The following is a 71,521-nucleotide window of genomic DNA, read 5'->3' as shown; positions in this document are numbered from 1 at the left end:
TATCTCTATTTTCATGTTTTAACTACATATTGTCACAAATCCTAATTCAAATCAATACCTGGTTAGTCTTTTTGACAAATTTATTGAAGTTGCACTCAAATGAAAGTTTACCCTATTTTCTAAACGCATGTTATTGATCTTATTCGTCCATGCATGTTTTGACCTTTTTATAATTTTTAAATCAAAATATCACAACTCAAACGTCCAGTGAAACAACAAGACTTCTCTCTGGTGACTCCTCCATTCATTTTAAATCATTTAAATCCCCCACCCCTTTCTTAAAAACAGCTGCAAACTTGAATTCAGATCTGCCTCCATCCAATCAACGACTAATGGATTTTACCAAGACCACACCTACATTTTTGTTTTTTCGTTTTGAAAATCTGTTTCACTCAGATGTACGTCATAATCCAGAAGAAAATATCTGTCGCTACTTTCGTTACATTTAGACTTTGAAAAAAAAAAAAAAAAGTTCATAAGAGTCATTTATTTATGAATCTGGGGCCGTATTCACAAAACATCTTAAGGCTAAAAGTAGCTCCTAACTTGCCGATTTAGGAGAAAATAATGGGCGTGTCAGTCCTAATTTTAGGAGTCCTAGATTTTTGCTCTTAGAGTATTTCACAAAGCATTTTAGCACTAAATCTAGCTCCTAAATCTGTGAAACATTAGGAGTAGTCAAGAGGACTCCTAAGTCACTAAGACCAAATCACAAACATTTGTAATCCACCTAAAGACACTGAACACCATTGAGGCAATAGCGATAGGGCCTTGGGTGCTGAACCTTTTCTTCATAAATGCAATATAATTTGATTTATAGATTTGAATCTACGATGAGATGCCCAAAAAAAAAAACTTTAACAAATAAATGAATATTGTCTGATTATCTGTGGCAATGGTTTTCATGAGTTCACACTTACAAATGATTGAATGGAGTATATAATATATATATATATATATATATATATATATATATATATATATATATATATATTATATAATTTGTCACTTGAATTCTGCATTCCCTTGAGATGAAGACATCCAAGATGCAGACAATTAACTGTGTATACTAGTTTAATTAGTGACATTTAGTCTACATTTTAAAACCTTTATGGCAAAATTATGGCAACATTTTATTTTGACTATGGCAACATTTTTATTAAAAAATGTTTATTTGAATAGGGCAACATTTGTATTTTAAAACCATTATTTTAATTTGGAAACATGACACCTCTTTCTTCAATATTTCTATGATTAAATGCTGACTCCTCCCCCATCAGCCAATCACTGTGTGTATTCTCCATAGCAATGAGGTCAACCCCGCCCTTACTCTTAGCTTAAGACTTCAGTCTATTCCTTAGTAAAAGTTTGTCTGTGCAGCTTTGTGAATAGGTTTTAAGAGAAAACTCCTAGCTAAGAACTTTAACTGCCATTTAGGAGATCTCTTAGTGGTAAGATAAAATGTTTTGTGAATACGGCCCCAGGTGTATACTAGATTTAACATGCAGCCAGTGAAGACATGTTTTCTGTTTATATTGTAGTATTTCAGTCTTTTATACCCTACAAACTAACAACTCAAGAAACTTTAGCTTTAGATTCCCAAGAAACTCAGATTCATGCTGGTTTTTTTGTTTACAAAAACACAATTGAGCAAAAATTTTTCATTTTAAACTGTTTAAAACTTTGCATGTTAACCATTAAGGTTGACTTAATTCACCCGAATCATGCAGCTCTCCTGCAGCCTCGGTTTACATTATTGAATTGGCCACATGTACACGCATAAACCTACCCACACAAACAAAACCATATACACAAACAAACGCCTACACGTATACAATTATACACACACAAACACATACCCACACAGATACAGCCATATACACGCACACCTCCACCTTTCTTCCTGTGCGCTTTGAAACTTTCTGAGAATTGGAAAGCGCAGTGTATGTGACCACAGGATGGGTGCATAAGGGGTCACACATCTCAGAGCGTGTGCATAGGAGTCACAGGAAAGTAGCCGGCACGTATAACGCATATTACTGTACATATATTTCAAAGACTGGCCTGGCACACTATCCACTATGTGTAAATACTGTTGTGTGCTTTAAATCAGGGCAAATTCGTCACTTTAAATACCAAATGATGCTCAACATTCATATTAAAACAGACTTCTTTACTAAAGATCTGCAAAAAGATAGTTAAAACACCTTTGTCACAACACTCGCCAGAAATGCAGATTCTCACGGTGCTCTGGGTGCTGCAACACAGCATCTAACGACACATCTGAAGAGGAAATGAAGGAAAAAGCACCACTTATTTACACATGTAAACAAGAATTCAAGGTGCACGTGTTTTTATCTACAAATCTATGTGTACAGCGACTTACAGGCCTAGATTTTGCATGCTCTGGTGCAATAAAGAAAACCATGAAGAAAGTTGAAAGTGTGAAGGCAATCTCATTCTCAAGGATTTCATTTTTCTCATTTCGAGACCAACTTGTGCAAATGAAGTTTCGCAATGCCTCAGGCCGCTTCTCTCATCATCGTGAGCAAGTAGGGGGATGATAACAGTGACTAATCCTGGGTTTCCTCGCACATGAAAAGCAAGCTGCTTTGATGTGGCTGACAATCACAGAATCAAAATCTCTACGATCAATGAAATTACTTACCTTTTAGCATAAATATCCCAATCAATTGTTACTGATTCAAGGACTGAGGATCAAGAATATGAACCCATAAGCCACCCACCCCCCCACCACTACCTCACCTCACCCCACCCAATCAACCATGAACAAATTCACCTCATTTAATCACCAAAACCACTTTAATCTCTTTAATTGATATTGCAGCTAGAAAAATCTTTCATGATCAGATTTTAAGGTGGATTTAGTGCACAAGAAATTAGGTCTTTAGGTCTGGTCTGTGCAGGTATAAACTTTACATTCAAATGACTGAAAGCGAAACTTACAACAGCTAAAAACTAAAACTGCATTTTGCAAATTATTTTTCACTTCATCTTTTCCTGTCTCCAACACCTCTGATCTGCCGGCCTTGTTCTGAACTTGAATAGCAACAGACCACTGATAATTTGATTAATTATTTAATCAAGAGAGGTCAACCATGACAGCACTGAGAATCCGCAATCTGACTTTCATTCAGAAAGGGCTGCTGGGTTCTTTGAGTGCTGTTATGCAACTGTATTAACCACAAGCAAGCTGAGTCACTCTATTCCAGATGCACTTAAACTAACCAACCAACCAAAGGCCTTTAATGCAGGTCATTCTACAGCAGATGATATGAATGGCCAAGTGAGAGCATAAAAAGGCTGTCAGAATTGGTTGCAAATGAGTGACATCTTTGAGTCGAAATTAAATGGAAACTAACCCTATCTATATTAAATATGCAAAGTCCCACCCTGAACTCTTGTTACTGGTTAGAACATTTAAACAGAACAATGGGTCTCATTCATTAATAATTGTGTGGATTATTTTGTATTTGTACAAACAGCACTTCTCACAAAAACTGTATGAACATAAATATGTTCTAATTAATTTTGGAGTACTCTAAATGAGCAACTGCATGCCCAAGGTTCGTCATTTGCATAAAACACAACCAATCCATCTTCATATGAGGGCTTTTTGTACAACTTTTCCTTTACAGCCTTTTGTCACAGCTAAAATATTGGCATTATAATACAGAGAAACCTTACAGCACGAGCTACTATGCGGCTTTTCTTACTCTTTCAATGTATACAATGAAATATACAGGTGCTGGTCCTATAATTAGAATATCATCAGAAAGTTGATTTATTTCACTAATTCCATTCAAAAAATGAAACTTGTATATTATATTCATTCATTACACACAGACTGATATATTTCAAATGTTTATTTCTTTTAATTTTGATGATTATAACTGACAACTAAGGAAAATCCCAAATTCAGTATCTCAGAAAATTAGAATATTGTGAAAAGGTTCAATATTGAAAACACCTGGTGCCACACTCTAATCAGCTAATTAACTCAAAACACCTGCACAGGCCTTTAAATGGTCTCTCAGTCTAGTTCTGTAGGCTACACAATCATGGGGAAGACTGCTGACTTGACAGTTATCCAAAAGATGACCATTGACACCTTGCACAAGGAGGGCAAAACACAAAAGTTCATTGCAAAAGAGGCTGGCTGTTCACAGAGCTTATTAATAGAGAGGCGAAGGGAAGTAAAAAATGTGGTAGAAAAAAAAAAAAGTGTACAAGCAATAGGGATAACCGCACCCTGGAGAGGATTGTGAAACAAAACCCATTCAAAAATGTGGGGGAGATTCACAAAGAGTGGACTGCAGCTGGAGTCAGTGCTTCAAGAACCACTACACACAGATGTATGCAAGACGGGTTTCAGCTGTCGCATTCCTTGTGTCAAGCCACTCTTGAACAACAGACAGCGTCAGAAGCGTCTAAAGACAAAAAGGACTGGATTGCTGCTGAGCGGTCCAAAGTTATGTTCTCTGATTAAAGTAATTTTTACATTTCCTTTGGAAATCAGGGTCCCAGAGTCTGGAGGAAGAGAGGAGAGGCACACAATCCACGTTGCTTGAGGTCCAGTGTAAAGTTTCCACAGTCAGTGATGGTTTGGGGTGCCATGTCATCTGCTGGTGTTGGTCCACTGTGTTTTTTGAGGTCCAAGGTTAACGCAGCCGTATACCAGGAAGATTTAGAGCACTTCATGCTTCCTGCTGCTGCTGACCAACTTTATGGAGATGCAGATTTCATTTTCCAACAGGACTTGGCACCTGCACACAGTGCCAAAGCTACCAGTACCTGGTTTAAGGACCATGGTATCCCTGTTCTTAATTGGCAAGCAAACTCGCCTGACCTTAACCCCAGAGAAAATCTATGGGGTTTTGTAAGAGGAAGATACGATATGCCAGACCCAACAATGCAGAAGAGCTGAAGGCCACTATCAGAGCAACCTGGGCTCTCATAAGCAGTGCCACATAAGCAGTGCCTCCCTGAGCAGTGCCACAGACTGATCTACTCCATGCCAACCTGCATTGCTGCAGTAATTCAGGCAAAAGGAGCCCCAACTAAGTATTGAGTGCTGTACATGCTCATACTTTTCATGTTCATACTTTTCAGTTGGCCAAGATTTCTAAAAATCCTTTCTTTGTATTGATCTTAAGTAATATTCTAATTTTCTGAGGTACTGAATTTGGGATTTTCCTTAGTTGTCAGTTATAATCATCAAAATTAAAAGAAATAAACATTTTAAATATATCAGTCTGTGTGTAATGAATGAATATAATATACAAGTTTCACTTTTTGAATGGAATTAGTGTAAATAAAACTTTGATGATATTCTAATTATATGACCAGCACCTGTATATTTAAGATGAAATATCTACACAATTTTACACATTGGAACAATCTTCCTAGCATTGTTCGGGAAGCAGACACACTCTATCAGTTTAAATCTAGACTAAAAACACATCTCTTTAACCTGGCATACACATTATCAATTTATATTGTCACTTCAGTTAATGGAACATTAGGCTGCATAAATTAGGTCAGCTGGATTCGGGAACACTTCCTATAACACCAGATGTACTTGTTACATCAGACGAAGAATGGCATCTATGCTAATATTAGTCTTTCTGTTTATCCCGAGTTCTACTATAGTCAGCCGGATCCGGGCAGTATCCAGATCAGATGGGAGGACCTGCGCCTAGACATGACCACAATGCATCCCTGAAATGTCAGCTAGATAGAGTCAACTATCCACTGTGAAGGCCTCACCAACATGACAGCCACTGGCACAGATCCCCAACAAAACCGTTTCCATACCGGCGTGATGAATCCGATATTCAACCAGATGGAACTGGATTAAATATTTTGACTGTTCCGATCCCAATCTGACTTCTGACCTGTAATGCTGTCTGACTCATAATCAAGCACTGTTCACTGTTGGCCAGAGGAGAACTGGCCCACTAACTGTACCTGGTTTCTCCCAAGGTTTTTATTCCTCCATTTTTGTCACCTTGCCACTGTTGCCTCTGGCTTGCTTAGTTGGGGACACTTGATATTTAACAATATTTTTAACAAGTTCGTTTGCCCATATCATTTTTAGGGTATTAGGTTAGCTAATTTGGCTTGCTGTCAAATGAGGAGGGGCACAATGAAGCAGCTTCAACTCAAGCTGATATACCCAATATAAGATATGATTACATAAGGCAAGGTACCAGAGATGAAGGTGGAGTTTGGGGAGGTGGAGGGATGCTGGAACAGCTGAGACTGAAGAGAGGTAAGCAGCTGCTTATATACTCTCGCTGTTTAGATGGGCAAGATTAGATGCGCTCGCTCCTCCCTAAATTACGTTTAGGAACTTCACTAATTTGCCTGCATTGACACCATTGAATGCAAATTGAACTGAGTTCGACAATGACATCACTGTTTTCTCAAGAGCTGCTGTATAGATGAATGAACTAAATTAATAACTATAAGATTTTTACAAAGGAAGGAATCAATACCTAACTGACTTAAGATGGACAATGACACTATTTTCTTCTAGAGCTGCTGTGCAGCCAAATTATTTTCCTGTTATCACTGTAAAGCTGCTTTGACACAATCTGCATTGTAAAAAGCGCTATATAAATATAGGTGACTTGACCAGAGTATGTGATTTTTGCATGTTTCAATTGTTCCTACAATTTATTGTACTTTAAATAATTTTTAGTACAGAGGTTATCAGAGAATCATGTATTTTCATGAAATCATTCACGCACATACTGAAGGCACAACAGCTTTACTACTTTTCACTTCTTTAGTTTTCTCAGCATACAAGCTGAAATAAAAGACAATTTTAACATCAAAAATGACACTTCACATTTAACAAGTTCAAATTTTTTCACAGCAGGAGAGCATCACGCTTTGAAGCCTAATATACTGTCAGTCTAAAAAATGTGAGTCTATATCAAGTCTTTTTGGTTATATCAATTCTAAAGAGCTTGATTTATAAAATCTTAATGCAGTTTAATTGAATTGATATTTAATTTATAATTAAATGCCCTGAATAAAAATTATATTCCTATGATACTCGAATATGATCCATGAATTGACATCTACCACCACACTGAATGTGAACTGAATGAAACGTTATGAAGATGCCTAGAAGACAAAGATAAGGTAAACACAAGGTGAACAAATCTAAAACCAACTTAAATGTTGCTGAATGATAAAGCGCCTGGATCTGTGGGTCTCAAAGGACACTGAGCATTACACAAGCTCTGGAGAAAATCTCCAATGAAGTTGGTGAGACTTCACCACCAGCTTGCATACTGGATAAAAGGGAAGCGGGGAAATAATCTCACAAAATGATGTGCTTTCTGGCTTGTCAGGCACAGAAATGCATCACGGCTGTTACAGACCTCGTTTAACAAAACAAACAAAAAAGATACTTAATTTCAAAAAAGGCGTAAAACAAATAACAAAATTCCTTCGCCCCCTAAAATCAGCGCTAGCAGCTCGAGCTAACGCTGTCGTTTGAGAAGGGCCTAGCGCGCGCATCCACAACACACTTCCAAACTCCATCGCGTCCACCCCAAAAATGAGGGAAAATACTGGTATACAGCGCAGTTGGCTCAGACTATACTGTCACAACAGTTAGAAAAGAAGCAAATGGTGTGCGGCAACTCACTGGCAAAGAGTAACTTTTTTGGGAAAGCGACGCAAAGAAAGGGTTAAACCGAAGGAAACATTGGTTGGTCGGGACGGCAGGCGTGCAGGCCGTTCGGCTAGCAGAGCTAACAGCCCGAGTGCACGCACATACAGCTGCGTGCACTGGACTACCGCTACTGCGAGGTCCTGCTTTTGCAAAATTATTCAATGCGATTGCAAAAGCCCCGTCGAGATGATATTAATCGACCCGCTTTATAAAGCGCATGCAACGGCAATTAGACTGTTTAACCCCATTGCTCATAGCAAGCTAACATCCTCGTCGTGTACGACTTTCACTTTTTTACACCCCCAAACCGCCCAGATTTGTACTCCTTCAGAGATTTTTCTCATTCATACCGAGATGCCCTCGCGGTTTGCGAGCAGTTAGTTGCAGGAGACACTACATGCATTCGCATGCAAAACAGAATTTGGCAAGAAAACAAAAACATTTCTGACGATTCCTTGTCTTTCTGAACAAAACCCCTGCAAACCGACAGGTAAAAATAAGTCGTGCCGTGCACTGCTCGTCACGTTGACAGCATCATACCTTGACAGATGTTCGAGGGATGGTTTCTATGCATGCGACAAACAACTGTCATCGCTGTAAATAAGCGTAAAAGCAGAAATTAACTTGTAGCGAAGAGTACTCACCCGAGACACGAGCGCCCTCTCCCTCATACCGTGCACCTCAAGTTGTGTAGGGATCGGATAAAACACAAAAAAACCCGATTTGCTTCAGATAAACTATTCCTCGGCGGACGCCGTGAGTTTTTACCAACAGCGCGCAGTCGCATGCACGCGCAGGCGAACTATCGCGAACCTCTCTTCTTGCTTCTAGACGGTCCGAGCCCACCGCTGCTCTGGTTTACAAGCCATCGCTACGTGGCTGGCCTAGGTCTCGCGCATCAACCATCCTCCGAGTTCATCCGAGGCGCTCGAGCCGCCGCTGTCTGCACTGGAGAAAGCGCGCGTGGCGTCTGTTTTTTTTCTTCCCGTCCTCAAACAGCAAAACCAGACAGCGTTCAGTGCGCGCGCCCGCCTTCCTCCCTGCGGTGAAGCACATCGATAAAAGTGACTTCTTCGCTTGCTGGAGCGTCTCTTAAACTATATGAGAAAATGCAGCTACAAGTTTAACGCTGGGAAAGCACCAATCATTTTGAGGGCTTTATTAAGCTGGTCTTGGTCTTTATCATCAAATTGTTTCAGGCCTGTTGTGAACTAAGAAGTCAGTAGTAGCCTACAGATGTGATATTTAGGCACTCATATTATGTTTTATAGCATGGTTACTTCCTGTAGCTCAAACTGTAGTAGACCATGGTTTGGGTTCAATTCCCAGAGAATGCAAGAACTCGTGCTATGTATACATGTGAGTTGCTTTCGATAAAATCATCTGTCAAATCCATAAATGTGAAATCTTCTAATCCTTGATTTGTAATTGATGTAATAATACATCATCTGAAAGCTGAGTAAACACTCTAAAAAATGCTGGGTTAAAACCAAGTTGGGTTGAAAATGGACAAACCCAGCGATTGGGTTGTTTTAACCCAGTGGTTGGGTTAAATGTTTGCCCAACCTGCTGGGTAGTTTTATTTAAACCAACTATTATTTAAAAATTGCTTAAAATGAACCCAAAATAGTTGGGAAATTAAAAACCAGATGCAATTAGAGACAACAATAATAGACAAAAGGTGAATGTTTATTAATAAGCTTTAATATTTTATTAATATAAATTTAATAGTTTAATAGTTTATTAATATACATTTATTAATAAGCAATTTAATAAATGTTTATTGTTTAATAAATATTCATTGAACATTAATAAATGTTCATTTCCAACATACTTTGGGTTAATTTTAATTAAGCAATACAGTAATTTTTAAACAATAGTTAAATAAAACTACCCAGCAGGTTGGGCAAACATTTAACCCTATACCGCTGGGTTAAAACAACCCAAATGCTGGGTTTGTCCATTTTCAACCCAACTTGGGTTGTTTTTAACCCAGCATTTTTTATTTTTTAGTGAATCTTTCCATTGATGTATGGTTTTTTAGGATAGGACAGTATTTGGCTATTTGAATATCTGGAATCGGAGAGTGCAAAAAAAGATTTAAAATATTGAGAAAATCACCTTTAAAGTTGTCCAAATGAAGTCCTTAGCAATGCATACCCGCTGTAGGAAATTTATAAAATATCTTCATGGAACATGACCTTTACTTAATATCCTAAAGGTTTTTGGCATAAAAGAAAAATCGATAATTTTGACCCATAATATGCATTGTTGGCTATTGCTACAAACATACCTGTGTGACAGGTTTTGTGCTCCAGGGTCACATTTGTGTTTTAAAGATGAACAAAAGTACTGCAGATTTGAGTAAATGATGGCAGAATTTTTATTTTTGTGTAAATTAAAAGAAAGTAATGATGCTGGTAATGATGACTTTACAAATGAACATTCATGTGTCCCCAATCTCAAACAATCATTCCAACATGACATAACTCACATTGTTACGGACTTCCAACAAAACCATAAGCAACATGATATTCGTCATGCTGTAGTATCGAGTATCAGCATGGCTCTGATTACCTGTGGTAAAGGACCATTCTGATATTCAGTAGAACTGCACTTTATGACCCTGGACCACAAAACCAGTCATAAGGGTTTGAAATTGAGAATAAATAAGCTTTCCATTGATGTTTGGTTTGTTAGGACAGGACAATATTTGGCAGAGATACAACTATTTGAAAATCTGGAATCTGAGAGTGCAAAAAAAAAAAAAAAAAAAAATCAAAGTATTGAGGAAATCACTTTTAAAGTTGTCCAAATTAAGTTCTTAGCAATGCATATCCACTCACAAAAATACATTTTTGATATATTTACAGTAGGAAATTAACAAAATATCTTCATGGAACATTAATATCCTAATGTTTTTTGGCATAAAAGAAAAAACTATTTTGACCCATACAATGTGTTGGCTATTGCAACAAATATACCCGTGCTGGTTTTGTGGTCCATATTTCTTAAATATGAAATGAAATTCCAATGTTCTGTGGGTGTGTTTGGCATTCTGCGACTGTTTCTCTGTAGCATCTGCTGCACTAACACCTGCCCAGTGATGATGACCTCAGCTAAACATTTGAAATGATCTCTTGTCCTCATCTGCTTTCCTTCCATAAAGATGACTAACAAACTGGTCTGACAGAGCAGCTGCTGTTTTCATTTACATCACTGTGCTGATAGAGATCAGCACTAATGGGAAGAGGCTCATTTCGACTCAGAGTAGAGGTTCTCAGTCCTCGAGGTCCTGCAGAGTTTCCTCCAACCCTAATCAATCACAAATGAACAAGCTAATCAAGGTCTTCAGGATTAGGCAGTTGAGTTTGATCAGGGTTGGAACTATACTCTGCAGGACAGTGGACCCCGAGGGCCAGAGTTGAGAACCACTGGGTCAGAGTGACTCTCATAGCTATGTCATCTCATTATATAATGTGACCACAGGAGGATGGGTGGAATTGATGATATTTGAGTATATTAAAACATTTAAATTCTCGAAATACTGCCCTCTGGTTGGTATAAAACAAGTTTATAGCAAATTAATTGTTCAACAAAAGTGAATTCTGAGGATTTAGATTACAGTTTGTTCAAACTCCAAATAATTTGGCTTGTTTTAGATGAAAATTTGTCTTGTAAGTGCCCACAAAGTGTTTTGACAAGTGTAAAACAGGAAAGAAACATCGACATCCTGTGTGTGAAGACTGCTGTGTAAAGTCTAAAATAGTAAAAACTATGATTTCCATATCTCACTTTCTCTCTGTTTAACATGCTTCACTTTCCCCTCCTAATATTCAATATTTATACAGTACATAATGACACAATTACACATATATTCCTGCACTGAAGTTTGTTGTAAAGCTCTCTTAAAATTAATTTAACACTGGAGATTTGTTGTAGTATTTTTAATTTGAAACCAAAAGCTTCTTCTACCCAGTTGATTCATATATTCATATGTTTATGTTGCAGAGATTTGTAGTTTCTGGGCAAGAGTGGGAGAAATAAGTGGAACAAAACAATTTCAAAGAAGACAGAGAAAATAAATGCTCAGTCAGCAGCAGATTGTGTGTAATCAAAATGCACAGAAAATTTCTCAAAAAGAAGCAAGCTTATGTAAGCTGCTGCTTTAAGCTTGAGCCTAATGGTTAGAGAGTCGGACTTGACTGATAGAAACAGCAGGAAATGTACATGGGGGGAGTGTATGAACAGCACTCTCTTCCACTCTCATTACCCACAACTGAGGTGCCCTTGAGCACTAAACCCCAATCACTCCCTGGACGCCACACAAAAAAATGGCTGCTCACTGCTCCAGGTGTGTGTGCACTTGGATGGGTGAAATGCAGAGCACCAATTCTGAGTATAGGACATCATACTTGGCTATGCATCACATCACTTTCACTTTCACTTTATAGATAAAAAAAAAAAATGTGTAGATGTTTTTATTCCAAATAAAGAAAATCTGTATGTCAGAATAACAAAAACAAAAACAAAAAAAGTTTACAACTCTGGCATACAGGTTACTTGAATTAAACTCAATGTGGAATGCCATTTTATGGTCTCTTAAAGGGATAGTTGATCCAAAAATTAAAATTCAGTCATCATTTACTCTCCCTCAAGTTGTTCCAAACATGTATGAATTTCTTAGCTCTGCTGAACACAAAGGAAGATATTTGGAAGAATGTTTGTAAACAAGCAGATCTCACACCCCACTGACTACCATAGTTAGGAAAAAAATACTGAGAATGAAGAGAAGGCATGTATGAGAAGGCATATGATTTCAGATTTGAAAGCACTGATGCCCTCTAGTGGACACTAAAAAGGCATATTTGCCAAGTGTGAAGGCCTAGAGTAGACCTTAAAATGTAGCTTACATAGTTAACTAGTACATTACATCTAGAAAGAATCAGGTATACTCTAAAGACCTTAGAGTATAACTTTCATTATATGAAAAGATTTGGGGCTGTATGTATAAAACTTCAAAAATGCTCTTAAGAGTAGATTTAAGTTTTCGACTTAAAGGTAGGGTAAGCAATTTTGGAGAGGCTAGCAATGGCTAGCTATAGCTTTGAAAGCATAAGATCCCACCCTCCCTTTAGAAATGTAAAAATCCAAGTCTGAGGACGTGAACAGATCCTGGTAGAACGTCACGGGTTGACAACATGGCGTTAACACTGCATAGGCTTGTTGTTTTGGTTCAGGAGGAACTGAACCAAGAAAACTTTAAGAAAAGTAACTGTTAGTTTGCAAAGTAATAAAAAAGTTACAGTATTTTATATTTCACTTCATTTCTGCAGTTAAAGCACTGATTTGTAGAGTGGGAGAAGTTGTCAAATTTCTTACTAGGTCAGATACAAAAAGAATACCCTGATTATCAAGTTTGTATCATTTTATCAACTCCCTGTCATCATATACTCTAACTCCAACACATATTTATATCTTCATTGTCAAGTGTGTGATCCCCTCCTTTCTGCTGCCATCTTGTTACTCCTATAGGTTAGGGTACCTTTTCAGCACACTTAGGCCTGGTTTCACAGACAGGGTTTAGATTAAGCCAGGATTAGGCCTTAGTTTAATTAGGACATTTAGTAGCTTTTATAAATGTACCCTAGGAAAAACAAAAAAACAACAAAAAAACATCACTAGTGTGCATCGCCAGACAAAACAATGGGACTGACACTTACAATGGCAAACTGCTTTCAGTTAAAACAGCTCAAACATTCGTTTTAGTTGTGGACTAGGCTCAAGCCTTGTCTGTGAAACTGGGGATTAAATAATTTAGGAGCTGAGACCCACTCTTAACACATAGGAACCTCTATGAATCACATTCCTAGTATTAAGACTAAAATTGTGTCATTCGTAGTATTTTGACACAATTAAGACTACATTATTACTTTGAGCAGCTTTATACATATGTCCCCAGGTTCCCTTTTGCTTCTTTTCCTCAGGATTGTGATTATTAATTTATCTTTATTTCTTTATGCTTCACTGGATAGCACATTGGGTTGAGTTCTGTGGGTTTGAGGTGGGAGCAAGGGCATAGATTTGGTTTGAACATTTTATTATTTAAATAAAATAATAATTTGTTCTATGTGTAGTGTTATTGGATAATTAATTTCTTCTTTTCTATCTATCTACAAGCATTGATGATCAACAGATAGTTTGATTAAAATGAACACATGCTTTAATTGATTACAAATTCGGCATATCAAATATGAAAGGGAACATTTATTTTGAGCTTATACACCTCATAACTTTATGAACTGTATCAAATTCTAACATAACTGAGAGATTCTGAAATGAATTATGTTAAGTATTGAAACTCAATGTGGCAGCGATTCGCTAGTGAGTGAGCCAATTAATTCGTTCAAAAGTCAGATTAATTTAGGAAGAAAACAAACAACGATGTGAATAATTTTGTCATTGATAATTACAGACACCACTGAGAAATGAACTAACATAACAGCTGTTTTGGTAACTTGTTATATTGATAGTTATGGCTAAATAAATTGCAATGGATTAGCTAGCTAAAATATATGTGGAGTGTACTTAGATATTGCACAATATTCTCATACCTCCTTCTCAGTACGTTTTATATTCTTTTTAACGTCTCTCTTTGACCGGCAGTTTAATATAGTCTTCTGGGCAGTGATTCTCTTTATTTTTGGAGCTACCCGTGCTCTCCCATTCAAACAGCACGTTGTGTTGGTGAAAGTGCGACATTGCTTGGGCGTTCACAATCGTTTCAATGGAGGGGGTGTATTTTTTTGTCTTATTTATTATGACAAACTCATTTAATTAGGAACGAAATTATTGTTAAAATAAATGAATTGTACATATTCTTAATTTGATCTACTGTAACTTTCATATTGAAAATCCCCCGCCCAAGTTCCTGTTTTTTTTAGGGCCCAAGCCACTCAGGCGCAGGGCCCTTTTGTTTTTCTAAGGAGAATTATTTTTTTTCCGTTTTTGGGGGCCTTAACGTGCTCAAAAATTCTTGAAAATTGGCACACACATTGGAATCAATTTGCGGCATTAGGATGTCACAAAGAATGGGACCCGGACATGGCAGGGGGGCTCGACAGTGCCCCCTTGAATGGTGTCCGAAAACTTGGTCCATATATCACCTTTTGAAAAAAGTGGGGGGTTAGTTTAACCTACAGTCACCAAACTCGGTACACACATTGTTCTCATTAAGCCGGACAACTTTCTATTGTACAGTCATTAGTTCTGACCAACAGGAAGTCCGATATTTTGGTTTGAATGTGGATTTTTCCCACCCTCTCTATCCCTCTCTCTGTGGCACCCCCCTCCCCCTCACTCCCTCCTCACTCTGACTCTTTCTGTGTGTGTGTGTGTGTGTGTGTGTGTGTGTGTGTGTGTGTGTGTGTGTGTTTGTGTGTGTGTGTGTGGGTCTCTGTCTGTGTCCCTCTCTGTACTTGCTTTGACTATACTTTTGCGCTATAAAGGTGACTTGACTTGATTTGACTATACTTGTGAGGACCAAATTTCCTCACTTATTTTGTGGAATACTTTCAAAACCCACTAGTATAAGGACATTTGACTGGTCCGCACTATTTTAAAAGGCTTATAAATCAGCCAAAATATGTTTTTATTTAAATCTAGTGATGGTTACATGTTTCTGTGATGGGTAGGTTTAAGACCCCGGAATACTTCAAACAAAATTGAACTGATGTGATGTCATTTCGAACAAAATCAGGCCAAAACAAAGTTTGTTTTGTGTTCTTTTTGGAAGTTTGAAACGGCTTGCCAAAGCGAACGTTCAGGAAAAGTTCGCTCCAGCTGCAAAACACCTTCGTACTACCATTGGTCAGTGACAATAACGTAACAGGAGGTGTGCGCCGAGGCACCGCCTTCATTCGCGTGGGACTTCATTTCGTGTGTTTGAGTTCGTTGAGGTAAGAGCTCCGCGGGTGAAAACATGAACACACTGGATAGCCGCTTTATAGTACAAAATGAAGTTGTGCTTGTAAAAAAAATGAGGCACTAACACTGTTTTTCATGTTTGATACTGTAAAGCTGTTTGATTTTAAGCAATCTATTGAATAAAGTGCTATATGAAGACGTGACGTGACTGAAGTGCTTCTTTGTAGAGCTTGTGCTAACATTCCCATGCTGTTATGATCAGACGCTTTTCTTATGCTTTCTATAATAAATTCTTGCTGTTCTCTCATTTTTGTTGTGTTTATTTTGTTACTGAGAAGAAAGTGCACGGCACATATTTACATATTCATCTAAACGTCGCTCTCAGCAGTGTGGGTGGTGTCACATGTTAATTTACAGTATATCGCTGGTCACGCATTTCGAACTTTGTTTTACTCCTAAATGAAGGACGAAAAAGAACTTTGTTTGATACTGGGGCCTTTAGGAGTAGGGGTTGGGTTAGGTGATAGAAAATATCATTGACCCGATTTAAAATGTAAAGTCTATGCAATGTCCTTACTAAGACAGCAATACAAACCTGTGTGTGTGTGTGTGTGTGTGTGTGTGTGTGTATTTTTGAGGAACTTATAGAAATATTGAACTGCAAATGATAACTTCACACTCATTTGAAATTGAACCATGACATTATATCACTATTTGGACAGGACTACTTTTCAAATGTCATTTGAGTTAAAATTATTATACCCACAACTCTGATTTCCTGTTCTCATTCATATTAGACTTAAATCTTTGTTTTGTTTTTACAAAGGAGAGTGTGCGTTTTCTTGACATGGGTGTTATAAAAAGTCATGTACTGTGTTTGCAAACATCATGTACAACACGTCTTTAAATTAATTATTTATTGATATAATTAAAATTTATTGAAAATCACTATTTAAAGCTGCTGTCCGCGATTTTTGGCCCTCTAGCGGTTAATAAACAGAACTGCACGCGTCTTGCGGAGGAACATTCTAGCCGGAGCTACTTTTCTCCGTGAATGTCTATGGCGAGTCATGCAGTTACTGTGATACTCTGCGGCGAGTCCTACCAGTCCGGTCTGAAATAGTCCGAATATAAACACTTATTATAAGTGTACCATAATGATTCAGGATAAGACAAAAACATGGTTTGGAAAATGGATTCATGTTGTATATTCTCATTATGTAATTTTTGTAAATTTTTAACACAAAAAAAGTTGCGGACTGCAGCTTTAAGTAAATATCACCTGATTTTATAAAAGTGTGTTTAAAATAAACTTGCATAAGTGAGCAGAAAAATTTAGACATGTACCTTACTATTACCTGAGACTGATATTAAAATCGTCTTTGCAGGTTCTGTGATTTGGCTCTATTTATTAATTTTATAATTTTATACCACACATATTGAAATTTAATGAAAGCATACTTTTGGAGCATAAGACTGTTGCATAAATGGTAGTTCAGGGAGGTTTTAAATGCATATTGCCCACTGTGCACAGTTGCCCTGAAGCCGCCGGGTTGGCAGTGCAACTGGGCTTGGGCCCGCCATCGCTGCTTGCAGCTATATTAATTATTATTATTTCCAGAAGCCAATAATGACACTGCAAAAATGATTGTAGGCTCAACTTTTTAATGTAACACAAAGTTATTTTCCATGTGCAGATTATGCCTAAAACGCCACATAATCAATGCTTCTCACAGAGACTGTTTATGAGTTAAATCAATCATACACAATCTATAATCATAAAACAGACCAAGACACATTCACCGGCAACCCTGAAAGACCAGTAATGACAGTAAAAGTTTAATAAAGCAATAAATAGTTTACTCAGTAAACAGAATTCTCAATATTAGATGTTGGTTTGTTGAGCTTCAGAGATCCCTTGTGAGATTTGAACACTTTTCAATGAACAACACTATACCTGAGAGGAAGTTTAACATTTAGAATACAGACTCTTTTTTTGAATGCATTTATTCAGGAAACATGACACTCCTTTTGTAACCAGACTGTCAGATCTGCTAGAAGGAGATCATTCACTGTCAGACTCGTCTTGTGTCTGTACGGCGTCTCGTAGGGCAGCATACTCTGCCATGTTAGGCAATCCTGATACTACACAACAACTCAGAGCACTGCGGTAAATGGTCATTTCATTTGCATCAAACCTGTGGAGAAAACAGATGCAGTGAATACAATGAAATATAGCCTACATAATACTTATAGATATCTAATGCAGTCTGAAATGATCTGTGAGATTTAGTGTTTGTGGAAGTTACCATTCATCTGTCTTCTCATCGTAGGACTCTACATCACAGGTGGTGCCAATTCCATTAAAGCCTCCGACAGCAAACAGCTGACCATCAACTACCTGGATTTTGAGGAAGGTAAAAGGAAAATAAATCATGTTTAACTTTAACACTTCAATTAAACAGGGTTGAATTTTTTGACTGTTGGAATTAGGTAGATGTTTTCTTAGTCAAACACATTGATCTTTGAAGATTGCTACAATTTTATGTTGCAGTTAATATGGGATCCACCATATTCATTATCATAAAATCATTATTGTCATTTCACCAGATGCAGATATTAATTGTCCACACCTCACCTCAGTGCCAAAGTTGCTGCGTGGGTTGTACATTGCTGCAACATCACGCCAGAGGTCAGTCAGCGGGTTGTAGGCCTCCACACTCCGCAAACGACTGGCACCATCATAACCACCAATCTTTAAATAAATCCATTTTTTATTATGCATTCTGTGCATTTGTATGCACATCCATGCATGCTATTTACACATTTGCAACCTTTAAACTGTGCTTGTTCCATATTTCTATATTTGTGTCAGGGTTATTATAAACTAAATCCATAAAAAAACATTCACACTGTAAAAAATAATTTTCATGATTTGTTGTCATAAAATCTTTTCCTTTGTCAAATCAACTTAGATAATTAATGTAGTTCAGATAACAAAATATTCTGAGTTTCTGTACATTAACCCAATTGCCTAAATTATTTTAGTGACTTTAATGACTTTATTCTCAACATTTTATCTTGACTTTTTTCTCAAAATGTAACTACATTTTTCTCATAATTTAACAAATTTGTTCTTGTTATTTAACGACTTTTTTCTCGTAATTTAACAAGTTTATTCTCAACATTTTATCTCAACTTTTTTCTCGAAATTTAACAAGTTTTTTCTCGTAATTTAACACGTTTATTCTCAACATTTTATCTCGACTTTTTTCTCAAAATTTAACAAGTTTTTTCTCGTAATTTAACGAGTTTATTCTCAACATTTTATCTTGACTTTTTTCTCAAAATTTAACGACATTTTTCTCATAATTTAACAAATTTGTTCTCGTAATTTAACACGTTTTTTCTCGTAATTTAACGAGTTTATTCTCAACATTTTATCTTGACTTTTTTTCTCAAAATTTAAAGTTTTTTCTCGTAATTTAACGAGTTTATTCTCAACATTTTATCTCAACTTTTTTCGCGAAATTTAACAAGTTTATTCTCAACATTTTATCTTGACTTATTTCTCAAAATTTAACGACATTTTTCTCATTTAACGAATTTGTTCTCGTAATTTAACGACTTTTTTCTCGTAATTTAACGAGTTTATTCTCAACATTTTATCTCAACTTTTTTCTCGAAATTTAACGAGTTTTTTCTCGTAATTTAACATGTTTATTCTCAACATTTTATCTCGACTTTTTTCTCAAAATTTAACAAGTTTTTTCTTGTAATTTAACGAGTTTATTCTCAACATTTTATCTTGACTTTTTTCTCAAAATTTTACGTAATTTTTCTCATAATTTAACGAATTTGTTCTCGTAATTTAACGACTTTTTTCTCGTAATTTAACAAGTTTATTCTCAACATTTTATCTTGACTTTTTTCTCAAAATTTTACGACATTTTTCTCATAATTTAACGAATTTGTTCTCATAATTTAACGACTTTTTTCTCGTAATTTAACACGTTTATTCTCAACATTTTATCTCGACTTTTTTTCTCAAAATTTAATGAGTTTTTTCTCGTAATTTAACGAGTTTATTCTCAACATTTTATCTTGACTTTTTTCTCAAAATTTTACGAAATTTTTCTCATAATTTAACAAATTTGTTCTCGTAATTTAACAACTTTTTTCTCGTAATTTAACAAGTTTATTCTCAACATTTTATCTCAACTTTTTTCTCGAAATTTAATGACATTTTTCTCATAATTTAACGAATTTGTTCTCGTAATTTAACACGTTTTTTCTCGTAATTTAACGAGTTTATTCTCAACATTTTATCTTGACTTTTTTCTCAAAATTTAAAGAGTTTTTTCTCGTAATTTAACGAGTTTATTCTCAACATTTTATCTCAACTTTTTTCGCGAAATTTAACAAGTTTATTCTCAACATTTTATCTTGACTTTTTTCTCAAAATTTAACGACATTTTTCTCATTTAACGAATTTGTTCTCGTAATTTAATGACTTTTTCTCGTAATTTAACGAGTTTATTCTCAACATTTTATCTCGACTTTTTTCTCGAAATTTAACGAGTTTTTTCTCGTAATTTAACATGTTTATTCTCAACATTTTATCTCAACTTTTTTTCTCGAAATTTAACGAGTTTTTTTCTTGTAATTTAACGAGTTTATTCTCAACATTTTATCTCGACTTTTTTCTCAAAATTTAACGAGTTTTTTCTCGTAATTTAAACGAGTTTATTCTCAATATTTTATCTCGACTTTTTTCTCAAAATTTAACACGTTTTTTCTTGTAATTTAACGAGTTTATTCTCAACATTTTATCTTGACTTTTTTCTCAAAATTTTACGACATTTTTCTCATAATTTAACGAATTTGTTCTCGTAATTTAACGACTTTTTTCTCGTAATTTAACAAGTTTATTCTCAACATTTTATCTCAACTTTTTTCTCAAAATTTAACGAGTTTTTTCTCGTAATTTAACACGTTTATTCTCAACATTTTATCTCGACTTTTTTTCTCGAAATTTAACGAGTTTTTTCTCGTAATTTAACAAGTTTATTCTCAACATTTTATCTTGACTTTTTTCTCAAAATTTAACGACATTTTTCTCATAATTTAACAAATTTGTTCTCGTAATTTAACAACTTTTTTCTCGTAATTTAACGAGTTTATTCTCAACATTTTATCTCGACTTTTTTCTCGAAATTTAACAAGTTTTTTCTCGTAATTTAACATGTTTATTCTCAACATTTTATCTCGACTTTTTTTCTCGAAATTTAACGAGTTTTTTTCTTGTAATTTAACGAGTTTATTCTCAACATTTTATCTCGACTTTTTTCTCAAAATTTAACGAGTTTTTTCTCGTAATTTAAACGAGTTTATTCTCAATATTTTATCTCGACTTTTTTCTCAAAATTTAACAAGTTTTTTCTTGTAATTTAACGAGTTTATTCTCAACATTTTATCTTGACTTTTTTCTCAAAATTTTACGACATTTTTCTCATAATTTAACGAATTTGTTCTCGTAATTTAACGACTTTTTTCTCGTAATTTAACAAGTTTATTCTCAACATTTTATCTCAACTTTTTTCTCAAAATTTAACGAGTTTTTTCTCGTAATTTAACACGTTTATTCTCAACATTTTATCTCGACTTTTTTTCTCTAAATTTAACGAGTTTTTTCTCGTAATTTAACAAGTTTATTCTCAACATTTTATCTTGACTTTTTTCTCAAAATTTAACGACATTTTTCTCATAATTTAACAAATTTGTTCTCGTAATTTAACAACTTTTTTCTCGTAATTTAACAAGTTTATTCTCAACATTTTATCTCGACTTTTTTCTCGAAATTTAATGAGTTTTTTCTCGTAATTTAACATGTTTATTCTCAACATTTTATCTCGACTTTTTTTCTCGAAATTTAACGAGTTTTTTTCTTGTAATTTAACGAGTTTATTCTCAACATTTTATCTCGACTTTTTTCTCAAAATTTAACGAGTTTTTTCTCGTAATTTAACGAGTTTATTCTCAATATTTTATCTCGACTTTTTTCTCAAAATTTAACAAGTTTTTTCTTGTAATTTAACGAGTTTATTCTCAACATTTTATCTTGACTTTTTTCTCAAAATTTTACGTAATTTTTCTCATAATTTAACGAATTTGTTCTCGTAATTTAACGACTTTTTTCTCGTAATTTAACAAGTTTATTCTCAACATTTTATCTTGACTTTTTTCTCAAAATTTTACGACATTTTTCTCATAATTTAACGAATTTGTTCTCGTAATTTAACGACTTTTTTCTCGTAATTTAACGAGTTTATTCTCAACATTTTATCTTGACTTTTTTCTCAAAATTTTACGAAATTTTTCTCATAATTTAACAAATTTGTTCTCGTAATTTAACAACTTTTTTCTCGTAATTTAACAAGTTTATTCTCAACATTTTATCTCGACTTTTTTCTCGAAATTTAACATTTTTCTCATAATTTAACGAATTTGTTCTCGTAATTTAACACGTTTTTTCTCGTAATTTAACGAGTTTATTCTCAACATTTTATCTTGACTTTTTTCTCAAAATTTAAAGAGTTTTTTCTCGTAATTTAACGAGTTTATTCTCAACATTTTATCTCAACTTTTTTCTCAAAATTTAACAAGTTTATTCTCAACATTTTATCTTGACTTTTTTCTCAAAATTTTACGAAATTTTTCTCATAATTTAACAAATTTGTTCTCGTAATTTAACAACTTTTTTCTCGTAATTTAACAAGTTTATTCTCAACATTTTATCTCGACTTTTTTCTCGAAATTTAACGACATTTTTCTCATAATTTAACGAATTTGTTCTCGTAATTTAACAAGTTTTTTCTCGTAATTTAACGAGTTTATTCTCAACATTTTATCTTGACTTTTTTCTCAAAATTTAAAGAGTTTTTTCTCGTAATTTAACGAGTTTATTCTCAACATTTTATCTCAACTTTTTTCGCGAAATTTAACAAGTTTATTCTCAACATTTTATCTTGACTTTTTTCTCAAAATTTAACGACATTTTTCTCATTTAACGAATTTGTTCTCGTAATTTAACGACTTTTTTCTCGTAATTTAACGAGTTTATTCTCAACATTTTATCTCGACTTTTTTCTCGAAATTTAACGAGTTTTTTCTCGTAATTTAACATGTTTATTCTCAACATTTTATCTCGACTTTTTTTCTCGAAATTTAACGAGTTTTTTTCTTGTAATTTAACGAGTTTATTCTCAACATTTTATCTCGACTTTTTTCTCAAAATTTAACGAGTTTTTTCTCGTAATTTAACGAGTTTATTCTCAATATTTTATCTCGACTTTTTTCTCAAAATTTAACAAGTTTTTTCTTGTAATTTAACGAGTTTATTCTCAACATTTTATCTTGACTTTTTTCTCAAAATTTTACGTCATTTTTCTCATAATTTAACGAATTTGTTCTCGTAATTTAACAACTTTTTTCTCGTAATTTAACAAGTTTATTCTCAACATTTTATCTCGACTTTTTTCTCGAAATTTAACGACATTTTTCTCATAATTTAACGAATTTGTTCTCGTAATTTAACAAGTTTTTTCTCGTAATTTAACGAGTTTATTCTCAACATTTTATCTTGACTTTTTTCTCAAAATTTAAAGAGTTTTTTCTCGTAATTTAACGAGTTTATTCTCAACATTTTATCTCAACTTTTTTCGCGAAATTTAACAAGTTTATTCTCAACATTTTATCTTGACTTTTTTCTCAAAATTTAACGACATTTTTCTCATTTAACGAATTTGTTCTCGTAATTTAACAACTTTTTTCTTGTAATTTAACGAGTTTATTCTCAACATTTTATCTCGACTTTTTTCTCGAAATTTAACGAGTTTTTTTAAAAAATTTTTATTATTGCTTGGCCCTAATCCTCTTCTGTACTTTTTTAAGTTAAACGAACAATTCTTTTTTTAAAGTGCAGTTAACTGAAATAAAATAAACTTATTTAATTATTAAAATATTAAAAAAAACTTATTTATTTTAAACTTTAAACATATTTTTTAATCAATAAAAACTATATAACTAATGAAAATGACCAAACACAACAAAATTACAAACATTTTATATATATATATATATATATATATATATATATATATATATATATATATATATATATATATATATACTTTCACAGATTATAATCTATAAAACTGACAGAAATTACAAAAACATAAAATTACATTAATACAAATATAATTAAAAATATAAAATAAAACTAATCAAAAACATTAAATATATATTCAAATATAAAAATTATAATCGTATGTCAATGATACATAACACTGATATGCATGTTTAATACTCACAGCATACACTAGATCTCCGTAAGCGATCACACCGACACCACTGCGGCGGCTTCTCATGGGAGAGATGAGAGTCCACTGGTCTGTTTCCGGGTTATAACTCTCAGCGGAAGAGAGACACTCGATCCCAGTAAAACCACCACAGATATAAACCTGACAAACACACACAAACATAACATACATGATGTTTGTGCACAATTATCACAGATTGTTCAGAAAAAAAACTGTTTACAACACAGTATATTTTATATAATATTCCTGTTTTCTTATGTACACTATTATCATGCTCCTTCTGCTTTACAGGAATTAAGAGTCTCCAGCAGAAGAGTGTGGAGTCATGGGTGAGTGTTCTTACCCTGCCCTGCAGTGAGGTGGCGCTGGCGTCACTCCTCTGTTCATTCATGGGTGCTGTCAGTGTCCACTGATTGGTGCTTGGATCATAACGCTCTGCTGTTTTAAGCCGTTGATATCTATCAAAACCACCAATTGCATATATGAGCCCGTCCAGAACAGCCACACTTACATAGCATCGGCGTTCATGCATGGGGGCCACCTGCAACACATCAGATACTTTATATCAATGACCAAACACACATCAATGTTGCAATAGACCATCACATTGGTTCTGTCCTATCAGTTGCAAAAATTACAATGGCATTAACACAATTTTTTAATAGTATTTGGAGAACCATTATTCAGTACTATGGTCCATGACAATATCAAAGTCAAATCTGACACCATGACTGTACAATGGTACTTTTTTTTGTAAAGGAAGCTGAATTAAAGTTACACGTTGACTTACAACATTACTCACCTCATGAAAAGTGTGAGTGATGAGATTACATTTCCTCACGCTGTTGAAATACTCCACACCATCATAACCACCGACACAATAAACAAACTCCTCCAGGACCGCTGTACCATGATAGGCTCTGGGACGCTCATCGTCTTGAGTTACACTGACCCAGCGGTCTGCCTTCACATCATATGCCTCAATCTCATTGGTGGGATTGCCGCCGCTCCATCCTCCGACGGCCAATAGGATCTCTGAGGGCAGACGTGGGCGTGTCAGTTGATGTATGAGTTCTTGGTTGGTGGATTCATCCATGCTGAGGTCAAACATAGTCTTCATTGCATTGATGATAACAGGCTTGCAGGCTTCATTCTCCATCACCAGTGGATTGTTCTTCACATTATTGATCAAGTAGTCTGATGGCATCAACCCCAGTCGAACCTGAAGTGAAGGGGGAGTTTAGACTTTCAGAGCTGCTAGACTGTTGCAAGGCTGTTGCCAAGCAGTTCAAAGTTCAAAAATGAAAAATTATTTTCCAAAATTTCTTGTGTTCTGTAAAATGTATTAAAATTTAAGGATTAGTTCACTTTAAAATGAAAATTATCCCAAGCTTTACTCACCCTCAAGCCATCCTGTATATGACTTTCTTCTTTCTGATGAACACAATCGGAGTTATATTAATAAATATCCTGATGCATCCAAGCTACAAGTTATAAAGTAAAATATCTAGCTTCTGCAAGACCACCTTCCATATGCAACTTATGGAAAAAGCTTTTTCTGTAAGTTGAAGACGAAAGGTGTAGGACGTAGCGTAAGGCGTTTTGAACTGGAAGAGGCGTTAAACTTTTCTTTTTAAGTTGAATACAGAAGGTGGTCTCGCAGAGGCTAGATATTTTACTTTATAACTTGTTAAATATGCATATTTTTCTTACACAAACGCATTGTTTTGCTTTAGAAAGCCTCTTTTAACCCCTCTGACATATGTTTATGATGGATGGATGGATGCACTTTCTTCAGCTCATACTCGTTGGTCCCATTTACTGCCATTATAAAGCTCAGACGCGTCAGGATATTTATTAATATAACTCTGATTGTGTTCATCAGAAAGAAGAAAGTCATATACACCTAGGATGGCTTGACCATTTTTTCATTTGAAAGTGAACTAATCCTTTAAGCGAGTTCATGCTTAAAACGAGAAAAATATCTGTCAGAGAAGAAAGAAAAAAATAAACTTGTTTGCCATTTGAATTAAGAATATTTTCTTACCCCATGCCAGGATTATTGTAGTTAAACTAAAACTAAAACCCTAAAATAAAATGAGAATAAACTTTAACTTAAATAAAATATTAAAAAACTTAAACTAATTGTCAAGACACCATTTCTCATTTTCATTTAGTCTGATGTATACTAAAATAACTAAAACTGAAATAAAATTAGATACAAATTATAGACACAATAAAAAAAAAAAAAAATGTTAACACTTTAGTATGGGGAACAATTGTCACTTTTAACTGGTTGCTTATTGGCATGCATTTTAGCGGTTTATTAGTACTTATAAAGCACATATTAATGCCTTATTCTGCATGACCTTATTCTACATCCCCAAATCCTACCCCATACCTTTACTACAACAACTACCTGACTAACTATAATTAAGCAGTAAATTAAGAGTTTATTGAGGCAAAAGTTGTAGTTAACAGAGAATATGTGTTCCCCATACCAAAGTGATACCAAATTAATATAAATGACAAAACAAAATTACTACAATTTTAAATAAAATTATCACAGAAAATGTATCTTGTAGAGTTATTTGATATTTGTAATGTAAAACAAGTCAAAACTCTCTGTTTTACCTTTGGCAGAAGCAGGGCAATGGTTTGCTTCCTGTTTTCAGGTGCATAATTAATCCATTGGAGGACTGCTTCAAAAACCACCTTCTCCTTTTTAACATTCAGCTCATCCTTTCCAATGATTTCTTCAAGTTGTTCCAGCGAGAGCTCCAGGAACTCCTCAGGTTCGAGCAGAACCTCCTCAAAGTTCTGCAGGATGTAGTGCATTGCTTTATGGTGGAGCTTTGAGCAGGAAAAAAAGTCCTCTGTAAACCTGCAGATGCCAATGCAGTTCTCTGGGCATAAATGTTCCTCCAGGAACTGGCAGCAAGCATCAACAAGACCCGACACCAAAAACTGATCAGCTGCTACCAAGACCTCTGTCACATTTTCTTCTGTGATGAGTGCAGATCCTGTGTATGCGAACTGAATAATCTGAGACAGGGAGTCTTGGGACATTCCTGGAATTTCATAAAATTGTTTTTCTGTGCTGCTCCAGTTGTTGGAGAAAAGAGCCCTGTGAACAAAATAAATTTTCATGCATTTATATATTTGGACTGCTTAGGCAATTTCAACAATATGATGCTGGCAGTGGAAATTATGTATGTAATTCTAATTATGTCTTGGTAATTTGCACACAATTGCAGTTCAAATGCGTCTCCTCACCTAAAGTAAGGGCTGAAGGCAGACAAGATGATCTTGTGCGCTCGAAATTCTGCGCCATCTGTCCTGATGATCACGTCAGTGTGTTCGCCCTGGAAACGTGCTTCATCAAACAAATTAAACGCTGTTTCACTTATGTTAGTGTACTCCATGTTCTCTCTGATGTTGGTCTTTAAATGTATTTCGTCTTCTCACCTCAAAACTCTGATCAAAGTAACCTCAGGTTTGAGTCTTTGTGGCGACCAAATGCTCAGCAGAGTTCTAGAATGTCTTTGTAACATCACAGTTGCAGAGCTTGAATATCAGTTTGTGTTGGCTACACAATTATCAAGGAGTTTGCTTTTATCAATTCTTTTTGCGTGAAACATTTTCACGGTAACAAAGATATTAAAATTCATCTAATAAATTATTTTATTGGTCAGTGACCTATAAAGCATGGGATAATTATTCATTTGAATATGCAATCACCATTTTGATTGCACAAAACACACAGTTTTTGACAGCAGGAGTTTTGTTGCATAGTGTGACCCCAAACAAGTTTAACAGAGGCCTGTATGAAGAGGTCACACAAGGTCACACATAAATAATCATTTTCAGTCAGTATCTTGGGCATGCTGTAGTCCAGATTAAAATGTTTAAAATGTTTAAATTTGAAAATAAATAGCCTATTATGTTTCTAAGTGTTTAGTGCTGAGATGAACACCATTGCAAATATAAAAATCTGAATGGCTGTTTAAAACATTCAAATATTGTTCAGAAACAGATTAGCAACATGCTTTGTTTATGGGGTTACCGGGGCAACGGCTGCATTTCTGCTGTGTCATTTTCATTCAGTGCGTCTCCTTCACTCCTTCCAAAGGAAAGATACAGTGAGTCACTTGAAATGGTTTGGATGGTGTTTAACTGTATGAAACATCACATTAGACCAGAGTGAGTTTGGAGGACATTACAGCTATTCTGTGTGAAATATAGGGGGTTAACAGATTTCGGTGACCTTTAAAACAGCTTTGTTCAGCCATTCTGTGTGAAATTGTCATTATTAGGACCTGAGCATATTATGGTATGTTTTTGTCAATATTATTAAGGCCTGAGGTGAAGGGCCCTATTGTTTTCCTGGGTACAACAGGAAGTTGGCTATTATGAGTTGTTTAAAAAATGCATTCTCTGGAATTTTATATACTTCTCCTAAGGGAATTCATCCAATCGCAAGCAAACTCAGTCAGCATGAAGTCAATACATTGAGGATGCTAAATTGTGACGGGATATTAGATATCTCAAACGGTGTTGCCATGTTGAGGGATTAAAATAATGACGAAAAGGGTAACAGGAAGGGTCTCATATTTTCTAAACAATATATTATACACCATTTATTTCTATATAAAATAATACTTTATTCTATATAAAATAAAGCATTTTATTTTACTTTTTCAATTAAAGCAGTATGTGTAAGTTAAAATATTTAATATTTAATTGACAAATTTAATATTTAGTGTAACCACTAGATGACAGCATAGGTATTTTTTAGCAAGGTTGAGAAAATTCTTTTTGCTGAAAACAAAATGTTGACACTGATAAAAATTGTTCAGACATAATCCTGTTATCAGGGATTGCATTTGGATATATGTTTAGACATTATCAAAAACAACTTTCTGTCACAGTTTAGATTAAAATTTTGTTTAAAATGTGTCATGGTTTACAGGTCTGTGTGTTCATTTTGCTTGTCTTGCTCAGCACACCTGAAGCTCATCAGTTCTGCCTTTATGTGGTGTGTTTGCTCTTGCCTGTTGTCAGATCATTGGTGCTCATGCCTGCTGTTTTTCCTGTCTTGTTTTGTTCCAGTTCCCTGTGCCGTTTGTTTGTCATTGGACTGTCAGCAGACGACACTCAGCCCAGTGCATTCTCCTTGCTTCCAAGGCCTACCATTCACCATCTTCTACCCACGACTGACCATTTTGCTTAAATATTTCTGTTTCTAAATAAACTGCAGGATCCTGAGTTATTTTCTGACAAAATGTAAAAAGTTTCTGGTTTAACTGCCTGGCCATTTACAACTGATCCTTAGATCCCTGTGTGTTTGTGTGAGTCTATTTTACACTCTTGATGGTTTAGAGTTTAACCCTTTCATTTCAATTCTGCCTGTATTACAGGATAAGAAATCTCTTAATGTTTTTCTCTGTTTGAATGAAAAAAAAGAAAGAAAAAAAAAGGCAAAGAACCAGTTAATTAATAGTGCACTTAAAACATAGTTTTATATAATTAGTTTAAATTTAGGTTAATAAAAATGTATTTAAGATAAATACATCTGGTATTTGGTACATTATTGCTAGTTTAGAGTTTAACCCTTTCATTGCTGTCTGCAGTTGCCTACATTACAGGATAAGAAATATCTTAGGCCTTTTAATATCAGTTTGAATAACAAAATAAATGCATAATCAGTTCATTTATAGTCGCTTGACAAAATAGTTGTATATAATTAGTTCATTTATTAGGTTAACAAAATATAAAATAACCTTAACATAAATACTTCTAGAAGTACAAAATTTTGTGATGCAAAATGATAAATGTACATTTACTTGAAGCTCATGTCACATGCAGTTTTTCTAAATTTAAATGATCTCTTGGATGTGGCTGTTGTGGTTCACGGTCATAGTGGCACCTGCTGGCTACAGTAACTGTGGTGTATTCAAATAACTTTTACAAAGTCTTTTTACATTTACTCGCTTTAAATGCATATTGCCCATCATGCACAGTTGCCCTGAAGCTTCCGGGGTGGTGGTGGTGCCGGGGCTTGGGCCCGTCATTGCTGCTTGCAGCTATATATTTTTTTGTATTGTCATTTTGACTTCCTGTGTCTATTGAATAAAAACAATTGATCTCTCATTATAGTTTCTCATTTCCAGATAAGAACATTAACAAGAACAATTAAGTAAGACAAAAATACTAGGTTTCATTTGAACTGACGCACATTCAACTGCATTTTGGTTTAATATAAATGATTCATTGTTTATTGATTATTTTATCAATTCGCCACTTGTGGAATACAAGGGCATTCCTTCTGCCACATACACACAATAACAAAACATATTCAAACCAAAAAACAACAGTCAGTCCTGCAGGAGCAGAGATTGATGTCAATCATCCAGCAGCATGACACACATTGACAGTGCAGCCTGTGTGTCTTACTGCTCATGAATGTACAGTTTAATTTAGCTTTGTATGGTATTTAGATCAAATTCTACTGATGGAGAATTTAACTGAAAGGCTTATGGGTTTCAAACAATATCAACTCACATTTAGCAAACATTTCAAATGCAAATACATATGCACCGGCAGCACATTTGCATGCACACAGACTCTTCCCCTTGACTCTTTCCAATTGCTGTAACCACCTTGTGGCAGTCCATACTTTCAGGAATAGAGCAAGAAACTCTTGGACTAAAGAAAGCCTATAGGCTGATCAGATAGTTTCATGGGTTCTACAGACATCATCTTTTCCAAAAGTGGCCAAAATTAGAACAAAAAAAAAAAGAAAAAAAGTGAAGCGAGTGTGTGTGTCTCTCTAGTTTCCCTGTCACTGTGGTAACTGAAGGAGCGTTCCCTGTCCAGACGGGAGGTAGGTAACATTGCGAGAGCGGCTGAGCTGGAAGGCGATGTCCTCGGCTGCCTCCAGCTTTCTCAGTTCCACCAGGCCGTCACCAGCTACTGCCAGAGAATCGGCGATCAACAGCGCAGCCTGGGAGTCTCCTTCAGCTGATATAATGGCTGCCTGCTTCTGCTGTTCTGCCTGAGAGACAATTACAGAGACAATGTTACATAAACTGTTGGACAACAGTTGGGACAAATAAAAATGTATTTTTCAATTTTATATGAAAATTTTTTATTATTCATTTCACCTTATAATTAATAAATTTATAGATAAAATAAAAAACATACACTAAGTTCATAGGTTTGGAGTCAGTAAGATTTTTTTTTTAAAGAAACGAGTATGGTTATTCAACAAGGATGCATTAAATTGAGCAAAAGTGGCATTTATAATGTAAAAGATTTGCTAAATTATCTTTTTGAACTTTTTATTCAAAGAATCCTGAAAAAAATGTTTCATGCTTTCTACAGCAACTGTTTTCAACATTGATAATGTTTTTTGAGCATCACATCATCACATTAGAATGATTTCTGAAGGATCATGTGATGTAATTGCTGTTTGTTTTTACTGTATTTTTGATCAAATAAATTCAGTCTTCGTGAGGATAAGAGACCATTAAATCTTACCAACCCCAAACTATTGAACGGTAGTGTAGATTTTAAATTAGAAAAAAATTCAATGGAATTATTTCCACTATTATCTAATGCAAGGAATATTCCATATGTTGTCACATTGTTCTGAGGGGGAAAATAATGTAAATTTTGCACTAAGCAAGATGCACATTTTATTTAGCAGGTGATTTTGGTGTTGATTGTGCGCATCACTTAAGACAGTGAGAGTCATTTATATAAATACCTAATAGGTTTGATTTCGAACTGGGGAGTAACTCCACTAAAATAACTAATCAAAGACAATTTTTCTCTCATTGGGCAAATGTTAATTTCGGACCATTCACTGCACCATTCTTACCTTTTCTACAACAAACCTGGCCCTCTCAGCCTCCTGCTGTGCAACCTGCTTCATCTCAACAGCCTCAGTGAACTCCTTGCCAAATGTCAGATGTGTCTGAGGGGAGAGACACATAAGGGTGAGACATTGAAGGGGAGAGAAACTGAAACATGAACAAAGGGGGAAAAAAAGAGGTCTTTACCAGAGAGACGTCATCTAGAATGAGACCGAAGGTGGATGCTCTTTCATTCAGATCTTCACTGACCTGCCTGGACACCAGCTCTCTCTGAGTGATGAGCTCACCGGCATCAAAACGGGCCTGCGAAAAGATAGATGCACATTAAAATGGCATTTAATTTATGCCAGGTTTTAGTTTTATCTTTTGTTCTGTAGATGTTACCAACATTCAGCTCTACACACATTTCCATCCAAAAGTTTGGGGGTTGTTAATTTTTTTAAAGGGTTAGTTCACCCCAAAATGAAATTTCTGTCATTAATTACTCACCCTCATGTTGTTCCACACCTGTAAGACCTTCGATCATCTTCGGAAGGCAAATGAAGATCTTTTTGATGAAATCTGAGAGACGTCTGTCCCTCCAATGCCTAGACATGAGCAGAAGCTCAACCGAATGTGAATGACGCACAAGAACAAACCTCTCCCGGAAGTGTAACCAATTCATTCTCATGTGTTATGCAGCACATTTGAGCTTCCAGAAGACGTTTGTTCTTGTGCGTCATTCATGTTCATTTGAGCTTCGGCTTATGTTCGCTGATCAATGTTTATATGCAAGTAAAACTCCAAATTAAATCAGTTCATCATAAAAAGTGACCAAGTATCTTCAGAAAATTTGGACTAAACCGCTCAACTCTTATGGAACAGTTTAACGATCTCTTTATGAATTTTTTGAAGTGTCAAAGTGGTAGTTGAAAAGGCAGTCAATGGAGGAACCAGACATCTCTCAGATTTAATTAAAAATATCTTAATTTGTGTTCCGAAGATGAACAAAAGTCTTATGGGTGTGGAACGACATGAGGGTGAGTCATTAATGACAGAAATTTCATTTTGGGGTGAACTAACCCTTCAAAAAGGTTTTTGAAAGAAGTATCGCATGCTCACAAAGGCTGCATGTATTTGATCAAAAATACAGTAAAAAAGTAATATTGTGAGATATTACAATTTTGAAAAAAAAAAAAAAGTTTTCTATTTTAATTTATTTTAAAATGTATTTTATTCTTGTGATGCAAAGCTGAATTTTCAGCATCATTACTCCAATCTTCACTGTCACATGATCCTTCAGAAATCATTCTAATATGATTATTTGATGCTCAAACATGAATATATATTATCAAATACAAAACATGTATTATTATTATTATTATTATGGCTGCACGATTTATTGCATGATATGAGAAATAACACTGAACTTAGATGCAATTATTGCTTAAACGTGATCCTTCGTGAGATTATGAAATCGCAAAGGCTGCGATTATTTTTTTTTATGTGCAGATTGTCAATGAAGTATGGCTCCAAATGCTAATCCATCCGAAAGCACTGTGAGTTTGAGTCGCTTATAATGTACATTTGAAAAAGCAGCGTCACGTCATACATCTTTCCAGATATGAGAAGCACTTATTAACATCTTGTCCAACAAAAGACAACATTTAATAAATGTAATGTTTTTTTCATAACGACAGTTGAGCGTCCTTCTGTGAGATGATGTGGCTTCTTACACTAAATAAGGCAGTCGTGTGTTTATTAGTCATGTTTAATCAAAGCTTTTTAATCTTCTGTTTATTCAGCTACAGCAATATGACAAGTGTTATCTTCTTCTGTGGCAGGGCATATGTGGAGTTTCTGCATGAGAGCGCCCTCTGGCTTTCAGATGGAGAAGCATTAACTCTGATCACAGAGCCGTACAGCTCTGACAAGCTGCGCATAAAATAATCACAGCCTTTGCCAAATCGCGTGCAGTTTAATCGCGATAAATCGTGCAGCCCTAATTATTATCAATGTTGAAAACAGTTGTGCTGCTTAATATTTTTTCTGCTTTTTTTTTCTTTTTCAAAAGAAGAGCATTTATTTGAAAAGGATTTGTTTTGTAACATTACAAATGTCTTTACTATCACTTTTGATCATTTTAATGCACATTTCTTCACAACGTTATGCCTGATACTCACCACTACAGCCTTCAGAACCTCAGTGGTGATGGAGGGCAGCACTCTCTCATCATAGTCCTCTCCAATACTCATGAAAATCCGGGGCAGCTGTCCAGCAACTGGTCGGAACAGGATTCTTAGCGTGATGTTCACATTCTGCAAATCTGAGCGGGACAAAGACAGACAGTTTCCAAAGTTTTATTAGTACAGCAGAAAAGCAAGAAACCTCAACATATTGTGATGCAGAGAGAGATAGTATGAGATAAACATTAAAGAATAGACAGCAGAGCAGACATAAAAAATATAGAACAAATGAAGAACAGCAGTCAGACGAATGGCATGATGTACCTTTGCTACCAGTGATGACTGGCACATTACGTGGACGGGACCTGCAGTCAAAGATGATTGGCTTCTGCACCCAGGGTATAAGGAAGTGTGTGCCCTCCCCAACAACATCATCCTGGACACCTCGAAACCTGTCGAAGATGACAGCCCTGTGTCCCGCATCCACTGCAATGAAAAAACAGTGTTAAAAAAAAAAAACATCTTCAAATTTAAATTTAAACACTTAGTTTGATATAATAATTGTAAGGTTATCTCAATGTGTCATTACAAAGAACGAAAGCACCAATTAACTAACCATTGTATAGAGCGGAGTTGACTACACCTCCTCCAATAGCCAAGGCCAATCCCAGCTTTCCAATGGACTCAAAGAGTTTCGCCATGGCAACAATGTGACAGTCCTGATGAGAGAAGCATATGCATCTTAATCATCGCATCACGGATCACCACTAATGAATGTAAAAGCCCTCGAATAATCAAAACATCAGGTCCGGTTCAGCAGTGACATGACATGAATGAAACGAGCTAACCTGCTCTCACTTTGAGTGGGTCAGACATGGCCAGCGAAAAGAATTGGCAAAACAACCTTACAATTATAAAACACTCCCGGAAAATTGGTATTCGCTAATACAGTAACTTATATGAGAAATATCAACAGGGATTAAAAGACTTCCGCTGTAGTGAGCTTTAATTAATTAGCCAGCTACGCGCTAATGGTGCAACTGACATGTAATAACGTCCTGCTGCCAACCTTCCCACTAATATAGACCAATCATGCTCGTTTCCCTTTCAGTGGTCACATTGTAGTTACTGGCGCTTTGTACATAAAATTAAAACACAAAATCCATATTAAAACATCGCTAATCTCTTACAACGTGACTACTCACCCACTAACGCTGTTAGATCACAGTGACCTCCACCAGAGCCTGCGCAAGAAACACATGAAACGGTGGCGTTTGAGCATGCGCAGAATCTTCAACATAGACTTCTCTGATTGGAGAGAGAGGGACACGGAAGAGAACGCCCCCGTGAGTAACGATAACTGTTATTGGTTTACATCTGCTCGTTGGTTTAGGATGAGGACTCACAGTGGGTGTTTATTCAACTGTGGGACCTTTTGTTGACTTTTTAAAATTAAACTCCACATTTCATTTATTGTAGTATCTGTACTGTTTCAATTGATCTGTAAATGTTTGTGGTTTTGTAATGTTTACTCTTCTGCTGCAGATACATACTTAAGTGTTGCCAGAAAGAAAAACAAATAATCGCAGTCGACTGCATATGGAAAGTGAGCTAACAGACCCTTAAAGGGATATTTCACCCAAAAATTCTGTCATCATTTACACATCCTCAAGTTGCCTGTATGAATTTCTTTGTTCTGTTGAACACTAAGGAAGATATTTTGAAGAATGTGTTAAACTGAACAGTTCTGGGGCACCATTGACTTCCATAGTATTTTTTTTTCCTACTATGGAAGTCAATGGCGCCCCAAAGCGGCCTGGTTGCAAACTTTCTTCAAAATATTTTCCTTTGTGTTCAACAGAACAAAGACATTTAAACAGGTTTGGAACAACTGATTAAATAATTTTCATTTTTGAGTCAACTACCCCTTTAACCACTATATGACCAGAGCTGGGTAGTAACGGATTACATGTAATCTGGATTACGTAATCAGATTCCAAAAATCAAGTAGGCTACTTGTAATTAGAGTGAACTACATTTAAAATATAGATTAAATATAGATGAATATATATGGGTCAATGACGTGACGCAAATTATTTTGTGTCCATATGGTTTAATTCAATTTAAAAGGGTTAAATTTTCAAAATAAATTAGCAAATACATTCTCTTTTTGGAGGACCAAGTCTGTTTTAATTAATTTTCTCATTAATTTTTAATTCATTTATTGAGAATTTCACCTTTTTAAAACAAGATGAATTATTTGGTACAGTTTTTACGGTTACACCACATTGATGTTTTTGCAATCATCCCCCAAATATTCTCTCAAAATGAATTAAAATCAGACATTTTCGACTTTGTCCTCACAAAAGAGAACGTATACAAGTAATTTGCAAATGTAATTCGAAATTTTTAATTTTTTTTTAACATTTTACTAAACCATATTGACACAAAAAATAGTGTCACATCATTGACCCATAAATGAAATAAAAATATATATGAAATATAGATGAAATATTTGATGTAGCAGTGATATTGCTGTGAATTTCGTGTTTTTCAGTATTTGTTTTTGTAATGTTGCTGTTTTCTAAATGTACTTAATTTTAAGTAAATATGTTTTAAAATAATAAGATGTGATTTTGTTTTATTCAGTGTTACTATCAGCAAACACTAACAGGTACGTTAGTGTTAGTATTTTGAAGTACTAACTGTCCATACATTGCACTTTAAAAAGAATATGTCGAGGCTCTTGTTGTTGAAAATAATATATTTTTCTTTTTATCTGTCATAATAATACAAGATTATCCTACAATATAATGTGACATCAAATAAGGGTTAGTACAAAAGTAATCTAAATGTAATCCAAAAGTACTCAGATTACTTTAACAAAAATGTGTAATCTAATATTACTGATTACAAATTTTGTCATGAAGTTTGTAATCAGTAACTTATTACAGTTCATAAATTAATCTACAAAGTCTATCACAACATAAAACAGGAAGTTGTTTTCTCATAAAGTTTAAATGGCCCTGTAATAGTAAATAGTGTTGTAGTGTTTGTTGATCGCAGTATTACAAAGCGAATACCTAGCTGGATGAATAAAGATAAATTAAACTATAAAATACCTGCGGAAATGTGCTACATGTATTTACAGCCATAGACATCTAATATGTGTTAGATTAATGTGGATACAGCTACAGTAAGCCACGTGACGTTGACTCCTGCTCCGGGAAATCTTTCAGGATGACACACCTACCCACCAGTGCGAGTTATTATCACAAACCATTGCGCAGCACTCATACAGTGGACTGAAACTGACCAAGATCTCACCTCGGACTGGCAGTTTTGAGGACATATTCTTCTGAAACTGTAAGTCTCGTTTATTTAGCTGTATTTGGAAGACGAATCGCGATATCTTCGAGGATGCATTACTTTAGGACAGCTACAATCATCTTACTTGCTTAGTTGAGAATGAAGATCTAAAGGGTGGAGGACGATGCAAATTTCATGTAAAAGAACGCAGCACAGTCTGCATTCATAAGCAAAACATTGACCATGCCTTTTTTTAATTGCGGAAGACTGTCGTAGTCTGTTTGGACTTAAAATGAACATAAAATAAACTTGATATCTACATCAAAAAGACTAAACATTAGTTTGACGTCGGTAATTACATGCTTTTACTAATCTATCGTGGCACCAGAGCCTCAGACAATTCTTTCAGATGGATACTTGAGTTTTTAATAATATCAAGGGTTAATGTAATTCTTTAATTTCCGCGTTCAGCCTCAGTGTACCTGTTTCGTGATTGGTCCACCGTGAGCACATGGACTCCTTCAGACGTCACATGCGGGGAATTTAATTGATTGAAGACAACAAATGTATTTGTTTTATGGGTTGTTGCTGTGGTGAAATGGGACCTTGTTTGCGATAATGTACGTACAGCATCTAATAAACAAACAAATAATAATAATACAAGTACCAGGGATTTCCTACATGAAAGAAATTACCATGCTTTGTTTCTATACTAAATGCAGCCATACTTTATACTCCATAAATCATCTGCTTATGATGTTTTAATCGTTTCTAATGTTAATTTGGTCACTTTTGTCACATCACCTGACACCCACCCACTTTTAAAATGTCTGCTATGCCACACCCCTGCCCTGGGTGAGGGTCAGACAAAATATGTACTGTCTATAACTATATGCAGACTAAGTCACATCTAGCAGTTTTGCAATAGTAGGCCTATACATGTGCTTGCATTACATTTGTTAAAATTAACATCAGATTTTAAAATGTAAGAAATGAAACACTTCAGTATGACTGAACTAATGCCATTTCTCTGCTTCACTTTAATAATAAACTATTACTGAACATTATATGAAAATAATAAAAAATGACTGAAAGTATTGTGCAACATTCTTAGAGACTTGTGTAGTGATTGTGTGTGAGAAGAGCTTTGATTGACAAACTTCTGTTACAAACTAAAATCCATAATTTAGACTTGATGAAATCAAGGACTTATCAACATTTTTATCAGTTATAATCCCAGTTTAAGAAGACAACAAGCTAAGTGTTGTCATCTGACCCAGAGCAGCGTTATCATGAACTCGCCCTAAAGAGATAAGAAGCTGAGGTGTGTTCGCTCAAGAAAACAATGCTGACCTTTATATTATTGGGTTTTTCATGCACAATACAAACTTTTTGAATGTTTTTTTTTTTTTATATCGGAGGGCAGATGGAAGCTGTAAGCATAAACATTTAATCACATTGTGGGAGTAGTATCACTGTATTACACATGACCCTGAATTTTATTTTGTGTATTTTCTGGTTACTAATCTCTACATAGTTCCAAATTAAAATTGAGGGTGTGCTTCTAGGTACAAATATGGATGCTAATCAGATGCTCGGTGCCTCGATCATCAGGATCCCGCCTCACCACTACATCCATGTCTTGGATCAGAACACCAACATTGCACGGGTGGAGATCGGCCCTCTCACCTATATTCGCCAGGACAATGAGAGGTAACTGCTGGTTTACTACTGTATTGTGCAATAGGCCAGAAATACAGGTTATGGATAGAAATTAGCTTCTTAGATCTAATTTATTTTATCTATAATTTAATTGCTGGGGCATTAAATGTAGGGCATTTGCCTATTAGTAGAGTGTCCAATTTCAAACTGTGATGAGGGAGAGAGTTGCTGGGAGACAATGTGTGTAATCAAGCCTGTTTCTATTCCTTCATTGCCCAGTATCCAAACAACAGCTGATATGAACTATTTAGGGGTTCAAGCGTGTAGCACTGAAACCCTATTGTAATTGTTAAATTTCCCAAGGATCCGCATTCTCCCCTAAAAGTGCATGATGGGGGTGCTACAGCAGTCAAAAGTATGACATGGCTCATAACTCCTGAACTGTTAGGTCTAGGCTCAAGTGTCTTATATTGTTGGTATCCTTGGCTCTAGGTGGACAAGATGCATGATTTGCTAATAACTCGAAATCTGTGTATTTTTTTTTTTTTTTTTTTTGAAAAACCTATTTTTGCGAACTAGTTCTAGGTTTTTGACCCGATTGGAACCAAAACAGTGCAGAAATATTGTCGAGTCTGAATATAAATAATTATCGAAAAAAGTTTTTTTGATTCACGGTCGCTAAGAGGGGCCACTTTTACTAAAATGGCTATAACTCGAGAACGAAATGAGGTATTTGTACCAAATTTGGTACACGTGTGTAGGGGCTCATTCTTTGGTACAATAAAAAAAAAAATTGTGTCGATTGGACACTAGGTGGCACTATAACTTGAAAAAAAAAACATGAAAACAGGTGTAACCATGCAACCGTTGATCCGAGCGACTTGAAATTTGGTATGCAGTGTCTTGGTCCAAGGGGGCATGATAGTCTATGAGGACATTGATCTCAAAAAACATGGCCGCCATCGGCCAATGAAGTTTTAGCACCTATTAGACAAGGTTATTGGAGGCAGATCGGAATGAAACTCGGTGGGCATGTTCGACTCCTGGTCCTAGAGGTCTGTAAGAATTTTGAAAGAAATCGGCCACTAGTTGGCGCTAACAAGTTTTACACCTCACTAATCATGTGGTGTTTAACAAATCCACACAATATGCATATCATTGGATAGATCTCTTAATTCTGAACAACTTTCCCTCAAGAACCAATGCTGTCAATCAAATTGTTCATTAATTATTCACGAATATGTAAAAAACCTACTTTAAAACTACTAAACTAGTCCTAGGTTTTTCGCCCAATCGGAACCAAACCAGTGCAGGGCAATTCTCTGGACTCTCTAGATCAATAATTATATAAAAAAGTTGAACTTTACCCTTTGGGTCACTATAACAGGGTCATTTATTAAATGGGCATGGCAAAATATACTCAAAAGCCTATATATCCTAAACGAAAACTCATAATTTCACGAAATGAAGTGAGCACATGCATATGACTCTAAAGAAGCATGCCAACTTTTATGGAGATCGGACCATAGGTAGCACTATAACTGTTAAAAAGCTTTAAAAAACATATATTTTCAATGGTAAATTGCTTAAATTGTCTGTTCCTTCAGTGATTTAAGTGGGTACATGCTTGCTAAATAAAACTTAATATCCTTTAATGTATATGTGCTTAAAAGCCTTAAATGCTTGAAGCCCGATAAATGCTGCTTGCAGCTTTAATTATCAGTAGTGTTTGGATAGATGTTTTATGTTTTATTTTTTGCCTATCAGTTTCTCTTTTAGTCTTCTTTAGATTCTGAGACTGATGCAAAAGTTTGGGGTTGTAAGATTTGTTAATGTTTTTGAAACAAGTCTCTTCTGCTCACCAGAGGCGGCATGTATTTGATCAAAAATACAGTTAAAATAGTAGTACTGTAAAAAATTATGAAATATTAGTATTTAAAAAAAATGTAAAATGAAATTTGTTCCTGTGATGCAAAGCTGTATTTTCAGCATCGTTACTCCAGTCTTCAGTGTCACATGATCCTTCAGAAATCATTCTGATATGCCGATTTGATGAAGCATTTCTTCTTAATATCAGTGTTGAAAACAGTTGTTCTGCTGTGGAAACTGATAGATTTCATCAGGATTCTTTGATAATTAGAAAGCATTTACAGCATTTATTTGAAATAGAAATCTACAGCAACATTATGAATGTCTTTACTGTCACTTTTACAGTATTTATTTCTTATCTTACTGAGCCCAAACTTTTGAATGTATTGTATGTATGCTGGCATTATTGTGTTTTCTCTCCCATATCACTGAACTCATCCTCCCATTTTCTACCAGGGTTCTGTTTGCCCCTGTCCGCATGATCATGGTGCCGCCCAGGCACTATTGTGTTGTGCTCAACCCTGTCACTCGTGATGATGAAGGCCGAGTTCAGTTTGACGCATCAGGTCAAGCTAAGCTAAGGCATGCTGACCTGGAGATCCGCCTGACCCAGGATCCATTCCCTCTCTACCCTGGTGAAGAGGTTCAAAAGGTATGACGTTATTGTATGTTTGAGAAACATGTTGTTTTGCAACTTGTGGCTTGTAGTTGTTTCAACAGGTTGTGGTTTGGTTTCTGTCATGAGTCTCAAATCTATGTACCAAACCTACAAATTTCCCATTGGCTCACATTAAGTAGGTCAAAACAAGATCCATTTTGCAGCAGTTAATGCCATGTTCTCCCTTTAATAACATAATAAAATTATTACTTGCATATTTTTCTTATTACCATTATTAAATACTGGGTCTCTCTATTTTTAACTCTCGCAGGATGTGACACCGCTGCAGATTGTGTACCCGGACACAGCCCTGCGTCTGCAGGCCCTGCTGGACTTTGAAGAGGAGGGAGGAGAGAAGAGAGTAGCAGGAGACGAGTGGTTGTTTGAGGGACCAGGTACCACTGCAGCACAGCTCACATTAGCTTTAGCCAGTAGTGTCCTGTTCAAAGCAAATATCAGATGAAAATAATGAAGTTATACATTTATCAGGGGGAAATGACAGGCAGCAACGTTGTTCCTCATAGGGCAGTGTTACAGTATATAGAAGAATGTTCTTTGTTGTTTTGTTTCCCAAACATGGTAAGTGAAGACCAAATACATTTCAAGAGGGTTTTTCCCTCACTCAGTGTTTCTTTGCCTAGTATGATTATGTTTAAATGAAAATGTGAGGTTTAAAGGGTTAGTTCACCCAAAAATGAAAATTCTGTCATTATTTACTCACCCTCATGTCGTTACACACCCGTAAGACCTTCTTTCATCTTTAGAACACAAATTAAGATATTGTTGATAAAATCCGATGGCTCAGTGAGGCCTCTATTGGCAAGATAATTAACACTTAAAGATATATTTAAAACAGTTCATGTGACTACAGTGGTTCAACCTTAATGTTATGAAGTGACGAGAATACTTTTTGTGCACCAATAAAACAAAATAACGACTTTTCAACAATATCTAGAGATTGGCGATTTCAAAACACTGCTTCATGACGCTTCGAAGCTTTAAGAATCTTTTGTTTTGAATCAGTGGTTCAGAGTGCTTATCAAACTGCCAGTCATGTGATTTCAGAAAATGAGGCTTTGTTACGTCATAAGTGTTTTGAAATTTCAATGGTTCACGTGACTTTGGCAGTTTGATACACGCTCCAAACCATTGATTCGAAACACAAGATTCGTAAAGCTTCAAAGCTTCATGAAGCAGTGTTTTGAAATCGCCCATCACTAGATATTGTTGAATAAAGTCATTATTTTGTTTTTTTGGCACACAAAAAGTATTCTCGCCGCTTCATAACATTAAGGTTGAATCACTGTAGTCACATGAATTTTAAGTATGTCTTTAGTAGCTTTCTGGGCATCTGAAAAAGGAAATGAACTTGCTGGTGATGCAGGCCTCACTGAGCCATCGGATTTTATCAAAAATATCTTAATTTGTGTTCTGAAGATGAACGAAGGTCTTACGGGTGTGGAACGATAAGAGGGTGAGTAATTAATGACAGAATTTTCATTAATTAATGAGGTGGCCATTAAAAGGGAAGCGGGTTTATTCAGCATCAATTTTCAGATATTAAGATGATGATACACGGGGCTGTTGATACACTCAACTTTTTGAGTAATGTTGCCGGGAAATGTTGCTTGGGCACTTTTCCATTGAGAATGGGCAACAAATTTCAGTCTAAAGTATCCAGATAGAAATTTGTTGCCCATTCTCAATGGGAAAGTGCCCAAGCAACATTTCCCGGCAACACTGATCAAAAACCTTTAACTGACCATCACCTCATTTTGAGGCAGGTAGCTTCAGATGTTGATGAATTGATAGATTAAAATGAAAGTCAACATGAAATGCCCTTTGCAACACAATTTACCTACATAATATGACATTTCTGAGTGAAAATGAGAAAAAATGTAAAATGGGACTTGTTCATCAGGAATAGATTGGATTGTGAAAATTAGCTGTTATATACTAGAATGAAGCCAGTTTGTGAAGTTAGCTGAAAAAGAAAAGCTAATTAAAAGGCTAATCAAATACAAAAAGAGACATTTTTTGGAATAGCATTCACAGATAAATTGTGCACAATAAAACATAATTTTAGTCCACTGGCTTGCTCAAGAATTATGGAATAACTTTCTTTCCTAATATAAATAATCTACTTCTAATCTTATACCACAAAATGAATAATTTTCTATCACAGTAATGATACAAACCACAATAATGCTGCTTGTAAACAAAGTGTATTGTAAAAAAAAAAATTGACTTGTCTTAAATTCACTTGATTTCATGTTGACTTTGATTAGTAAAAAATTGTAAGTTGTGAAAAGGAGAGATGCAAGTTACTCACAGTATAGTGCATTGCATCCATGCATTATTGGTGACATAATATGATGTAAGATGTCTAACCTGCTGAGCATTTTTTTTCTTCTTGCAGGGACATACATTCCCAGGAAGGAGGTGGCAGTACTGGAAGTCATAAAGGCCACGGTGATCAGAGAGAATCAGGCCATTCGCCTCCGAGCACGCAAAGAGGGCCTGGACCGCAGCGGAGTCCAGAGAGTGACTGGTGCGTGAGACACACTTACAGACAGCCATACATAAAGGGGCTAGTTCACCCAAAAAATGTAAATGTCATACTCACCATCACCTTGATTCAAACCTGTATGACTTTCATTCTTCTGTGGAACATAAAAGAAGATATTTTGAAAAATGTCCATACATAGAAAGTCATTGAGGTCCAGTGTTTGTGCAGACATAGTTATCAGTTCATAATTTGCATGCATATTTGATACTATATTTGTGTATGTTTTTGATTGTGTGGTGTGTCTCAGGTGAGGAATGGCAGGTCAGTAAGGTGGGAGCTTATCTGCCTGGAGCTCACGAAGAGGTTGTGGATATTGTCAATGCTTTCATCCTCACGGACAAGGTACACTCTTCTGTCCCCTTCTATATCATCATGTTTTTCCACTCTTGTTTCTGCATTCACACTCAAGTCACCAGGTAATGAGGGATTGGGGGGTTAATCGGTCCAACAGTAAGGTTAACGTATAGCACCTAGTAATTAAGGACGAAAGCACTTCACTAATGAAGTCACAGCTTCAGAGCACACTTTTGCCGCAAACGTAATTATCAACGCCTGCTTGTCATGTTCTCCTTCTTTAGAAAGCTTTGCATGTGCGAGCTCTCCGGCCGTTCCGTGACGCCGGGGGCCGAGATCGTCGCACTGGAGAAGAGTGGCTGGTGACTGTGGCAGACAGAGAAGCTCACATACCCTCTGTTGCAGAGGAGGTTGTCGGGGTGGTTGATGTGACGACTCTGAACAGCAGGCAGTACTGTGTGATTCTGGACCCCGTGGGGGTCGATGGAAAACCTCAGCTTGGACAGAAGAGAGTGGTGAAGGTGAATGAACCATTCTTTGGCTTGCCACACAGGACAATTACAATATTTAATGTTGACGTGCACCGACTCTCTTGCTTTTCTTTCTCTCCTCGTCTCACAGGGTGAGCGTTCCTTCTTCCTCAGGCCAGGAGAGCATCTGGAGAACGGCATTCAGGATGTGTACGTGCTGTCTGAGGAGGAGGGGCTCGTGCTGCGTGCCGTCGAGGCCTTCATTGACACTGAGGGGGTACAGGACATCTTTAATCATCTATATTTAGTTACTAAAATTAAACACTTAATACATAATTAACTAGAAATTCAGAATATGAACAGCTGTTAGGGTAGTAGTATGTGCTGGTTGAAGGCATATAGTGTAACAGGTATTCTGAACACCTGTGAGAGGAAAGACAAGAGCTCTGATTCATTCAAATGGTATTTAAACAAGCAGAGAAACAGAATGAGTATAGGGTGAAAATGAAGGGTGGAGACCAGTTGTTAGAGATTTCGGAACAAAAGAAAACAAATGAGAGTGGGTGTATTGTGTTTGCCTAGTGTACACGGATATTACCTGTTTCGTAAGGTGCTGCCATTGCCCCTTGTTCCCAGTGGTTAATGTCCCTTTTAGCATTCATGAAATGTTTGTCTTCATGTTTACGTGATAAGGCGGCACCTACCAGACAAGATTGTGCTTTTTCACCCACTCGTTCTTCAGTTTGCAAACTGGGTTTGTGTTCAGAGTGCTTTTGAAACTCATAATCCACCTTGTCATAAATTGTGTTAACAAGAAGCACTTGATTCTGTGTGAATATACTGTGTGAACGCGAGTCCTCATTCAACATTTAACATCATTTAACATAAACTTCTGAAGCTCTTTAATGATAGACAGAGGGAGAAATCACTTCCTTCATTAAAGGGTTAGTTCACCCTAAAGTGAAATTTCTGTCATTAATTACTCACCCTCATGTTGTTCCACACCCCTAAAACCTTCGTTCATCTTCAGAACACAAATTAAGATATTTTTGTTGAAATCCGATGACTCCATGAGGCCTCCATAGGGAGCAATGACATTTCCTCTCTCAAGATCCATTAATGTACTAAAAACATATTTAAATCAGTACATGTGAGTACAGTGGTTCAATATTAATATTATACAGCGACAAGAATATTTTTGGTGCGCCAAAAAAAAAAAAACACTTGTATAGTGATGGCCAATTTTAAAACACTGCTTCAGGAAGCTTCGGAGCGTTATGAACCAGCGGTTCGGAGCACCAAAGTCACGTGATTTCAGCAGTTTGGCGGTTTGACACGCGATCTGAATCATGATTCGACCCCCTGATTCATTAGCAGAATTCAAAAGCAGTGTTTTGAAATCGTCCATCACTAAATAAGTTGGGGTTTTTTTAGTTTTTTTTGGCGCACCAAAAATATTCTTGACGCTTTATAATATTAATATTGAACCACTGTACTCACATGAAATGATTTAAATATGTTTTTAGTACCTTTATGGATCTTGAGAGAGAGGTCATTGCTGTCAATGGAGGCCTCACTGAGCCATCGGATTTTATCAAAAATATCTTAATTTGTGTTCTGAAGATTGACAAACGTCTTACATGTGTGGAACGGCATGAAGGTGATTAATAAATTACATAATTTTCATTTTTGGGTGAACTAACCCTTTAATTCATTACCTTCTTCCCCCTCCCTGTTATAAATGATTTAATTCCCATCCAATTTTTTTGTTGAATATGATTTCAATCTTTTGCATTCCCTTCATTTTTTCTTATATTCACCCTTGCTTATGCACACACACACACATACAGTCTGAACATGTGCCACTTGTGCTGCAGAGTCCGTCCCCACCCTACACTAATGTTTGCCATTGTTACTCCTCCCTCCTTCTTTCTTTCACCCCAACTCTCCACCCCTCACCATTTCAGCAGGTCGAGGCAGAAGAAGAAGAAGGGGAAAAACGCACCAAAAAGAGGGGAACACAGCGCCGCCCAGGTGACCGTTGGATGCTGCGTGGGCCAATCGAATATGTGCCACCTTCCACCGTGGAGGTGTTGATTAGACGAGACGCCATCCCCCTTGATGAGAATGAGGGAATCTATGTCCGGGATATCAAATCTGGAAAGGCAAGATATAAATAATCACATTTTATTTTCTTTACTTTACTTTTTCAGAATCTCATTTGAATTTTTAAACCCTTTTAAGAATTGTCTTGAGGATATTATGAATCTTTATAGGCCTGAGAGCAGTTAAAGGAATAGACATTCTGTTTATATTATCAGTGACAAAAATGTCAAATGTGATTTGTTTTAATATGTCATCAAATCTTGCATCTGACATTTTATTTGATTTAAAAGCTAAGCTACAGTGGAGGGGAAGATCTTTAGTGAATATTGACTTAAATTTCAGTCCATTCCTTAAAGCTGACATATGGCTTCAGAATATTATAATAATAAATATACTAATATAATATTATTATCAATACTTATTAAATGAATACATATTGAATAATTTTTTTTTATTAATTTTGGAGTTTGGTAGCACCAGTTTCTGTTCACTTTTATTACAAGGAAAAGACAAAGAAAAAACAACCTTTTGTGTTCAACAGAAGAAAAAAGTCATATGCTTTGTGAAAAAAATGAAGAAAAAAGAAAGTTCAACTATTGCTTAAATTCTTCTATTTCAGTTTAGTGCATTCTGGAAATTATTGTAAGATAATAAGGCAGGCTCGTGTTTATGATCGAACTTAATTTAATTAAAGGGTTAGTTCACCTAAAAATTAAAATAATGTAATTTATTACTCACCCTCATGTCGTTCCACACCTGTATAACCTTCGTTCATCTTCACAACACAAATTAAGATATTTTTGATGAAATCCGATGGCTCAGTGAGACAGCAAGATAATTTACACTTTCAATGCCCAGAAAGCTACTAGAGACATATTTAAAACAGTTCATGTGACTACAGTGGTTCAACCTTAATGTTAAGAAGCGACGAGAATACTTTTTGTGCACCAAAAAAACAAAATAATGACTTTATTCAACAATATCTAGTGATGGGTGATTTCAAAACACTGCTCTCATGAAGCTTTGAAGCTTTATGAATCTTTTGTTTCAAATCAGTGGTTCAGAGCGTGTATCAAACTGCCAAAGTCACGTGAACCATTGAAATTTCGAAACGTTTTAAAACACTTATGGCATAACGAAGCCTTGTTTACTGAAATCACATGACCTCTGCAGTTTGATACATGCTCCGAACCACTGATTTGAAACAAAAGATTCAATGCAGGCCTCAATGAGCCATTGGATTTTATCAAAAATATCTTAAATTGAAGATGAACAAAGGTCTTATAGGTGTGGAACGACATGAGGGTGAATAATTAAGGAGAGGATTTTCATTTTATGGTGAGCTAACCCTTTAATATTGACAGAACAAAACAAGCGCAAGGGTAAACGGTAAAACCATACAAACTTCAGCATAAAATTAAAGTGCTTCATATCTCAGCTGACTTTATGTCTGTTTTTTAGGTGCGTGCCGTGATTGGTCAGACCTACATGCTAACGCAGGATGAGGAATTGTGGGAGAAAGAGCTTCCAGCCAATGTAGAGTCTCTTCTGGCCCAATCCCGTGACCCGCTAGCTGACCGCTCTGAGAGAGGAAGGAACTTTGTGGATGCTGAGAGAGATAAAACCAGAGTGGTTTCTTATCGTATCCCACACAATGCAGCCGTGCAGGTGTACGACTACAGAGAGAAGAAGGCCAGGTAATATAATGTTGTTTGTTTGAGTGACAGTCATATGGTTATGAGACATTGTTCACACCTGCAACTTTACTTTCTGTAGAATTCTTCTTCTGAGTATTTTCATCTGTTCCAAAATCTGTAGACTTGTTTGTGTTATTTGCGGAGTTAGTTGTCACAGTTATAAGTTTATAAAACATTTAAATGAGATCTTTCACATTCTGTTTCTCTCACAGGGTGGTGTTTGGACCTGAAATGGTGATGCTGGGCCCTGATGAGCAGTTCACGGTTCTCTCCCTTTCTGGAGACAAACCCAAACGTCCTAATGTCATCAAAACCATTTGTCTCTTGCTTGGCCCAGACTTCTGTACTGACATCATCACCATAGAGACAGCAGACCATGCCCGCTTGCAGCTGCAACTCTCTTATAACTGGTATGTTGTGTGCGTGTGCTCTAAAGCCTCATACGAAATGTCTTGAGGAGTAAAAATGAAGTGCAAATAGACTATATCATTAAGCTGAACACAGCAGTGACGTCTCTTTCTTTCTCTCTGTATCAGGCACTTTGACATCAAACAGCCTGCTGATGCAGCCCAGGCTGCGGCTCTGTTCTCAGTGCCAGACTTTGTGGGCGACGCATGCAAGGCCATCGCTTCTAGAATCAGAGGAGCGGTTGCCTCAGTGCAGTTTGACGACTTCCACAAGGTATGTGACATACCTTTAGAGTATTATTGCTCTGATACTTTACTTTACTACAGGTTTAGTGTCTGGACTTTTAGCCATAATTGTGTTGCAATGTGTGATTATGTGTAAACCTGTATGTTGCTTTGAAAACCCACAGACAAAACCCTCAAAATTTTAGATCTTTTACATAGCTAGCAGCTGCAATCGTAGTTGTGAGTTACTTAAAATGTTACATGTTGTGTTTTTGTTGTTTTGTCCCCTTCCAATGTACGCCTCTAAAAAGCAGAAAGTCAAGAACACATAAAAAAATCAGTATACAATGCTAATAGTTGACTTTAATTCACAAACAAAAAAGAAAATTCAAATCACAATATGCTTAAAAATGATCAAAACATGGTTAAAAGACAGTGGATTTAAAATCATTGATAATTCTAAAACTAGATTACTCACAAGAAGTGTGATTTCATTACTAATTGGTTGATTGTGTGAAAAAAATAAATGTCGATAAGGTTTAATCAGTTTTGTAACATGTAGTTGCCATATATTGGTAATGATTAAATTCTTCTAGGGTGTTTTCAAACCATGAGGGCAGTTTTGCTCTTTTACTTGTATGCCAGGTACATTTCCATGCCTGTGTTGCCATCATTCATGTTTTTGTTAATAAAGATCACATTAGCCTTTGTATACTCATCCCAAGACAGAGAATTGACAAGTAGAACCATGGCTTATATATTCATTGTAAGGTCTTATTTCAGTAAATACTTTAGTAGTTAATGCACATGTATTCAGAGCTAATAAGGCTACTAAATTTGCATGTCAGATTGCACATTTACTTTTAATGAATATAAACAAAATGGGATTATATAGCCCAGGAAATTATTTCCTCAATCTATGATTTTTATTTATTAAATGTTTTGCTTATCTCTGCAACAGAGAAAAAAAATACAGTTATAAACAATTAAAGGAATTTTTCATAATCAAGAACTGAAGTGATAAATCTCTATCAAGTTTGCACATCAATACAGGAATTAGGTAATATTAGGCTATTGCTTCTCACACAGTTCCTTGAACTTTACCAATTTTGTTGTGGAATGGTAGTGGAGAACAATTTTTAGGTCTTTCATTGATATACAATCAGATTAAGCATTGCCACTCATGAGATGCGTCCCAATTAGTGCATACTTAGGCTCTATTCTATGACATGTTTAAGTATACATTTTTAAGTATAAATAGTGGGAGAAGTGTGTTCACACTGAAAATTCCATTGAAAAGTGCACTTTAAATACCTGGATGATGCACTAAATTAACAGAAAAAAAAAACTCAATGACAAAATACCCTTATAAAATTCACTCACTACATGGATGAGTACATAGTGCATACAGATTATACGTGCATAGTGTATAGTGCGTCATTTGGGACGCAACTAAAGATTTGTAGGTTTTCTTTAGTTTTCATTTCAGTGATAGTGTGCATTGGGCAGAAACTCCTTTGCTAGTTTTTACAGTTTCTAGCAAAGAGGAGTTGTTTTTTTAATCTAAAATCTCAGTGTATTGTGAGGCATTGCTATTTTCATCAATCTTCAACAGATTTCCAGAGTTCCTGCTGCTGAAAAGTCCCTTCATAAAAATCAAACTGTATTTTACTGTAGAGATTGTTACCCAAGTGCAGTGTTAGCTTTGTACAACACATACAATTTACTGTTGAGTTAAAAAGTCTCAGTCTTGTCAGAGTATGATACTTTTTGCTATCCCTTTGTGGATCTCACTAAATACTCTTTCACAATGCGACAGTGAATTACTATTAAATTTACTTAATGCTTTTATAATTGAGAAACATTGTGAATGTGTTACTTTTTTAAACTAATCAATGTTATTTCAAATGACACATCAGAAGAAACAAAAGAATCAGCAATAAATTGTGGAAAGGCTTGTTCTCCCACAAACAGCCATGTTTCAGCCACACTGCATGTTTCAGATTCTGAAAATGTAACCAAAAAATTCCACAAACAGGATTCATACAATCAATTGGACAGTAAAATTTCATGAAGAAATGTTTGTGCAATCAGAAGGAAATTCACAGTATTGGAGATGGGTATAATACTGCTGACAAAGTACATTTTAAAAAATATATATTAAAAGGGTAATCCAAAATACTAATATCGAATAAACAGGTGTTGTAGAAGCAAAATGTAGCAGTCAAATCAAACCAAATCACCCTTCCAGCTGCAGAAACTTGGAGACAAAATCCAAATGAAAGCCAGATCAGAGAATATCAATGAATATTAAGAACTGTCATTCTTGAAACATTAATTGATGACAGTGATGGTGCAAAAACATCAGGCTCAATTGTTCAAATCCTGAAACATGCCGGAGTCTTATTTGTTCTTGTCTACTTTGATCATAAGAATCTATTTCTCTTTCAGAACTCCATCAGGATCATCTGTTCATCAGTCTTTGGTTTTGATGAGAAGCTTGCGGTGCGGTCCAGTCTGCGTTTTAATCAGAATGGCTTAGTTATCAGCAGCGTGGACATTCAGTCTGTGGAGCCGGTGGACCAGCGCACCCGCGACGCCTTGCAAAAGAGCGTGCAGCTGGCCATTGAGATCACCACCAATTCACAAGAGGCTACCGCACGGTACAAACCAAACACTTCATCTCTCTCTCTCACCGTCACTGGGGGACGATATGATGGAGATAGTAGAAACGTGGCTTTAACTTGATGGGTTTCTTTTCATCTAATTCTCAATCTCTTTCTTTATTTCAATTTACATAATGCTTTCAGTGTTTCGCTTTGAAGACTCAAGCTTCTGTTATTCTTCCAGCTTTCCCTATTTGTCTTTCATGCCCATTTATACTCATTTTCCTTCTATCAGACATGAAGCAGAGCGTCTGGAGCAGGAGGCTCGGGGTCGCCTGGAGAGGCAGAAGATCACAGACCAGGCAGAAGCAGAGAAGGCGAGGAAGGAGCTGCTGGAGCTGGAGGCCCAGAGGTGAGTTCACAGCAAGGCCCAGGGCTATGCTAAAGCTTGTGTGCACATTTAACATTTTCACGGACAATAATCAATGTGTGTGCATCCCAGCGCTGCAGTGGAGAGTACAGGAGCAGCGAAGGCCGAGGCACAGTCTAAAGCTGAGGCGGCTCGTATACAGGGAGAGGCAGCGGTTGAAGAGGCCAAGCTCAAAGCAGAAGCTCAGAAAATCGAAGCGGTATGTCACGCAACATATTCTAGTTTTCATCTTTATCTATTCTTACCCTGTTGGATATTGACTGTTTCCTCTCCTCTGTGTGTCAGGACTCTGAGCTGGCCCGTCTGTGTAAGGCACGTGAGCAGGAGCTGAACTACAAGAAGGAGATTGACCGACTGGAGGTGGAGAAGCAGCAGAAGCTGGCAGAGATTGAGAGTCAGCGCTTCAAGCAGTTGATGGAGAACCTGGGCACCGATACCCTGAAGGAAATGGCCCGAGCCGGGCCCGAACTACAGGTAAGTGAACTCAAGAACATTCGATTGCAAATTAACATCTTTCTATGGAGGCTTTGCATCACAGATGTTTTCATAATCCCATTTTGAATAGATGTGGGGTGTGAACAGATTCTACTGTTTTACTATTTTGTCAGTAGGTTACAGCTATTTATTTCACATGTACCATTTTTTTTTCCTTCCAGGTGAAGCTCCTGCAGTCTTTGGGTCTGAAGTCTACTCTTATTACAGATGGCTCCTCTCCTATTAATCTCTTTACTACTGCCAATGGCCTCCTGGGGGCTCTGCAGGGCAAAGACAAAGATGAATGAATAAAAATTAGGGGAGACAGAGGTTAAGAGGCCTTATACCACATATGCATAAATAAGACTTTGATGTTATACTTCATATTTTAGGACTATTAATAGCTAATACGTTAAAATCCTGAAAGTGCAGCTTTAGCAGTACCCTGGTTGTCCTGTTTTTCATGTAAACTAATGCTCAAAACATTGTAATCGTTTTTTGTTGTTGTTTACAAAGACTTAGGCTATGCTTTCGTGCCTTTATACTATTCAGTTAATCCCAAAGAACTTCTGGAAAGTGTTGTTTTTTACTCTGCTCTGCTTTTTCCAGCAATAAAACACTTTTTAATTGTCTAATAATGCCTTCTCAAATATCAAATAAAATATTTTGCATTTACATTCACTGTCTTCCGACTCTTGTTACTAAATACAGAAGGGATTCTCAACTCTGGCCCTCGAGGTCCACTGTGGAGTTTAGCTCCAACCCTGATCAAACTCAACTGCCTATAACTTTATAGTAATCCTGAATACCATTTTTAGCTTGTTCAAAAGTGTTTGATCAGGTTTTGGGGCTAAACTCTGCAGGACAGTGGACCTTGAGGGACAGAGTTGAGAATCCCTTAAAAGGATAGTTGACCCAAAAATGAAAATTATCCCATGATTACTCACCCTCAAGCCATCCCAGGTGTATATGACTATCTTCTTTCAGAAGATACTACGTACTATGTCGCGAAAGTTAACACTTTTTGGACATACGTCAAATGCGTATGGCTGTTGTGCCGGAAACTTAATAAAGTTTTAAATAAGGATACTTGTCTTACACAAATGCATTGATTCCTTTCAGAAGGCCTTTATTACCCCCCTGGAGTCGTATGGATTCTTTTCTTTTTTTATGTATATGTGCTTTTTTTTGTCTTCAGAATTTGGGCCCCCATTCACAACTATTATAAACCTTGGAGGACTAAGAATATTTTTAAATATATCAGATATTTTTAAATATAACTCAGATTGTGTTTGTCTGAAAGAAGTCATATACACCTAGGATGGCTTGAGGGTAAGTAAATCATGGAATAATTTTCATTTTTGGGGGAACTATCCTTTAAATACGGGTGAATGCTTGTATTTCACTGTTTGGCCACATGTTGGCGGCGCTGCCATATAAACAGTGTTTTTTCATTCATTTTCGTGACTCGAATCATGTGACTGACTCTCCCGTTCAAAATTAACTAGGCTAATTACTTAAAATGTTATATTTTCATAGCCAAATTTCCCATACACGTTCACATACACAATCTTTGGTCATATTACAAATCTGAAAATCTTAAAAGATACATATGAGGAACGCACACCGTTTACTCCAGAGTCGTTCATTTGTTACATGACAGACGTTAACTAACCCTTCTGTTAATTAATTAAAATGTGGTAAATTAACTCAAAATGTGTCTGTTAGTCCTACTGGCGTTTCCATCTTTTATTTTAGATCTTAGCCATCGTTATGCCTGCATTTGGCGATGTGCGTTGCGAGCGAGTCATTGAATCATTCATTTAAACTCAGCCTGTTCTTTACATTCGTTCGCGACCATGCGAAGACTATCTGTGGACCCACTGTCCGTGAATCTGTATACATTTTTTTTTAAATCTGTATTATATACATTTATTGTAAACCCTTTATAAAAATAAATGTATACAGATCCACGGACAGTCTCTAAAAGCAGCAACTATGCATCATAATCGCTGTCTCAAATTTAACAAAGCAGATCTGCCTTTTTCCTTTCTTGTCAACTAATGTGTATGACTTTGCGAAAATTGTACTTATGTAACGATGGAACATAAAGGATTAGTTCACTTTCAAATTAAAATTTCCTGATCATTTACTCACCCCCATGTCATCCAAGATGTTCATGTCTTTCTTTCTTCAGTTGAAAAGAAATTAAGGTTCCCTTTCGATACTTCACTCGTACTGCGTATGGGAAAGGTCTCCCTTTTTCCCCGCTGCTGAAGCCTTTTTCAATAACGCAGTGTAACTGCACCGTCATTGGTTCACTCATAGACAAGTTGTTGAACCAATGGCGGCGCGGCATAGCTGCGCGGCCTATGGCGACAAAGCGCGCGAATATTCCCGCCGAAATGGGCGGGGTATAGGGCTATATAAGCAGGCGTTTCGCCATAGGATTTCAGTGTTTTCTCCTTCAGCGACGACATCTACTTCTCTTCGCTGATCTCCGCCTGAAGCCGAAGAAGCTCGCCGCCTTCTGCTCTCGCCGCCGTCTGAAGAGGCTCCCGCAGCGGACTCGCCTGGACTCGCCGGTGGAAGAAAGCGCCGGCGCCCTCGCGGACTGCAGCTTCTAGCGCCGTCGCCGAGCCGCCGCCTCCCGCTTCCCGCTTCCGGCCGCTTCCTGTGCGTCCCCTGCCGCCATCCGGCGCGCCGCCTGAGAGCTTCATCCGCGGCTTAAACGCCGCTCTAAAGAGCGATTTCCAGCGGTTTTCACCGCTTTAAGAGCTTCCGCGGCCCTCGCCGCTCTAAAGAACCACCCAATTGCCGTTTTCACGGCAGCGGCGTCTCACGATGCCCCGCCACTCATGTGGTACTTGCAGGGCCCCCCTGCACGACGACGATGGACACAGCGAGTGTGTCGCTTGCCTGGGCAAGCCCCACGCAGACGGCGCGCTCGCTGGAGACTCATGCCCGCACTGCGAGTGCATGAGTCTCGCTTCCCTGCGCTCGCGGGTCGCCTTCTTCACTGAGGGCGATCTCGCCGCTCGCGCCCTCCCGTCTCCTTCCTCCCGCGGTCCGGCGAGGAAAAGACAGCGGGGTAGAGCGACTCAGCGCCAGGAGTTGAGCGAGCTCACGCCGGCCCAGCCCCCGCGTGCCTCGCCCTCTCCTCCCAGGGAACTCTCTCCAGTTCTGTTCTCTCGCCCTGAGCAGCGTCCCTCCGCAGAAGCGAGTGACCTCGTCTCATTCGGGGGAACAGACGACGAACAAGACGACTCCATGTCTCTTGCGGCTTCCGAAGCGGAAGGATGGGCTGGCGAGCCGGAAGACCCCGCTCCACCGCCTCCCTTGGAACCCATCGAGCATGGCCAGGGCATGGATGCCGAGCTCTTCCGCATCCTGTCTAGAGCCGTTGAAGAGCTGGACCTCGAGTGGGCCCCTCCAGAGGAGCCGTCTCGCAGCCGCCTGGACGAATGGTTTCTGCCAGGCCGCCGCCAAGCACCTCGCCAGCGTTCAGCGCCCTTCTTTCCTGAGGTCCACGAAGAGCTGACGAAGTCGTGGCGCGCTCCTTACTCTGCCCGCCTCCACACTACGCACCGCTCCGCCCTCACCGCCGTCGACGGCGCCGAGGAGAAGGGATACGAGCGCTTGCCACCCCTAGATGAAGCGGTGGCTGCTCACCTCTGTCCTCCCGCGGCTGTGGGTTGGAAGACGAAGAGGGCCCTTCCTTCCAAGCCCTGTCGGACCACCTCTACTCTGGCTGGACGGGCTTACACCTCGGCGGGCCAAGCTGCCTCTGCGCTCCACACCATGGCCATATTTCAAGCATTCCAGGCCAAACTCCTCCGCTCTCTGGATGAGTCTGGAATCGACGCGCCAGCCTTCAAAGATCTCCGCAGCGCCACGGATCTTGCCCTGCGAGCTACGAAGGCTACGGCCCAGGCCATCGGTCGTTCCATGGCCAGCCTGGTCGTGTTGGAGCGCCACCTGTGGCTCAACCTAACGGAGATCAAAGACCTAGACAAGACGGCCTTCTTAGACGCCCCGGTCTCGCCTTCTGGTCTCTTCGGGCCTGCAGTGGATGGCTTCACTGAGCGCTTTACTGCCGCGCAGAAATCGTCTCAGGCTATGAGGCATTTCTTGCCTAAGCGCTCCAGCTCCGCTTCTGCGTCTAGCCGCCCCAGGACTGCGCCGGCTCAGCAGAACAAACCAGCCCCACCTGCAACACAGGCAGCGCCGCCCCAGGAGCATCGCCAGCGCTCGCGCCCTGCGAAGCGCCCTCCCTTCCCGAGGCGCCAGGGACCCCGGCCCAGGATTGTGCTGGACCCGGTGCCTCCGAAGTCGTCCTGATTCGTCGGACAGGAAGAGGATGGGGGACCGTCCCGTTACGACCGGACCACCCCAAAAGCTCCCACGGGTAATTTCCCCTCCGCCTCGTTTATTTCCGGGCGTGGGAAACATACTCCAAGTGACAGCTGGGCCCACACCTGTTGCGCCCACTCCAAACGCCGTTTTCACGGCGGACAAATTTTTACCTCATCACAAAAAAAGAGCAAATTTCCTCTTCCACCCCTCGCGGTGTACGACCCTCTCAACGGCGGTCTGTCACCCAACATTATTCAACCCCTAGCCACTCGGGCCGAGGCCTGGCAGGCCATCCCCGATGTGTCAGAATGGGTCATGGGGATCGTAAACCAGGGCTACTCGCTCCAGTTTGCACGACGGCCCCCCGCTTCGCCGGGGTGCTTCAAACATCGGTCAATCCGGACGACGCTCATGTCCTCCGGGCCGAAGTCATGTCGTTGCTGGAAAAGGAGCTGTGGAAATGGTTCCTCCGTCAGAGAGCGAGACAGGCTTTTACAGCCGCTACTTTCTGGTCCCCAAAAAGGATGGCGGTCTCAGACCCATCCTAGACCTCAGGCTTTTGAATCACTCCCTCATGAGACGGAAGTTCAAAATGCTGACGCTGAAGCAGATCCTCGCGCACATTTGCCCCGAGGACTGGTTCTGCTCGCTGGACCTGAAGGATGCGTATTTTCACATCCAGATAGCCCCCGTCACAGACGATTCTTGAGATTCGCATACGAAGGGGTGGCATACCAATATACGGTCCTGCCCTTCGGGCTGTCTCTGGCTCCCCGCACTTTCACCAAGTGCATGGACGCGGCGCTTTCCCCTCTGAGACAGATGGGAATCCGGGTTCTGAATTACCTCGACGACTGGCTCATCTTAGCCCGTTCGCGAGACGAGCTGGAACGCCACAGATCCGTGCTCCTCAGCCATCTACAATGCCTGGGTCTCAGGGTCAACTTAGCCAAGAGCTCGCTTATGCCCCACTCAACGAATTTCGTTTCTGGGAGCAGTTTTCGACTCGGTCCGTATGGACGGCAGTAGTCTCGCCAGAGCGCGCCCTGGCAATTCAGCAGCTCACGGCATCTGTCACGAACAAAGCCTATCTCCCTCTGAAGTTTTTCCAGAGGCTGCTAGGGCTGATGGCTTCCGCCTCCCCGGTGCTGCAGCTAGGCCTTCTTCGGATGCGGCCTCTTCAGTACTGGTTGAAGTTCCGGGTTCCTCCCAGCGCATGGCGGCACGGCCGCCTATGTCTCAAGGTCAATCGGGCCTGTCTTCTAGCCCTGAAACCTTGGATGGATCCAGTATGGTTCCAACGCGGAGTCCCCTTACAGGCGGTCTCACGGAGGACGGTGCTCTCAACAGACGCCTCCAACTTGGGCTGGGGCGCTGTGTGCGAGGGCAGACCGGCCTTCGGCTCGTGGAGCCACGAGGAAAGCCATCTACACATCAACTGTCTAGAGATGCTAGCAGTGATGAAAGCCCTTCAGTTCTTTCAGGCTTACTTGACGGGACGTCATGTTCTAGTTCGGTCAGACAGTATGACGGTGGTGTCATACCTGAACCACCAAGGCGGTCTTTCGTCCAGCCGCTTATGCGCTCTGGCGAAACGACTGCTGGAATGGGCTCTTCCGAGGCTTCAGTCGCTCAGAGCGACTCATGTTCCTGGCAGGAACAATCTGGGTGCGGACATGTTGTCACGGAGCAACATCCCCTCCGACGAGTGGATGCTCCACCCCCAAGTGGTCCTCACGATCTGGGAGTTCTTCGGGAAGGCAGAGGTAGACCTCTTCGCCTCAGAAGACAACTCTCATTGCCCAACATTTTCTCGAAGGAAGTAGATGCTCTGGCCCACACATGGCCCAGCACGCTCCTTTATGCTTTCCCTCCGATCGCACTGATCCCCCAGGTCATCAGGCGTATCAGAGAAGACCAGCACAGAGTCCTTCTGGTGGCCCCGCTCTGGAGGAACCAGGTTTGGTCCTCAGAGCTATTCAGGCTCTCTCTAAGAGCCCCGTGGCCGATTCCCCTGAGACGGGACCTCCTCTCTCAGGCAAACAGAACAATCTGGCACCCACAGCCGCAGCTCTGGGCTCTGCACCTCTGGTCCCTCGATGGGAGCCGACTCAGCCTCCCCGAGGACGTCCTAAATACCATTTCTCAGGCTAGAGCCCCATCTACGAGGCGCCTCTACGACCAGAAGTGGTCAGTCTTTGTTGATTGGTGTTCAACACGCAACATAGACCCTGTGGAGAGTGACGTATCTTCCATACTGTCTTTCCTCCAAGAACGCTTGGAAATGGGGCGCTCCCCTTCCACGCTTAAGGTTTACGTAGCAGCCATTGCAGCGTTCCACGCTCCTATTGCTGGCCAATCGGTGGGACGAAACGGGCTCGTGATCCGTTTTTTGAGAGGTGCTAGGCGTTTGAATCCTCCTCGCCCTCTCACTATTCCCTCCTGGGACCTCTCGTTGGTCCTCAGGGCCTTGAAAGGAGCCCCATTTGAACCAATGGGTTCAGCCGACCTCAGGCCCCTAACACTAAAAACCGCTCTGCTACTAGCACTAGCATCGGTAAAGCGTGTTGGCGATTTGCAGGCCCTCTCTGTGAACCCTGCATGCCTCGAATTCGGGCCTGGTGACTCTAAGGTCGTTCTGAAACCTAGGCATGGCTACGTCCCTAAAGTGCTCTCAACTCCGTTTAGAGCTCAGGTCATCTCGCTCTCTGCTCTTCCTCCCTCGGCGGACGAACCAGAGCTGCAGCTACTCTGCCCAGTCAGGGCATTGAGGACCTACATAGACCGATCACTGTCTTTCAGACTGTCGGATCAGCTCTTTGTTTGTTTTGGCGGCCGCACCAAAGGGTCTCCGGTCTCGAAACAACGCATTTCCCCGTTGGATAGTGGATGCTATTAACCTGTGCTACTCCTCACTGGGCACTAATTGCCCCATAGGAGTCAGGGCCCACTCCACTAGAGGAATGGCTTCCTCGTGGGCTTGGTCCAACGGAGTTTCCATCCAAGACATCTGTGAGGCGGCCGGCTGGTCTTCGCCGTCCACCTTTGTCAGGTTCTATCACCTCGATGTCCCGACCTTACAAGCTCGGGTCCTGTCGGTGTGATTAGCGGCTTCCAACAGGTCCCGCTTCACGCCACCATAGGAAGTATCTTCCTTCAGTGTAACCATGGGTTCGGTTAGGCTTTGCCTCCGCTTGTCCTTTTTGCCCCCCTCTGGGTGGCCAAATGCAAGCTATATCGTTCCCAGCCGTGGCACGGCGTGGTTGAATTCGTTCCCCATACGCAGTACGAGTGAAGTATCGAAGGGAACGTGCTACTAACGTAACCTCGGTTCCCTGAGATACGGAGCAGTACTGCGTCACTTGCCGTGCCACGAGGCTGCGGCTCAGGGTCGTCGCTTCAGTCGATTGACACTGAAATCCTATGGCGAAACGCCTGCTTATATAGCCCTATACCCCGCCCATTTCGGCGGGAATATTCGCGCGCTTTGTCGCCATAGGCCGCGCAGCTATGCCGCGCCGCCATTGGTTCAACAACTTGTCTATGAGTGAACCAATGACGGTGCAGTTACACTGCGTTATTGAAAAAGGCTTCAGCAGCGGGGAAAAAGGGAGACCTTTCCCATACGCAGTACTCGTTCCGTATCTCAGGGAACCGAGGTTACGTTAGTAACCGAGTACGTTTTCGATGAAAACATTCCAGGATTTTTCTCCATATAGTGGACTTCAATGGCCTCCAAATGGTCGAAGGTCAAAATTAAAGTTTCAGTGCAGCTTCAAAGCATTCTTTGTGATCCCAGAAGAGGAATAAGGGTCTTATCTAGAGAAACCATCACTCATTTTCTTAAAAAAAATAAATGATACATGTTTTTACCATAAATTCTCATCTTGAATTAGCTCTCTTCTTCTCCTCTATTATAATTCCAGCAGTGTAGACACTGCTAAGTGTATTACTGCCCTCCACAGGTCAAAGTTTGAACTAATTGTTATATACTTGCACTAGAATATTGTATATGACAATTTAGTTCAAAATTTGACCTGTGGAGGGCAGTAATACACTTAGCAGCATCTACACTGCTGGAATTCAAATGGAGAAGAAGAAGAGAGCTAAGTTGCATCCCAAATGATGCACTATACACTACACACTTATACACTATATACTTGTGCACTATGCACTCATCCATGTAGTGCGTGAATTATATAAGGTTATTTTGTCATTGAACAACGGAGTCCGATCCTCCATTCCCCTCCACTAAAGCTGCGACAGTTGAGTGCATGAAGTGTCCAACATTACACACTTTGTTTTTTCCATTAATTTAGTGTATCATCCGGGTTTTTAAAATGCACTTTTTATTTTTGGAGTTTTCTGTGTGAACGCACTACTTGCAATATTCATACTTAAAAACGTCATAGAATAGTGCATAAGTACGTGAATTGGGACACACCTCTAGTTCAAGATGAGCATTTATGGTTAAAATTTATAATTTTTTTATTTTTATTTTTTTTTAACAAATGAGCGATCATTTCTCTAGATAAGACCCTTAGTCCTCATCTGGGATCATGTAGAACGCATTGAAGCTGCACTGAGACTGTAATTTTGTCCTTCAATCATTTGGGGTCCTTTGAAGTCCACTATAGAGTCTGGGAACATGACGCCAGCAACGCATTGCATTCTTGGAATTTAGGTCATGGACAGTACAGTAGAGACTGGGAAATAGTGGAGGAAGATGTTAAAATTTGTATTATACAGTTAAAAACATATTAGGATGGTGAATGCTGGCTGTGTTATTAACTATCTGCATACTGACCAGCGTGGAAAACGGATGTGAAATGGAGCGCCATTTTGTCCCATTTTCGGGACATTATAAAAAGCTTAATGTGGTGTAATGTAAGTAAACATCATACTAATAGCCCAGAATTTGAACGCAGCGCGTTTAATTTCACGTTAAACGTTCACCTCCCATAGAAACTATGTACAGCAAAGCAGATGAGCCCAGAATATGAACAGAACCCGTCTTATTACACGTTAAGTCACTGTCCATTAAGTGTTTTCTTTATGAGAGGAAAATGCTTGTGTTAAATGCGTTGCGTTCATATTCTGGGCTCATTTGCTTTTCTGTAGTAAACACCAAACTAATAAAGCATGCTAAGTTTTGTTTGTCTTAGTAAATTAAGCCACGTTAAGCATGCTATAATATCCCTCATCTTCTGCCTTCCAGCTTAGAAACGATACAATGGTGAAAGTGAAACTCAATGAAAATAAACGACCAAAATGTGGCTTTGTCATTTGTATTTATTACATATTCATAACTTCTGATCTGTTTGAATATATACGTGCTCACGCCATTAATAATATACGAAAACACGTTTGGAAATGTTATTTGTGAAATAGCTCATTGCGATCACTCTCCGTGTTCATAAAGCAGCACATCTCTGATTCATTGTTCAGCTTGTCTCATTAAAAAATCATGTATTTATTCCATTTAGGTCCAGTAAAACTTACTTGGTGTAGCGACTCCACAATATAATTAATTTCAGAGCTGCATTACAGATAGTCATGCTGTTATGTTATCCCTTAATGCTTTAACATGAGGAAATCAGGGCGATATGATGATATGCTTGCTGAGATCAATCTATATTGTGTTTATTATTTTATCTGGCAGATATATCGGTGCCACTTAGTTATTAAAAACTGCAATAGAGAAATCACTTTTGTCCTGTGTGTGGTCCGATAGAAGGCGTCAGTATGATTTCTATGCGTGTATATCGTGTCCTGGCCACACGACTGAGCGATCGAATGAACACAAGAGAATAAAATATTAGTCCATTTATTTATTGTCATTGTACGCTCCTGAGCATGACCTAAAACATGGCGGCGACTACCCAGAATGCAACGCGCAGTGACATAGTTTGCCAACCTCTATATGGAGAAATTTTTCATCATAAACATTTCTTAATTTCTTTTCGACTGAAGAAAGAAAGACATGAACATCTTGGATGACATGGGGGTGAGTAAATGATCAGGAAATTTTCATTTGAAAGTGAACTAATCCTTTAAGAATCAAGCGAATGAATCATTTTATTCAATCGACTCAAGAGACTCGAGTCACAGGGATGAATCAAAATCCACACCACTATCCAGAGCTTTCTCTACAAGTAAAAACGCGCACACACAGAGTCGAGCACGCGCACACAGGTTCGTGCAGTGAGACAGAACAGAGTCAAACGCAGTGGATCGTGTTCAGACTGAAACGCAGTAGCTGTGTATAGCGTAAAGCATCACATTTTAAAATCTTAATTCTGTAGCACTACCTGAACTTTCATATGCCTACTGTTTATTTAAATTAAAAATGAAAAGGATTGGATAATGATTTTTGCAGTCATTTTGCACTAGATTAAGGTGAGTTTACTTTCGATCTGCATGCTGCTGTAGTGTAGGCTATTACTGGCATTTTGATCCGAGCATCAGTGCATCAGTCGTTGTCGGGTCCTGTGGGTGTGTCACTTTTCTTACCGCTGTGTTCTCTTTGTATGTGTGTGCCTGCACGGGTCGCTATATGTGCTCTGTGACCATTATTGTCACTGAATTATGATATAGACATTTGGCATTCGTGCAGAAGACGCATGGCTGCGTGTCCCGTGTGTTTTCATCTCTACACAGGTACCTCTTTCAATTTCAAAGAGTGAGACAGATGACAGGGAAAGGGAAAGCTCATTAATGTGGGATTGATTGATTATTCAATTGATTTTAGCGTTATGTTAAACGCCGCACGGTGTACAAGTCAGTTGCAGTGTTCATTTAGTCTGTATTTGCCTGTCATTAATCATAAAATGTTTACAGATATGGGTGTGTCATTTGATGCTCTTTGTTTTCTCACAGAAATTGATGCGTTGGATGCTCGTGTGGACTTTAAAGTACAGAATGTTCTTAATGTAATTAATATTCGGCTTTATTTCTATCTGAATATGATGAAGTTTTTTGTTGGTTTTATTTTAGATTTGGTGTTTTTCTGGGATCTTGGGTGTGTCAGAGTGCTAGTTTTTGAAGAACATACATCTGTCACAAAAATCTGTCATCTTTTAGATCTGTATATGATGAGGTGGATGAGGATAGCACGCGAATAAAGCTGTTTGTGGTGGCTTTATGTTTCAGATTCTGCTGAGGGAGATTAATTGTAGACAGGTAAACAGGTGCAGACTGAGACATCGAAAAACCAGCCCCTTTGGTTACAGCTGACTTGAATAAAAGAAGCCATACCCTGGTAAAATTATGGGGCAAAGAATAGATATAGTGAATTTGATTACATAGCCTATTATCTTCAAATGCTTTTAGCAACTTAATATAGGTTTTATGTTGGTGAGATATTAAATGTTGTGTTAAACGGTCCTGTTCCTGCTTAATATGCAACAAATCAGCCATTTGATTTCACCAACAAATGTAGCCACTGTGGCTCAAGTAGCACAATCAAAACATTGCATGTTTCAGATAACAAAGTAATCACATTGGTTCAAATTATGAGTTTGGGGTAGTGCTTGGGAAAGTGGTTTGAATACAGACAGTGTAGAAATTACACACTTCCCCTTTAAGCAGGTAGAGAGGTGTACAAGTTGTGTACTCTAGTAAGCACTAGTAAAAAGAGTATTTCCAGTAATTAACATGTGTAAAGTGCATCCATTTAGTACAGTTTCCAGAATGTAACATGTTCAGTGTCACATGATCCTTCAGAAATCATTCTAATATGATGAAAAATGTTGAAAACATTTGTGCGGCTTAATATTTTTGTGGAAAATGTCTTAAAGGGGTAGTTCACCCAAAATTGAAAATTCTGTCATTTATTTCTCACCCTTATGCCGTTTCACACCCGTAAGACCTTCGTTGATCATCGGAACACAATTGAAATTCGATGGCTCCGTGAGGCCTGCATAGCCAGCAATGACATTTCCTCTCTCAAGATCCATAAAGGTACTAAAAACATATTTAAATCAGTTCATGTGAGTACAGTGGTTCAATATTAATATTATAAAGCGACGAGAATATTTTTTGGAGCGCCAAAAAAAACAAAATAAATTATTTAGTGATGGCCGATTTCAAAACACTGCTTCAGGAAGATTTGGAGCATGATGAATCAGCGTATCGAATCATGAATCGGATCACGTGTCAAACCGCCAAACTGCTGAAATCATGTGACTTTGGTGCTCCGAACTGCGGGTTCGACACACTGATTCATTATGCTCCGAATCTTCCTGAAGCAGTGTTTTGAAATCGTCCATCACTATATAAGTCGTTATTTTGTTTTTTTGGCGCACCAAAAGTATTCTCATCACTTTATAATATTAAGATAGAACCACTGTACTCACATGAACTGATTTAAATATGTTTTTAGTACTTTTATGGATCTTGAGAGAGGAAATGTCATTGCTCCCTATGCAGGCCTCACGCATAGCCATTGCATTTTATCAAAAATATCTTAATTTGTGTTCTGAAGATGAACGAAGGTCTTATGGGTGTGGAACGACATGAGGGTGAGTAATTAATGACAGAATTTTCATTTTTGGGTGAACTAACCCTTTAATGACCCCCAGTCTTTTCAATGGTAGTGTATATTAGTGGCTTCATAATATAAGTGGCATGTGAATAGGCATGATTCATTCATTCATTTTATTTATATAGCACAAATAAACACAAAAAGAGTTGACCACTGTGCTTTACAAAGTAAAAATCTAGGATACAAGAGATAGAGAAAGATAAACCATACATACATAGTGAGATACTAAAACATAATTAAGATTAGTTAAATGCCTGGGCAAGAATATAAAACTTTAAATAAAATCATGTACAGGGAGGACAGGGATCTCAAAGATAAGCGGAGGCCATTTCATAATCTAGGTCCGACAACTGCGAATGCGCGAGCCCCTCTCGACTTCAACCGTGTTTGAGGCTGGGACAGATTATATAAATTATATAATTTATATGATGCCTTATATGTTTTATTTATTTTTACCCAACAGTTCTCAACAATTCAGAATCCCAAAGTGTATACGGACATAAAAGCTTGATTTTGCCGCACACAAAGTTGTCATAAACACCTTGGGAATGGATTTGAATGCTGACGCCAGCATTCCCACCGCTGCCCCTGGTGCAGTGGAGGAAGAACAGCAACAGCAACAATCTGAGCAAGAGACCAGTCAGCAGCCAGGCACAGAGTCGGACCTCACCGCCAACTCCTCTCAGCCAATACAAAACGAGCAGCAAGATCCACCCCCCACCACAACACCTACTCCTGCTGTAGACCCCGCCCCCTCTCAGGATGCCCCACCCAAAGATCACCTGACAGTCATTGACGAGAAGATGGAAATGAGTAAAAAAACTGTTTAATTAAAAATTATTTTATAGTCTTGCATTTTGCTTTGTGTTTGTTTATTAAATAGATTGTTTTTAAATGCAAATTCATTTAAATTTAAAATTATTTGATTATGCTTTAAGGTAAGAAATCTGAACCTGCTCATATCCAATGTTTTTTAAAGACCCCATGGCTGACTTTTATGGCTTTTAGTCCATGCCTGCTAGCTTTGAGGCCATCGATATGCTAGTGTACACTTACAAGTTTACAATACTAACATTTAGTAAATTCACACACATTTAAAATGTGCATTTTTGTTTATTGATGACATAACCTTGCACTCATGATAGCATTTACACATTTTAATCCAGTAAAAGACTTCATAAAATGAGAATTTCCTCCCCTAATACCACCCCCTGGTCTTTAATGATCACCTTAGTCCCACTGTGATGCACAAGCTGTCCCTTCTGTCCTTGTGAGAAAAATGATCTCTCTCAATTTCCTTGAGTGTTAATCTTAGACCAGAAGTCAGACTGACATAAAATGATTTAGAGCCTCACTCTACTTTCACTCCCTTTTCTTCTCAGGTTTTGTACCCTCCCCCACTGTCTTTTCTTGTCTGTTTTTCTCAACAAGTAGATGAGTCAGATGCAGCTACCCTCTGCCAATACAAACTGAGATGTTGGTGCATTTAGAAACAAACAGTAGAATCACTTGAACGCAGGCGTATGTATCCGCCCATTGTCTCACTTTTTTTTTTCTCTTGCCATCACAACAGGTAATGGTGTTTGCCCGGCTCCTATCGACAGCTGTCCGACCGCTTCTTCTCCTCCTCGTCAGCAGCATGTCAAACCCAACCACACACATGCGAACGGGCGTGCCAGGCTGAGCAGCCGCTCCGGGTCACTGAGTATTGCGGGGTCGCCTCGACCATCGCTCACTCGACAGCCCAGCGCAGCCACTGACGCTGGAGGAGACGGATCCAAACCCAATGATTATCTCATATGGGCTATTCTGGCCTGCCTCTGCCCTGTCTGGCCCATCAACATCGTTGGCTTGACCTTCTCAGTGATGGTGTGTGTGCTTGTGTGTGTTTGTGGGGAGGGATGTCTGAATATAGTTTCTGTCGAGTAAGGAGGGATTGTGATTTAACTTCAGTGTCTGAAAGTAACTTTTGCCATTGGAGAGTGAACTGAAAACATCTCTTACTGGCCAAGAACCTGTATTTTGCATAATTCTTTCTTATGAGAACGAAAGTCTATGGAATTCTCCTCCTATTCATTCAACTTCCCTTTCCACTCTCAGTCTCGTAACAGTCTGCAGCAGGGCAACGTGGATGGCGCACGCCGTCTTGGCCGGAATGCAAAGGTCCTGTCCATCGTGTCATTGGTGGGTGGGATTGTCATCATTATTGTTACTATCGTCATCAACTGGGGTGGTGAGTATCCTTCCCATGAGGCCAGAGCATGTGAAATTGAATGCAAGCCTAGAGCTGACTTTGTGATTTCTGTCAATGTCAGATTGAAGCTTTAGCTCAGGGTCAGGATTTGAGTTACCGTAGATCTGATTACAGGTAAATTTGAGACCATTTCACAGTCCGGATTAAAAATAAAGTTTCTTTAGCTTGTAAAAGTAGTGATTTTCACGGATATTATATTTTGAAGGTTAACAGTTTAGATTAAGATGTTATTTCTTGTCATTTCAGGAGCTGAAATATGACATATACTAATGTTCAAATGTTTTGGGTTGGTAAGATTTTTTAATGTTTTGAAAGAAGTCTTATGCTCATTAAGGCTGCATTTATTTTATTTAAAAAAACAGTAATATTGTGAAATATTATCACAATTTAAAATATTTAAATATATTTTAAAATGTAATTTATTGCTGTGATGTCAAAGCTGTATTTTCAGCATCATTACTCCAGTCTTCAGTGTCACATGATCCTTCATAAATCATTCTAACATGATGATTTGATGCTCAAGAAACATTTATTATTATCAATGTTAAAACCAGGAAAGCATGATACATGTTTTCAGGATTCTTTGATGAATAGAAAGTTAAAAAAAATAGCATTTATAGCATTTGAAATAGAAATGTTTTGTAACATTATAAATGTCAGTTTTGATCAGTTTAATGCTTCCTTCCTGAATAATATATATATATATATATATATATATATATATATATATATATATATATATATATATATATATATATATATATATATATATATATATATATATTGTATATAAAACTGACCCTAAACCTTTTGAACAGTAGTCTATATACAGTATCTTTGTATCCTGGTCTACAGTACAACTAAATATACTTATGATTATGCTTTGATAAAAAAATAAATAAAAAAATACAATGCTAAAGAACAGAAACGTCACAAGCTGGCTTTGTTGTAACAGTCTAAAATTATTTAAAAATATAATGAATAATTCAATGCAATAAATTCATAATATTTGTTTGAAGTTTGTTGTGTCTCCTCTTTCATCTGTTGTAGACTCGAAGTTTAGGAGTTTGAGCAGCTTTTTTATATTTGAATTCTTTTCTATCGAGTTGTCTGTATTTGTATAATCATCTTTGAAGGTGTTTTCACTTTGCTTCACTCTTTGAACACGTCTTCTTTTTCTTTCAGTAATACTTAAGACCTGACGGCCATCACGACACTCAGGATGAAGTAACATTCATGACTAAACTTCACGCCCAACCACCAGTACATGATGACCATTTTCTTCTTCCATGTGTCATTCATTTTCTACATCTGAATGCTCCTGAATGCTTTTTCACTTGTTTTATACTCTGTCTGAAGACTCTAAAGCTGGATGTTACCTTCATCTTCTGTCGTGCCAGAACTATCAGAAACAACACGGACACTCAGCAGGATCACGAGTGAAGTGGCAAGGCGTGCATGTTTGTTTTGTTTTTTTATTTTCAACAAACGACTCATTTGATGATGTCAGTGGGGAGACCACAAAGATGATCTCATTTCATTCGTCACGCACCCCTTGAGGATGTGAGGGAGGAAAAGAGTGAAAGGGAATTGCTGGAGAGAATTCGTTATTTAGATTAGAGGTAACCCCTGTTTTCTCAGAAGTGTGAATCCATAAAGAAAAGCTCAGATTAAAATGTAATCAATTGTAAAGCAGCAGATGCCTTCTGTATTGGCATCCATCAACAGATGATTCCGATTACCTTAAGAGCTGCTGTTGACACACTTTTGTCTAGGTTTTCTTACTTCCTGTGAAGGAACGATGAGAACTTGAGAAGGGCAGGAGAGCAGTTTCCCAACAATTAAACATGTGTGCTTCATTTTTTATCAGACACGATGATTGTCTCAAAGACGAACGATAAAACGATATGGAAGAACGGCATAGGAGCCTCTCTATTTTTCATTCTCTCTCTATTAAGATGCAGGTTGATGCACATAAACAAAAAATTAGATATCAGAGAGAAAGAAGGAGAGGTGAAGAGAAAGTGGGAGGGATGGAGACCAAGCTGCAGTCTTTTGTTTCCCACAGATGGAAGGATGGAGAAAGAAGAGAGGAGGGGGCGGTGGCTTCAGATGAAAAGATACCCCAGAGATGGGGAGATGTAGGGAATGCAGTAGTGTTGCGAGGGATCTGAGCTGCCTCCGATTGGCTGCTTGCGTGTGTGTGTGTGCGAATGAGGAACCCATATCATAATGCTTGCCAACATGCCCTCCCCTCTTCCTTACAGCTATGCTCTGCCAGATCCTTCAAGGCAAACAGAAAGCAAACCATTTATTTCTTATTGTGTTTTAGCAGTATGAGGCAAAACGATGATGCTCATGTTTTTATACCGTAATGTTTACAGTAGAATCAGACTCTTTCGGCACATTCAGCAGGAACGCTAGGACGTTTTGACTATGATGAATCGTTTTACACAGCTAAAACTGCTTGTTTGGTGGAATGATTTGTTTTGCTCAACAGAATGATACCTGAATCATTCCTAGCTAGGCCACACCGACTGTGCCAAAATGCAGACGCTGCCAAGACTCCAGCTTAGATGGGCATGTGGGAAATAAGAGCATGAAGGCTTGTTTAAGAAGGCATATATGTAGGGATGCACCGATATTAAAATTGTAGTCGATACCAATAATCTCTTGTGTTATGGCCGATAGCTGGTATATGGCTAATTTTCAAAATCTATACTATTTTGTCTATTTAATTAAATTAAGAATAAAACACTACATTTAGGTAAAAAAAATATTAATTGAGAATTTCTCAAGATTACATTCACAATGTTATTGAATTAGGACTAGTTAGAAAAAAAATCCAAAATACCCCAAAATTTTACAGAGGCATGCATTTTGTCCATCTTGAGCCAAAGATTCCAATGACATAAGACATTTGAGCCTAGGAGGTTTAGAAGTTATAAGCGATTTCATTCTTTTCACCGCTGTAGCGCCCCCATCAGGCCGATCAGGGAGAGTCTTGGTGACATTTTTAGGTGGTGTGAGTACCACCAACCCTCAAAGTTTCAAGTCTCTACACTCCAAAAAATAAAACATTGGTTCAACGAAAAAAATATGTTAACGTTTTCCACTAGAATTTTTAACTTAAGCCAATTGGGAGAATTACATTAATTCAAAGCAATATTTTGAGTTGATCCAACACAATGTTTTAAGTAAGGTGAAGATGTTAAAAACACATTTCTAAGTAACATGAACTTAATAATTGTCAACATGAATGCAACTATTTAAGTTGATCCAACATAATGTTTTAAGTAAGGTGAAGACGCTTTTTGGACACAATAAAACTGCATTTCTAAGTACATGATCTTACCAAGCACCGCTTGTCACCATGATGGTAAATCTCCAAAAACCCACATTAACAGAAACTCTTCTGAATTAGCATAACAAAACCCTAATTACTGCTAAATCTCCCTTACCATTAATCTTGTGCAAAAATTGTATAACATTATATTACATTACATTATATAACACTTAATTTT

At 38.0% G+C, this 71,521-nt stretch overlaps 5 protein-coding genes across 9 annotated transcripts in view; 2 read left to right on the top strand and 3 right to left on the bottom strand.

Moving 5' to 3' along the window:
• znf652 (zinc finger protein 652) overlaps nucleotides 1–8,689 on the bottom strand; it is a 25,053-nt gene extending 16,364 nt beyond the window's left edge. For 3 of the 4 annotated variants that reach the window (XM_067381744.1, XM_067381742.1, XM_067381740.1), the window contains exon 1: nucleotides 8,359–8,689. The gene's annotated coding sequence lies outside the window, so the exon portion shown is untranslated. Of the gene's footprint in view, nucleotides 1–2,207; nucleotides 3,626–8,358 lie in introns of those variants that run through there. The other variant, XM_067381741.1, reaches the window with a different exon arrangement.
• An 8,682-nt stretch (nucleotides 8,690–17,371) lies between these two features.
• On the bottom strand, nucleotides 17,372–27,449 carry LOC137017457 (kelch-like protein 10). The gene is made up of 8 exons (XM_067381745.1): nucleotides 27,298–27,449; nucleotides 26,656–27,148; nucleotides 24,824–25,243; nucleotides 24,365–24,562; nucleotides 24,013–24,162; nucleotides 18,279–18,395; nucleotides 17,950–18,041; nucleotides 17,372–17,838 (listed from the first exon to the last, which is right to left on the bottom strand). The coding sequence occupies exons 1-8, from the start codon at nucleotides 27,444–27,446 to the stop codon at nucleotides 17,706–17,708; spliced, it is 1,752 nt and encodes a 583-aa protein (XP_067237846.1). The 5' UTR covers nucleotides 27,447–27,449; the 3' UTR covers nucleotides 17,372–17,705.
• A 2,339-nt stretch (nucleotides 27,450–29,788) lies between these two features.
• Nucleotides 29,789–35,386, bottom strand: phb (prohibitin). Its single transcript, XM_067373404.1, has 7 exons — nucleotides 35,272–35,386; nucleotides 34,683–34,785; nucleotides 34,391–34,552; nucleotides 34,064–34,206; nucleotides 32,088–32,204; nucleotides 31,907–32,002; nucleotides 29,789–31,078 (listed from the first exon to the last, which is right to left on the bottom strand). The coding sequence occupies exons 2-7, from the start codon at nucleotides 34,765–34,767 to the stop codon at nucleotides 30,866–30,868; spliced, it is 816 nt and encodes a 271-aa protein (XP_067229505.1). The 5' UTR covers nucleotides 34,768–34,785; nucleotides 35,272–35,386; the 3' UTR covers nucleotides 29,789–30,865.
• Nucleotides 35,387–37,280: 1,894 nt separating this feature from the next.
• On the top strand, nucleotides 37,281–53,517 carry mvp (major vault protein). Of its 2 annotated transcripts, none has more exons than XM_067381739.1 (17): nucleotides 37,281–37,432; nucleotides 38,944–39,088; nucleotides 41,363–41,558; nucleotides 41,836–41,959; nucleotides 43,984–44,115; nucleotides 44,381–44,475; nucleotides 44,712–44,948; nucleotides 45,049–45,174; nucleotides 46,868–47,062; nucleotides 48,465–48,700; nucleotides 48,913–49,110; nucleotides 49,237–49,381; nucleotides 51,784–51,995; nucleotides 52,234–52,350; nucleotides 52,441–52,567; nucleotides 52,654–52,842; nucleotides 53,025–53,517. In XM_067381739.1, the coding sequence occupies exons 2-17, from the start codon at nucleotides 38,952–38,954 to the stop codon at nucleotides 53,148–53,150; spliced, it is 2,592 nt and encodes an 863-aa protein (XP_067237840.1). In that variant the 5' UTR covers nucleotides 37,281–37,432; nucleotides 38,944–38,951; the 3' UTR covers nucleotides 53,151–53,517. The 2 variants fall into 2 exon arrangements, with proteins under 2 accessions (XP_067237840.1, XP_067237839.1); XM_067381738.1 differs by having other exon boundaries at nucleotides 46,865–47,062.
• Nucleotides 53,518–66,291: 12,774 nt separating this feature from the next.
• LOC137004351 (proline-rich transmembrane protein 2) lies at nucleotides 66,292–69,440 on the top strand. Its single transcript, XM_067364605.1, has 4 exons — nucleotides 66,292–66,556; nucleotides 67,317–67,612; nucleotides 67,844–68,053; nucleotides 69,357–69,440. Exons 1-4 carry the CDS (start codon nucleotides 66,292–66,294, stop codon nucleotides 69,438–69,440), a joined length of 855 nt encoding a protein of 284 aa, XP_067220706.1.
• Nucleotides 69,441–71,521: the final 2,081 nt, after the last annotated feature.

This window comes from Chanodichthys erythropterus, chromosome 3 (assembly GCF_024489055.1).
Source record: "Chanodichthys erythropterus isolate Z2021 chromosome 3, ASM2448905v1, whole genome shotgun sequence".
In the NCBI taxonomy this organism is placed as follows: domain Eukaryota; kingdom Metazoa; phylum Chordata; class Actinopteri; order Cypriniformes; family Xenocyprididae; genus Chanodichthys; species Chanodichthys erythropterus.
The sequence above is the reverse complement of the archived record's forward strand: the minus strand, read 5'-3'. Positions and strand labels throughout refer to the sequence as shown.

What these genes read in the sequence shown, in the direction of transcription:
- LOC137017457 (XM_067381745.1), bottom strand. Translation starts at nt 27,446, where the DNA reads ATGGAGTACACTAACATAAGTGAAACAGCGTTTAATTTGTTTGATGAA. An exon ending in TCACTCACACTTTTCATGAG is followed by an intron (nt 24,563 to 24,823) that starts GTGAGTAATGTT and finishes GATGTGTTGCAG; the next exon opens with GTGGCCCCCATGCATGAACG. An exon ending in GATGAGAAGACAGATGAATG is followed by an intron (nt 17,839 to 17,949) that starts GTAACTTCCACA and finishes TTTTCTCCACAG; the next exon opens with GTTTGATGCAAATGAAATGA.
- LOC137004351 (XM_067364605.1), top strand. Translation starts at nt 66,292, where the DNA reads ATGGATTTGAATGCTGACGCCAGCATTCCCACCGCTGCCCCTGGTGCA. An exon ending in TGACGAGAAGATGGAAATGA is followed by an intron (nt 66,557 to 67,316) that starts GTAAAAAAACTG and finishes CCATCACAACAG; the next exon opens with GTAATGGTGTTTGCCCGGCT. An exon ending in ACTTTGTGATTTCTGTCAAT is followed by an intron (nt 68,054 to 69,356) that starts GTCAGATTGAAG and finishes CTCTGTCTGAAG; the next exon opens with ACTCTAAAGCTGGATGTTAC.
- phb (XM_067373404.1), bottom strand. Translation starts at nt 34,767, where the DNA reads ATGGCGAAACTCTTTGAGTCCATTGGAAAGCTGGGATTGGCCTTGGCT. An exon ending in CAACTCCGCTCTATACAATG is followed by an intron (nt 34,553 to 34,682) that starts GTTAGTTAATTG and finishes TTTTCATTGCAG; the next exon opens with TGGATGCGGGACACAGGGCT. An exon ending in AGGTTCTGAAGGCTGTAGTG is followed by an intron (nt 32,205 to 34,063) that starts GTGAGTATCAGG and finishes ATCTTTTCGCAG; the next exon opens with GCCCGTTTTGATGCCGGTGA.
- mvp (XM_067381738.1), top strand. Translation starts at nt 38,952, where the DNA reads ATGGATGCTAATCAGATGCTCGGTGCCTCGATCATCAGGATCCCGCCT. An exon ending in GGGATATCAAATCTGGAAAG is followed by an intron (nt 47,063 to 48,464) that starts GCAAGATATAAA and finishes TCTGTTTTTTAG; the next exon opens with GTGCGTGCCGTGATTGGTCA. An exon ending in TACAGAGAGAAGAAGGCCAG is followed by an intron (nt 48,701 to 48,912) that starts GTAATATAATGT and finishes TTTCTCTCACAG; the next exon opens with GGTGGTGTTTGGACCTGAAA.